Source organism: Ceratotherium simum, chromosome 11, assembly GCF_057802395.1.
Source record: "Ceratotherium simum simum isolate JZ-2026a chromosome 11, ASM5780239v1, whole genome shotgun sequence".
NCBI lineage: Eukaryota > Metazoa > Chordata > Mammalia > Perissodactyla > Rhinocerotidae > Ceratotherium > Ceratotherium simum.
The window spans coordinates 43,695,645-43,767,733 of NC_141910.1; the positions used below are offsets into that span (position 1 = coordinate 43,695,645).

The 72,089-nt window shown below is 44.1% G+C and overlaps 2 pseudogenes; one reads left to right on the plus strand and one right to left on the minus strand.

Moving 5' to 3' along the window:
- The first annotated feature begins 19,084 nt into the window (after positions 1–19,084).
- On the plus strand, positions 19,085–19,643 carry LOC101393586 (lipid transferase CIDEC pseudogene; annotated as a pseudogene).
- A 4,223-nt stretch (positions 19,644–23,866) lies between these two features.
- LOC101403867 (large ribosomal subunit protein bL32m pseudogene) lies at positions 23,867–24,570 on the minus strand (annotated as a pseudogene).
- Positions 24,571–72,089: the final 47,519 nt, after the last annotated feature.

Consider the following 72,089-nt stretch of genomic DNA (forward strand, 5'->3'; position numbering starts at 1 on the left):
GTGAATAATGCTGCAATGAACATAGGGGTGCATAAGCCTCTTTGGATTGTTGATTTCAAGTTCTTTGGATAAATACCCAGAAGTGGGATAGCTGGATCATGAAGTATTTCTATTTTTAATTTTTTGAGGTATCTCCATACTGTTTTCCATAGTGAACAGCCTTTATTTTTAATAAAGACTTGACTTGACTCATTCATATCAAAGCCCTCCTAAATTCTAAAGGTGGGCAAAGTTAAATTTATTTTAACCGTTGGTTTAAGAGAACTTTATGATAGATGTTTACTTTTAGTATTGAATGTATACAAATTATATGTATTTGTGTACACGTCTTATAGTAAATGGAGATTTCTTACCCAACCAGGATGTGGTACATATAGACCCTTTTATTTTTAATGAATACAGAGTTTTGAAGTCATAATATTGAATTTTAACACTATGTTGGCCATATCTGTGATTTATTTGACGTAATACTCCCTTGGTCAAGACCCTTCATCATACTGCCGGTAAATGGGAAAACACAATTTAATATCTAAAGATCAACTTATCATTTTTTCCAGGAATTCACTGATATGAAGACTGCCTGCCTGAATATTTCTGGCTAGTGCTACTTCATGGAAGTATAGAGTTTGATAAATTTCTTTTCTGCTCTGTGAAGAAGTAGTTGAACAGGAGTTTGAAACGTGCCAACTAGATTATAGCAAACAGTGCCTGTCAGTCTTAGTTCTATCAGTCTGGATTTGATAGTTTTTTCCTCAGCTGTAACATTTCTAGGCTGAAGAATTCCAATTTTTTTTTTAAAGTTTATTCTAATGAAGTAGCTCTTCTTTCATCAAAGGCCCAAAATTTCTTCCGTCATTTAGTTATCCCCTTTCTAGGGCTTTTCAGGTCCTGAGATGTGGCAAACATAACTGTATGCTAGCAGTGTACCCACTCCAGTTCATAGGAAGCTGTTTTCCATTTTGGTTTCCATATCCTTAGAAGGAAGAGTGCTGAGGGGGAAGGAGTGTAGGATTTGGATTCAGAAATCCTTGGTTCTTGGCCTCGCTCTGCCCTTTATTAGCTATATGAGCCTGAACAAATCCTTTAAAACAGCTTGAGCCTCAGTTGTTTGTTCATCTATAAAATTGGGATGTTAATATCTCCCTTATTTATCTCACTTATCCATTTAAAACTAAATTGAGTGTCATAGAGTGGGCCTTGGGTGCCGTTGCAAGGACTCTATTATTTTTCTCATTTGTGAAAGGGGCTATTAGAAGATGAACTCCACCAAGGCAGGAACCTTTGTGTTTTCCCTTTCCTCTCAGCACTGCACCCCTGGAGTCAGGGTCTCTCATGTGAAATTGTGTTCACGGGTGAGGGCTGTCTCTGTTGGTGCCAAAGCCACAGCTTGACCTTGCCTAACTTTGTGACTGAGGTGAAGGAGCAAGCATACTTATCAAGGGGAAGATAACACAAATCTAAAAGGAAATTATAATACTGAAGACCACAGAATCAAGATTAAAAACTATCTTGACAGGCTGTGGCCCTGAGTTGGAAATATTAAGATGAAACTTAACTGAGATAAGAAAAGATTCCTCATTTAAATTTAATATTTAATAATGATAGCTAAATTTATGAACATTTATGTTAGGCATCCTGATACATATACATGTTATGTAATTTTATGACAGTTGGATGAGGTAGATACCATTACTATAAAGATGGGGAAATTTAAAGTAACTGTCCAAGATTGCTTAGCCATTAAGTGCTGGAACCAGGATTCCAACACCTGAGCATTCCAAACTGCACACACTTAACTGCTATGGACCTCAGAGTTATGCCCTCATCTCCCAAGATGTCCACATCCTTATCACCAGAACCTGTACATATGTAACCTTCATGGCAAAAGGGACTTTGCAGATGTGAGTAAATTTATTGACCTTCAGATAGGGAAATTATCCAGGTGGACCCAATCTAATCACACGAGTCTTTAAAAGTGAGAAGCTTTCCTATCTGCAATGAGAGAGGAGATAGGAGAAGGAGAGATTCTAATGAGAATTCAACCTGCTGTTGCTAGCTTTGAATATGGAGGAAGGAGGCCATAAGTCAAGGAATGCCGGTGGCATCTAGAAGCTGGGATCAGCCATCAACTGACAACCAGCAAGGAAATGGTGAACACGATGTAATCTATACAGAAATCGAAGTATAATGATGTACACCTGAAATTTATATAATGTTATAAACCAATGTTACTGCAATAAAAATAAAATACATGTCCTTTCATTTTATTATTTATTTAATTTTAATTTTATTTATTTTTTTTCTTTTATGGCAAAATTGACTTAGTTGCCAATTAGTTTGGTGAAAATGTTTGCAGCAAAGATGTCTACAGCAAAGATGTTTACAAGGAAAATACTGGACACGTTTATCAACCAGTCTAGATATGAAACCAGACTATGATGAGGCTAAAGCAAAATTAACAAAATAAGGATAGAGAAGCATTAGTCTTCAGATCATGTCTTACTGTTTTGTAATTTGGCCAGAATATTTCTGGAAAATTGGGTCAATTCTGAATGCCAGATTTTGAAAGTCATCAACAAATTAAAGTGAGTCAAGCATAAGATGAATGAAATGATGAGCCTAGGGTTCACAAAATTTTAATACTTTGGAAATTGATGCGTTTTGCAAGTACCTAGCTTTGTCCTATTCCAATATCCTCTGAGGGTATTGGTATATTTCATCAGGGTATATAATACAGATTTTTTTTTTGGTTTGCTTTTTTTTTTTTTTTCTGATTTCAAAGGTAATCAGACAAAATTCAAACATCTCCAAAATGTAAAACAGATGATGGAAGTCCACTGTAATCGCATCTCCTAACCACTATCTTAGTCCAGGATCTTCCTCCAACTTTTCGTTTATATGTGTATTAACCTATCTACATGAGTGTGTATATGTGTATATTTTCTGAATAAAAAATAGATCATAAAGTTTATAGATTATGAATCTTGATTTGAAAGATAAAACAAATTCTAAGATTCTACAGATATTTTCCTCTAATGTTTTGTTTTGTTTTTTTTTAGATTTTTGGTCCACCTGGGAATTTATTTTTGTGTACTTTACAACATAAGGATCTAACTTAATTTTTTTTGTATGTGTAATCAATCGTCTTAACACAGTTTTCTGAATAATCCCGCCCAGTTGGTGACCCTTCCCATATACTAAGTCCGCATAATGATGTGTCTGCTTTTGTATTCCCTAATCTGTTCCACTGATCATCTATTCCTGAGGCAGTGCGATGCTTTTAATTTGATATTTAGCAGAGTAAGCCACCCTCATTCATCTTATTTTTTCACACTTTTCATGCCCATTTACAAGTATTTATTCTTCTAGATAAATTTAAGGATTAAGTTAAAAAAAAAAAAAAGCCCTGTTAGAATTTTCATTAGAATTGCATTAGATTTTTAGATTAATTTGAGGGGAATCAATGTATTTTTTACAGTTTTAATTATTTTTCCATTGAGATTTTTTTATTGAGGTAACATTGGTTTATAACAGATTTCAAGTGTACATCATTATAATTTGACTTCTGTATACGTTATGTCATGTTCACCACAAAAAGTCTAGTTTGTGTCACTGTACAAATGACCCGCTTTACCCATTTCACCCTGCCCTCAGCCCCCCAATTTTAATTATTTTATCCAAGAGATTCAGGTCTCCTTTTAAATCTTTCAGCATATTTTTATGATACTCTTTATTTTACGTAAAGCTTATATATTTCTTGTGACACTTACTCCTAGATATTTTATATATATTTTTTGTTATTGTGAATTGAATCTATTTTTCTTTCATTATATTTTCTAACTAGTGATTGCTGCTATAGTGTTAGGCTATTGAATTAAGAATATTTATCTTTTATTTTTCCATTCTACTGAATTCTCTTATTAATTCTGATGCTTTTTCAATTGATTATCTTGGATTTTCTTAGGTAGGCAATTATATCATCTGCAAATAATTACATTTTGTCTCTTCCCTTCCAATATTTAAACTTATAATTTTGTTCTTGTCTTTTCTCATTGACTATTTGCATTTTGAATCAGCTGTTTTGAGATTGAGACATTTTAACACAGCCTAAACACGAATCACTAAATAATCTCTGTTTTTCCAAAATGAAATAATAATAGCTAATACATATCAAGTGCTTATTGTGTGCCAAGCAGGTTCTAAGCATTTTACAGATATTAATTTATTTAGTCCTTACAACCATCTTAGGAGTAGGTATTATTATGTTCATTTTAATGATGGGCAAACAGGAACATCAAGAAACATCATGAAGGTTGAACAAGGGGTGGTGCTGGGATTTGAACCCAGGCAGCTTGGGTCCCAAGGTCATACTCCTAACTACTAATCTAAGTTGCTTCTAAATAGAAACAAAATGGTTTTCTTGATTTCTCTGATTATAAAAGTAAGATATGCTTATTACAAAAGGTTTAGTCAAAATAAAAAGGTATAAACAAAAGGAAAATCATCTCTAGTCCGCTCTCATTTTTTATTGCTGCAGAGTATTCACTGTGAGATAGAATGGTAACTTATTTAATCAATCCCATGCTGATGGGTTTTTGCAATAGCTTTTCAAACACCCATTTATATGTTCATGATACTCCCTGAACTGGTCAAAAAGTATTCACATTTCAAATTTTGACGGAATTGCCAAATTGTACCCCTCACTCCAAGAGAGGTTGCCTTGTTAAACTTTGTTAATTTGATAGGTGAAAATTAGCTCAATATTATTTTAATTTGCACATTTTATTGCAATATATTTTCATATATTTTAACCATCTTTATTTTTTTTTCTATTGGGTGTTGATCTTTTTATTGATTTATAAACATTCTTTTTATATTAGGGTCATTCCGTCTGACATATGTGTTGCAATTTTTCGTACCAGTTTGTCATTATAGAAATAGTGATCCACATTTTATTATATATCTTTATAGTCTACCACATATTCTTTTAAAATTACTAATTACTGAGTGAACCAGACGCCACCTTCCAGCCTCACTCTTTTCCTTAGACTTAACCTCACAGCCTTTCTCACTGTTTATTTATTTATTTTTTTGTGAGGAGATCAGCCGTGTGCTAACATCTGCCAGTCCTCCTCTTTTTTTGCTGAGGAAGACTGGCCCTGGGCTAACATCTGTGCCCATCTTCCTCTACTTTATATGGGACGCCGCCACAGCATGGCTTGCCAAGCAGTGCATCGGTGGGCGTTTGGGATCCGAACCGGCGAACCCCGGGCCACTGCAGCGGAGCACGCGCACTTAACTGCCTGCGCCACCGGGCCGGCCTCCCCTCACAGCCTTTCTCATAGGAGGAAGGGTCAGGCTGCCACTTAGGGTTATTACTTGGTAATTCAAAACAGTTTGATATCTAGATAAGTGTTGTGGATTGCACACTTGTGCAAAGGAAAGTTATGTTTTAAATTCACATAGGACAGGAGAAGCCATCAAATTAGAGATGTCAACAAACAATGGAAAGTGGGAAGCAGAGGGGCAAGTGGTAACTGGCCTAGCCTATAGAGGAAAATGCCAACAGGCATACCAGTTTGCACAGCAGAACTCTGAAACGTTAAGGAATTGGAGGCACCATGCCCTCAAATAGCTGGAGGGGAGAGAGGGGCGCATAACAGGATGATTTGCTGAAAGACTTTATAAAGAAAAGTGAAACCGCAGATCCCTTTCCACAAAGATCCTGCAAGATCCTGCAAGATAACTACCTCTCTCTTACCCCAGAAGAAGAAAGGAAGTTTATTGAGAAATTCAGCTAAAGGAGCATCAGACTCAGGAACAAAGGCAGAGAGGATGTGTTGAGACACAATCATGAAAATGAATATTAAGTGAAAATGTACATATGGAACCCTGAAACTTCCCCACCCTCAGTCCTTATCCTGCCCCCTCCCACTTCTTCCAGCCAGGCTTTCTGAGCAAAAGATTGGAGGATTCTTCTCTGGACAACCTGTCTAGCTCAAGGCAAAAATATTACGGATTCTGACATTTTAGGGTTTCTTGTGAAATGGGCAGTTACGCTACAGGGATGGCTACTCGTGAACCATCCTTGCCCATGCATGCAGAGCTTCTTATTGGCTTCTTGGTGTCTCCCTCTTGAATATGAATAGACTGCCAAAAAAATCAGTCCTTTGACATGAAAGATAAAGACACAAATAAACAGAAAAAAAAAGAAACCTAGAGAAAACAGACTATTCAGGGAGTAGAAGAAAATTAAAAACAAACAAAAACTTTTACATTCTTAGAGAGGTGAGGAGATTTTGCATGAGTGAAACATTGCTGAGAGAAATTAAGGAAGATCCAAATAAATTGAGAGGTATATCTTGTTCATGGGTCAAAAGACTCAATATAGTTATAATGTCAATTCTCCCCCACATTGATCTATAGCAGGCCTTTTTTTAGATTGAAATTTATAACCTATTTTAAAAATTCATATCAAATGCAAAGGACCCAGAATAGCCAAAACAACTGAAAAAGTAGAACAAACTTGAAGGACTAAAACTACCTGGTTTTGAAACTTATTTTACAGCTATGGTAATCAAGACAGTGGATGGTGGTGTAAGATAGAAATAGATCAGAATAAAGAGTGTAGACATAGATCCACAAATAAATTGATGATTGATGTCTTACAAACATGAAAGGATAATTCAGTGGCAAAATATTAGTATTTTCAACAAATGTTGCTGGAACAATTGGATATACATATGCAAAAAAAAAAGGAACTTCAATCCATATCCTGTACCATATACAAACATTAACTCAAGATGAGTCATAGATCTAAATGTAAGAGCTAAAACTGTAAGTATTGTAGATGAAAACACAGGAGAAAAATCTTTGTAACCTTTGTTTAGGTAAAGATTTCTTAGTTTTGACACCAAAAGCATGATCTATAAAAGAACAAACTCATAAATTGGACTTCATCAAAATTAAAAACTTCTGCTCTCAGGAAGAACATGAAAAGACAGCCGACAAGGAGAAAGTGTTTGCAATGTATATATTTGAGAAAGGACTTGTATTTAGAAAATATAAAGACCCCAAACTTGATAATAAGAAAACAACCTTATTAAAACTTGGCAAAAAGATTAGAATAGACCTTTCACCAAAGAAGATATGTTAATGATCAATAAGCACATGCAAAAGTGTTTAACATCATTAGTCATTAGGGAAATGGAAATTAAAATCTCAGTGAGATACTACTCCACACCTATTAGAATGGCTAAAATTAAGAAGACTGACCATATTAAATGTTGACGAGGATGTGGAGGAACTGGAACTCTCATATACTTCTGGTGGGAATGTAAAATGGTTCAACGCTTGCAAAAACAATTTGGAAGTTTCCTAAAAGTTAAACCATACACCTGTCATATGACCAGACATTTACTTCTAGAGAAAAGAAAGTATATGTCCATACAATGACTTGTGCACAAATGTTCACAGCAGCTTTATTTGTAATAGCCCAAAACTGAAAACAATCAAATGTCCATCAATAAGTGGATGAATAAACAAAGGGTGGTATATCCATACACAGTGTCACTTCTGCCATGCCACAAGCCTGCCCAGAATCAAGGGAAGAGATCATAGACCCCACCTCTCACTGCAGAAGCGACAAAGTCGCAATGTAAGAAGAGCTTGTGGGATGAGAGATATTGTTGAACATGCCAAAGTATATGATGTGTGTTCCCTTGGAAATATTATCCCTTTTTTTTTTTTTTTTGTGAGGAAGATAGCCCTGAGCTAACATCCATGCTAATCCTCCTCTTTTTGCTGAGGAAGACCGGCTCTGAGCTAACATCTGTTGCCAATCCTCCTTTTGTTTTTTTGTTTTTTTTTTTCCCCAAAGCCCCCGTAGATAGTTGTATGTCATAGTTGCCCATCCTTCTAGTTGCTGTATGTGGGACGCGGCCTCAGCATAGCCAGAGAAGCCGTGCGTCGGTTCGCGCCTGGGAACCGAACCCAGGCCGCCAGTAGCGGAGCGCACACACTTAACCGCTAAGCCACTGGGCTGGCCCTATTATCCCTTTTTAAAGGTCTACATCACATGTCAAACTCAGGACGCAAAGAATCATTGTCCCATAGCTTGGTACAGTGCTCCTATTTGTTGAGAGCCCATTGACTAGAACAGCTCTGCCTCTGCTTAATGAAAGCTCTTTTCTGAGAGGCAGCAGTGTCTTCTATCCTAAACTAAGTGTTCTTCAAGAACTGCCTTAGCTCAGAAAAATGTGGTATAGGATTAAGGGTCAGTTGTGAAAATTGTAGTTAGCTTAGGTCAACAATCATCAATGTACTGTTTCCAGTGGAATATTTCTGATTGCCACTGACTTCTGTGCACAATGTGGCCAAACTTTTTGGCATTTTTTAGCTCTACAACCACTCAACTTTTCTAGAAGGCGCTCACTCTCTTCATGGTGATATTGCAAAAGGACCCCAGAAACTGGGTCTGAGGGGCTATTAACCTAGCTCCTTAATTTGAAAATGGTAAAGGGAAAAAAAGAAACATCGAACTTGCCTTTCCGATAGGAACTGTTTTTTATGGTAACCAAATGGCCCAAGATGATGAGGAAAATATCTCCATTTTACCAAGGAATATTTACCAGTAATGTAGTAGGATTGATAGAATTAACAAATCAACATTCTGTAACATCTTTAACTCAGGCAACAAATAGCAAGGGTGTTAAAAGCATTAGGTGTGTAGGTGATGGGAAACTGTTCATAGAGAGCCAAAGTGATTCCATACGGATTACTTCCTAGCTGCGAGAAGAGAAATGTAAGTCTCCCATCATGGGATCAGAAAGTCATCACCTTCATCCAGTGGTTATCTTAACATTACTAATGGAAGGTCAGCCAGATGTTCCATGTTTCCTGAGGTATACGGAGATAAACAACATTACCTGTGACGTATAGCCAAACTTGACTCCATCAAACTTTAATTTCCAGTTGATAGGAAATACAGAAAACAGGAGAACAAACTAATCAACACCATAAAGAAGTATGCAGAAAAATCCAAAAGAAAGCACAGCCCATAGCACATCTGGCCTGATCTATTTAATAAGTCAGTGTTAACAAGAGAGAGAAACTGTTGCTGGTTTAGAAGAGAAAACTATTATAATGCAATGTGTGGATTGATTAAACCAGAGGTATAGGATGTTTTAGAGATGACTGAGGAAATCTGAATATGGATTGGTATTAGAAAAGATAAAATTTTATTTATATGGAAAGGTAGGAATCATTAAATAAAAAATCTAGGTTATAAAATAACATGCACAGTATAGTCTGAGTTTTGGTATAAAAAATACAGAAATATATATATGCAAATTGTTTGTCTAAACTGAAACACTTAGGAGAATAAAGAGGGGCACTATTGATGCTTATGCCAGGACAACAGGTATAAACTGGGTCTTCCAGGCAAGCCAGGAGAAATGAGTATCCTACAAGCAGCTGTACTCAAACTGCAGTGTGCAGCAGCATTGCCTGGGAGTGGGTGGGTGGGGCATGTAAAATGAGGATTCCTAGGCCCCATCCTCAGAGATTCTGACCCAGGAGGTCTGAAATGGGCCCAAGAATTAGCCTTTTTGTAAGTGCCCAGGTGATTCTGGTGCTGGGACTGCTGAGGAAATGGAGCTTGGCCCAGAACCGTTTCTGTTGGCATCACCACTAAGCAGGGATTGGCTAATCTTTGAGGATTTGTTTAAATTTGCTTTTTTGTTTTCTTCTTGAGTGAACCTCTCAGAAACCCATCTTTTGCCCATTAAAGGAGACAGGAAAGCACAATGGTTAAATGAATGGCCTCTGCACTCTGATAGCACTATTTGAGTACCAGCTTTAGTACTTATTAGCTGTATGACACTGGGTATGTGTCTTAACATCTCTGTTTTCTTGTAGATAAAATAGGAATATTGATAGAGTTGTTATGAGGATTAAATGAGATAATACATTTAAAGCACATAATAAGTATCAATAAACAGTAGTTATGACTTAGTATGGTTACTATTACCATTACTAAAAAGGCAGTGAATGCTCTGTGCTAGCCCTGGAAGTGTTATTTGTGTCATCTGATAGGGTGTCTCCTGGAGAGCAAAATGAACACCTTGTCCCTGACCCTTATGGATGATTCATAAATTGGTGAACAGCTTTTCACTGCACATCTGTTCTCTGACAGCCCCTTCGAAGTCTGTGGTATAGTTGCCTGAGTCTTTGGGCATGGGAGCCCTACGCAGCACACCTGCTTCAATATTGTGCTCTGAAATCTCCAGGTCTGATTACTATGGAATGAAAAGGGCAGGGACTTTTTGTTCTGAGGACACGGACTAGAGGGAGATTCTCCAGTCTTTTAAACTCATCCTTTCAAGGTATATTTTATTTCTTATCCAGAGTAAGTCTAAGAAGATTTTCTTGGCAACGTAAGTATTGCTGCCCAATAAGGGAAGGTGATTTCCTTTTTAAGATTCCTGCTGTTTTCTTAGTAGGTGGAAACTTCTGTGTTCTGCAGAGGCTGTGTGCCGTTATTGTCCTTCCTGGGTTCATTCTTTCCATTCTGAGACTGGAAACAAAACATCCATAGGAAACAATTAGTATTTCTATCCCTATTTGTACTCATTTGGGAAAGTGGGGGGTGGCTTGGTTTTTTTTTTTTTTCTCTTTGTCTTTTGTACTTTCCTTCTGTAACATTCTCACCTATGTTTTTTGAAAAGTCAAGATGCATCCTTTGACACATGGCCTGGTAAAATATTTGAAATAGGGACTGTCCTGAAAACTCAGGGGCTTCTGTTACTGTGTGTACTACCTCCTGCCGGAGGGGTCTGAGCCACTCTGTCCAAATACATGTGAGGGATTAGAAAGGATGCCCCAGGTATGTCCTACTTTACTCCATGCAAGGTGCAGGGGCAATTTTATCCTGAAGCTAAAGGAAGTTATGCTTCAATATCCCACACTTGCTAGAACCTGGCCTTTTCTAAGGCACTGTGAGGGAACCTAGTGCATGTGTTCATATGTTTTTGTATAAATAGCAAAAATAAGATATTTCTGTATTGTTTCCCATTAAAGATGATCTCAAAAACTTTATAAGGTTTAGGCCCTACAAATCTGGATCACTCCTGACAATCCTCTCTGGCTACAACTGGTGGATTTCACCTTTAAGTAACCAGATGGTAAGCAGCCTCAACTCCAGGCCAGGGCACACTGGAAAGCCAAGGATATTGCGGGAATGCAAGGACAAAGGAGCATTTGCCACCCCATTAGCCGCTGGATGCAGAGAAAACAGCAAGCTGGAGCAAGACCAGACCTCCTGCGGAAAAACAAGTTACAGACTCGGGGGCTGGCAGAAAGAGTTCCTTCTTCAGAGGGGTAAGTAGCAAGTGGCATGAATCAGTTACCTGTTTCAAAGTCTTTGAGAGAAATTAATGACCTACTTTTAAATTCTCCTCAAATAAAAATACCATTGCTGGGGCCGGCCCGGTGGCACAAGCGGTTAAGTGTGCGCGCTCCGCTGTGGTGGCCCGGGTTGGAGGTTCGCAGGCCTGGATCCCGGGCGTGCACCGAGACGCACCGCTTGGCAAGCCATGCTATGGCGGCATCCCATATAAAGTGGAGGAAGATGGGCATGGATGTTAGCCCAGGGCCAGTCTTCCTCAGCAAAAAAGAGGAGGATTGACAGATATTAGCTAAGGGCTGATCTTCTTCACACACAAAAATACCATTGCCTACGTGCTGTACCCCAAGCACCCTCAAGCCCAGGAGGGGCTGCGTCCTGCAGTGGAGAGAGCTCTGGAGTGGTCCTGGCCCCAGCCCCTTGGCCAAGTAACCATGTGCCTTTGGCTAAATTATTAATCCCTTCAAGCTTCACTTTGTTCATCTTTAAAATGAGCGTGTTGGATTAGGCAGCCTTGCTCTGAAACTTGAATAATTTTATAATACGGAGGTAGAATTTAAATGATTTCTCTAGTGATATAGGGGTATTTCCATGGGAAAATATGATGCACGTGTTGAGAGGGAGATTGACATATGGAGAAAAATTGGACCATATGGGGTTAGGAAATTAAGAATTATCTCCCCTTGGCTCAGTAAATGTGCCAAATATGAGCCTCTCATTCTAAGAACTGCCTTCCTTTTAGCAAATGAGAAGAAGACATGAGCATTTCCAAAATTAAAAGAATATTCATGTCATGTCAAATGTGTGACGTGTGTAGGTAGTGATGTGTGTTAGGTTCTAGGAAGGAAATTTGTATTTAAGACATGTTCTCTGTTATAGGAGACTACAGCTAAAACAAGACTAGCCCAGATAAAACAATTAGCAAACAAAGCTGATAAGATATAACCATAACCCATAATTAATGATGGACTGATTTAGTAAATAATGGTGCATCCATTCTATGGCATACTATGCAATTATCAAATAGAATGAGCCACATTAATATGTATTGAGTTGGAAAAGTGTAGAAGATATACTGTTAAGTGAAAATAAACAAGTGGTAGAATAATATGAAGAACATGATCATGTTTTTGTAGAATGCAAAAACAAGACTCTAAATAGGTAATTCTATGTTTGTATAAGCATAGGAAAAGTATGGAATGATACACACCAACATGCTAATACCAGTTACTTTAAGAGGCTGGGATTGGACAGAGAAGGAAGAGAGAATTTTTTTTTATCTTTCTGTAATTCAGTTTGTTTAAATTGTTACAACGAGTGTGTATTATAATTTTTTAAAGTGCTTTTGTAGAACACAAAAAAAACATAACCTATGTTTCCTCAGGCTTCACCAGTCTGCGGATGTATGTTGTGGATCATATAATGGTTATATCTTTCACTCTGCAGTACCCCTAGCCCCCCACTAAAATTCACCCTGTGATTTTGAAGCCAGCCCTCTCCTGTTTTGGGAGGGGCCTTAGCACAACACAGAAGCCGATGCCCTTCCTGAGGGGGCATTATCTGTGCTCAGGACTCTGTCAGAGCTACAAGATGGCACCATATTCCCTCAGATTCCCAAAGTCCCAGCAGCACCTTTGTTCTTCAGGAACGGGAATGCTTTTCCTCCCCCTCCCCCATCACACTTTGCTGGATGGTCACCAAAGTGGGCCTGCTTGGGCTCTTTGTGCACATCAACTCTTCTAGGCTGGTCCTATCCTTCTCCAGAATTGCCTGGGCCCCTCTACATGGGTTCAGCCTCCATGGGCATGTCCACACACAGTGAATGCTACATTGTATGTTGGAGGCAGAAATTCAGTGAAGGGAAAGACCTAGGGTCCAAACAGAGCTGTGGGGAAGGGTGAAGATAGGGGACATCAAATGTGTGAACCCTAACGCCAGCAATATTAAGAAAGTGGAATGAGAGTGAGAAAGAGAAAAGCAGCTGGCTTAGCACTACTGGCTAGTCTGTGGTACACTCTTGTTAGATATGAACGGTCTCACGGAACATCCACTTCAGACAAGGCCATTGTGTGACTGTGATGGCTCAAAACAAAAACGAGACCAGTCTGTAATTATGTCTGACCATAATCAAAAACAAGAAATTGACTAGACCGCAAAATTGACCACCAAACATTCCCCTATCCTGCGTAGTAAGAGTAATAACTGCTGCTTCTTTACCAATTACAGCTGTAGGCTTGCTTCATTCCTCCCGCCTTATAGATGAGAATTAAGGTACCAATCATAGAATCATCCCTGCTTCCCGACAACATCCAATCCAGAGCAGAGCCCCACTTCCTTGAACCCTCCCCAGGATCACTGAACACAAGCTCAAATCCTATCATAAACCCTTTTTTACACCCTCTTACTGAGAGTGTGCAGTCTCCTCATTGCAACAAGTCAACGAACCCACAGCTGACTATAGGTGTGTTCTCGGGGGTTTTTGGCAGGAGGGCACTGACAAGGGGCAGGCTCTGAGGTGGACCAGTGTAGTGGCATTGAAGGCAGAGGCCTAGGAGTTTTCACCCCGCCATTTACTTTCCCAGTTGTTGTGAGAAAGTCATTTACATATTTGCATCAGTTCTTGATGGTAGTATTAATTCATTGCCTGAATGAACAAGGTGTGTGAGGGTCTTTCAGAGAAAGATCTGACTTTGGCAGAGTATTTCTTTGGAAAGTACTGGAGAGTGAGGGCATGTTGGTGAGGTGGTGACAAATGAGGAAATGTTTGAATTCCAGGATGCCTTACCAATCTGTATTCTACCTGCACAGGCAACTGGTGTTGAAGAAAGAATATAGACTTAAGGATCAGTCCTAGCTCTACTGCTCAAAGGTATATGACTTGGAGCAAGTTTCTTATCCTTTCTGAGCTGCAGAGCCTGCAGCTGAGGAATGAAAAGAATATCACTTACCTCACAGGCTTGAACAGAGCGTGTAAATCACCCAGCACTCCCTGGTACGTAGGGTAGTGGGTACTCACCAAATGCGCCGTCTCTTTCCTTCACAGTAGGCAGCGGACAGCCGCTGTGGGTTCCTGAAAGAGAAGTGGCCCAAGGAGAGTAGGCATTTTAGGAAGTAGACCTGAAGGTGGTGTGCAAGATGACCTAAGTGTGGAGGGAGTAGGCAGACCTGGAGATGCTGGGACACTCCAGCTTGTGTGGCACTTGCTGAGCACTGTAGAGATTGCGTCACATTCTCACAAGCAACGCAATCGTCCTGGCTGGACATGGGCGAAGAATGAATGACGGAGGCATGCACGTAGAGTGTTTTATACAGCAAGCCTTAGTGGGACACGATAGAGGGAAGAAATGCTAAAGTTAGGGACACTTCTAGAAAGGCAGCCAAACTCTGGGCTGGTTGGAACAGCAAGAGGAACAGATCCCCTCAGAGTGCAGCAGTCAGCAACGGGATGCCCGTTTCTAACAAATAAGTCCTTGGGCCATAACATCTTCCACTTGTGGTTGTTGCCAGGGCTTTACAGTCACACAGAGAAGGTCTGCTTCAAATAGGAAGGGGAATGCTGATCTCTGAAAGTCGGTTTGGGCTTTCTTCCACATATTACTTTTTGCGTGACCAAGGCAGGCCATTCCACTTTAGCCTGAGGGCAAATGACTCCAACGAGGAGAAAATGGATGACGGATGTCAAGGGCTATATTTTGCAACCACTCTTTCCTCACCAGCTCCACCTGTGGTAGTTCCTAAATTTTATAGTTAATAATACCCCAGTGAACCCTCAAGTTAGCACATCCTTCACTTAGCAGAGAATCTTTAGATCTAGGGCATTTGTATTAAAAAGCAAACAAAAAACCAAAACCGCTGGTGATTTGTGAATGACGTAAAAAAAACTCCAACTTGCAAGTTACTTGCAAATGGTGTAAAAGAGAGCAAAGTCAAGGCAATAGCAAGTTGCCCCAGTGATCTGAATCATCAAATCAATCAACATTATTGGGCACCTACTTTCTATGAGGCTGGGCACAGAGGAACTAAAAGATGAACAGGCTGATCTCTGCCTTCATAGAGTTTGTCGTCTAGTGGGGAGGCTGACAAGTATATCAACAAATCTAATGCAAGGGCATAGGAAATGTGCCGAATCATCATGGTAGTGAGAAGAAGGGGATGACTACATCTTACTAGAAGGATCAAGATTTTTTTTTTCATTGAGGAAGATCAGCCCTGAGCTAACATCCATGCCAATCCTCCTCTTTTTGCTGAGGAAGACTGGCCCTGAGCTAACATCTATTGCCAATCCTCCTCCTTTTTTCCCCTTTTTCTCCCCAAAGCCCTGGTAGATAGTTGTATGTCATAGTTGCACATCCTTCTAGTTGCTGTATGTGGGACGCTGCCTTAGCATGGCCGGACAAGCAGTGCATCAGTGCGTGCCTGGGATCCGAACCCAGGCCGCCAGTAGTGGAGTGTGCGTACTTAACCGCCAAGCCACGGGGCCGGCTCCTAGAAGGATCAAGATTTTAAAGTTTGGATTTTAAAAGAAGAAGAGGATCTTGAGGAGTTCTTGATCTGGACTTCAGATTATCAGCCAATAGACATAGACATAATGGTCACCTCCTTGTCCCTCTCCTGGAAGTGTGTGAATGTCCTGGTCCCTAAAAGACATATCCTCTCCTGGACCTTCGTGTCTCTGGCTTGCTTGCCTGTAGCCTGATAGAAGGAAGGACTTGGGAGAGAGTCAACTGCTGTTCAGCTCTATTGATCCCTAAGGAATCTCATCCCCAAGGTGCACAGGCCATAGGAATTGGAGACCTATCATTACAGGACTTTTGGAATTCTAACCCAGACACTGGAGAATAATGATCAGAAAAAGGGGGCACAAGTGTCAAAAGTGTAATTGTGCTAGATAATGCATTCAGCTTGCTAAAAGAGAATGGAAGAAATTGGGAATAATGTACTTAGGCCTAGATAGTCTCTCTGCTTGATTTAACATGGTCACATTTTTCCTGTTTTGAGAATGAGAGGACGACAGATGCCCACTTTATAAATATAATAAGACAACAGCACTAAGATCTGTATACTACTGTTGATTCAGTGAGAGAATCCACTCAGCCTATTTAAACTACAACTGAGAGTAAAGTGTGTGTGTGTGTGTGTGTGTGTACACCTGGACTCCCTCGCATTTTAGTTTTAGTGTCTTCCTTTGCAAAATGGGTATGCGTGTGTGTGTGTATTTAATATATGTACTTATGAAAGTATATATGTATATCTATACATAATATAATTATATATACATAATATATATAATATTATACACTATGCCTAGCACGTAGTGAGCACCAATAAAGTTAGTTGTATTTTATTATTTTATTTTATTTTTCTATGAATTATTAATTTTTGAAAACATCTTTCATTCAAACAAGAGAAAGTTGCACCTTTGGGATTTTTTGTAAACTTTTTATATGGAAATTTTCAAATGTTTACAATAGTAGAGAAAATAGTATAATGAACCCCCATGAACCCATCACCTAGTTTCGATAATTATCAACACATGGCCAGTTCTGTTTCATCTATACTCTATGTCCCCTCCCCCAGCCAGCTGCAAATCCAAGATCTCATATCATTTCATTTGTAAGTACTTGACTATTATAGAGTATTTTTTAAAGCTCAACATTTATTTCATATTGCCTCCATGCACAATCTGTTGTATTCATCAGTCCATAGGTTTCCGACGACACAAGAACATTTTCCACACCAGTGTTTGACACAAAAATTGAAACTGAATATTAAATCAGTAACGAAACCTTTGGAGCAGCAGTTTCTTTCCTGGAAAAGAATTTCCACTTCTCAAGAGATGTGTTCTCTCTAATGAAGGAACATTGCGTTCAGCCACTGGCTCCCTCCCAGTGAGATTCCAGAGGGTGCTCTTTTATCCCCGGTGACCCATCCCAGGCTGAATTATCACAGTCAGGGAAGGAGATTTCTCCTGATTAGTCAGATTACTGCACTCAGCAGGATATGATCCATTTTAAGAAAGAAACAACTTCTCCAGACACTTGAAGGTTTTAGGATATACACTCAAAACTTCCAGGGGTGGGAAGGAACCATTGTCTCCCTGGAGTACTCCTTACAGCGCCAATGTCACTTTCACACTGAAATTTTAACCAAATTTTTTCCTCAAGGCACGCGCGCACACACACACACACACACACACACACACACACCCCTGCCTAATATTCCTTACATTAAGAGCTCTTTGAGACAGAAGACAGAAACCAGATCCGTAATCAGGTCCTCATTCAACTGTTTTTGAAATTCAGCATTATGGCTGTGTCACTACATACCAGTCTGATTGACAAACAATGCTAATACGATGGGAGGCCGGATCAGGCTGTACTTTGGGATATTTTTGAGCTTCTTTGGAGAAGATTATCTTATTTTCTGGTATTATAATAATAACAGTAGCCAGCATCTAGGCGTCTCAGACCTTGTAAGTAATAATTATATTACTGTAATAAGGCAATTTTACACAAAAGACTGTAATTAATCCTCACAGCCCTGTGAAGTTGGTATTACATTACATATGTCGTATATCAATTCATTTAATTCCTGTCAACAACCCCATGAAGTAAGTTCTATGTAAATTATCTGTATTTGCGGATGGGCAGTGAGGTGATACGAAGGTTAAACAACGCGCACGAGGCCATTAAGCAGGATTTGAAAGCAGTCATTTAGACCCCAGAACCCACACTCCTTCTTAAACAGCACCCTCTGTTGCTGCCTGTACCCATGCTGTTATGTACTGTTACATGGTCGCTAACAATTTCCCTCATCACAGTTTATTTTTTATTTTTAAATTGATTTGGGATTGGTGGGTGGGGTGGAAAATTTTTTTTTCAAGATTGTTCATCAGTTCTGCTGAAGCTGCCTGTCCCCCTCGGCCCCGGGCACGGGGCTGGTGTGATCGAGCCCAGGCAGGGAGGTGGGGCGGGTTGGTTCAGAAGGCCAGTTATCCCGGGTCCTCCGTCTCCTGACCGCCCTGGAGCGGCGCGCTGGCAGCCGCGTGCGCCACCTGGTGGCCAGAATCCCGCAGCGGGCGCCTCCACGGCGCGCGAGGGCCCCTGGGCGGCACGCGCGGCCCTCGGCAGTCGGACGGGAGCTCTTGCCCGCCCGCGCCGCCCGCAGGCTGCCGTCCCGCGGGGACGAAGCAGAGGGCTGTCGGAGTCCTCGCAGTTACAGGCCCGGGGCAGATGGGCCTTTCCCCTTTGTCTGGAGCGTCCTGTCCCGCGAAGCCGGCCTCAGGAGGGCGAGCTGGGGTCCGGGCCAGGGAGACTGAGAGGGCTCCCTCCAGGCCCGCGTGGGGCCGCCTCCCGCCCGGACAGGGCCCGCTGTCCCAGCCCCAGGCAGGCTCACCTGTGAGGAAGTGGGAATTGAGTTGAAAAGGGGGTGGTTTTGCCTAAGGACTCTTAAAATGAGCTCTTTAACATTTACAAGTACTTAACATTCATGTATTTATATATATAGGCATATGTTTATTTCTCTGTATCCTCACTTCTTTCCAGAAAGGGTATTAAAGCTAGAATTACGTCATACAAGGTTATTTTTTCCTCACTTCAGTCATCTTAGGCTTGTGAAGAGCATAGGTGTGATGGCCCCCCAGAGCCCTCACCTGTGGAGTAACCAGTGCCAACCAGAGCTGTGGAAGGGTATCTGGCCAGTCTTGAGGACCTCCTGCCCAAGGTCTGAGACACCTTGATGCTGGCAGACAAGCGCTTCCCCCGGTGCTGGAGGAAGATGGCCCCACTGTAGAGACAGAAGAGTAGTTTCCGGGCCCTGCAGAGGGCATGATGCTCCAGAAGGTGCGGCCTCCATCACAGCAGGAGTCTAGGTACCAACTCTCCCTCTCCCATAAGACTGCCAAGAAGGTCAGTGAGGCCTGCGTAACTTTCTATCTGCACAAGGTGAACCCGCAGGAGTTCATTGGCTACCTGAGCCTGAAGGCAACTCTCTATGGCACATGCTCCCTTTCCTGTGGTCTGCACTGCACATCCTGACGGAAGCTCTTCACTGGGGCTGCTTCAGCACACAGGCCACGGGCTACGTGCTGCTCAGCACCTCCTGTTACATGCAGCAGGTCCTACATGCCACAGAGGAAGGGCAGCCCTCCAAGGGCAAGGCCTCATCCCTTATCCAGACCTGCCTGAAGATACAAGTCCATGGAGGCCTTTCTTGGCCAACGACTAGACTGGCCATCTAGCTTACTTTGTGAGTACTGTGTTATTGTACTTAAGGGCACACCTCTCCGTGAAGAGGCAAGGTCTTATCTGCAGGGTGAGGCCATTCATTATGTCACTCTATTAAGGAGGAAGAACATTTCTCAAATCTGAATCTGAGATCTGAGCAGGGAAAACTTGGGCAGGCTGCAGAGTGGGTGGTCTTGCTTTGTGCAGAGATTGAGGATGTCAAGATTGCCAATGAGGGGACTTTTGGGAGCTGGGCTGGAGGATGGTGCCCTCTAGAAAGAGGAACCTAAGGAGGGCACCTGAAGACTTGTATTAGATCCTTTAGGCAAGTGTATAGGTCTCTCAGATGGTGAGTGAATTGGGTTAGAGCTTGTGAACTAGGGACAAATTAGCTGTATTGGAGCCAACCCACATACTGGCAAAGCCACTTAGGCTTAGAGAGCCAAGAGAAAACCAATGGATGAGGGAAGGGATAATGTCCACATTCAGACTACAGCTATGATAGTAGGCTGTAGCCCTTGGGCACCAGTGTGGTGTTGACTTGGTAACTGAAGTGAAAAAACCCAAAGGTTAGGAATAGAGTTGGGGATCCTTAGATAGTCATCCCTTCTTCTTTGACTTCTTCTGACACTAAACCTTGCAGGATCTAGGTTTAGTTTTATTTAGGGAAAAGTTTTTTCTTGTAATCCATTGTTTCAATATGAGCCAATAGAGAAACTGGTTAAGAAGGTAAACAGAGTGTTTGCTTGCATTAATAGCAGCACAGCATCTGGGCCAAGGGATGGAATCATCGCATTGTCCTATTGTTACTCTTTGCTAGTGGCAGATGGCTAGGTCGTGGCCAGCCATCATGGCTGGGTGAGCTTTAAGCACTCCTTGCCCTTGAACCCAAGTCCAGGCCAAAGGTAGGTGAAAAGCCTCTTTGGCCCCCTTTATCTGACCTTTTCACCTGGTTGATGGAAGGCCTGGGTAAAGGGACTCCAGCATTTCTCTTGGCCTAGAGTAGAGCTCTAGGCCAACCACTCCATATCTCCTTTGCCTGGCTTCCCCTTGGTCCTGCTGGCAAGGGCAGATTCCCTCCCCATACAGGAGGCCGTCCCTGTCTTGTTGGCAAGACCAGAGGCACGTGATTCCCAGGGATAGAGATCCTAACAAGGAGAGCAGAAAAGGCCAAAAGAATATTTGCCCAACTCTGTACCCTTGACCAGGTCCTAGCTGCCTCCTCTACTTGGGTAGATTAAGGGAGCCTTGAGCTTCCCCTCGTGGCTAAGGTGTGCCATGACTCTGGGCAAACCATCTCTCTAAAATGATACGTGGTCCATTAGCATACAGTTAGTTAAAAGGGCATCCTGGATGACAGGGCTGGGAGCCAAGAAACACTTGAAGTAACTAAGGATGTTTGGTTTCAAATAAAGAAGACATTCAAGGACCAATCTCTCTTTAAATATTTAGAAAGTTAGTGGAAGAGGAGATATTTATTCTGTGGAGGATTAAAAGGCAAAATTGGGACCAAGGAATAAATTACTAGGAAGGAATAAATTACTAGGAATAGATTACTACAAGGAATAAATTACTAGGATTTTTGCCTCAATATTAAAACTAGCCCCTGGAGATATTCAAGAAGTGCTGCTGACCACATGAGTGCCCTAGGAAGGAACCTCCTGGCTGGAAGCCCACTCATTCCTGCAAGCCCTTGTTGCAGGCTTTCTGCAGTCCTATTTTCAGTATTCTGCCTGTGATGGTGACTAGAAACAGTGACGTGTCCTGGAAACTCCAGTATGTTCACATTCACTCCACACCCTCTACAAGGCCTCATGCTTTTGGAAACAGAATAAGGATGTATTGTCTAATCATATCCTGACTCATGCTTTGTAAAATATGGGCAAGATGATAGAGTTTCATCCAACTCTGAAGGTCTGTAACTCCCTATTTAGCAGACGAGATTAAGTAATCACCTTAGATTTCCTGGTGAAGTAGTGGCAGAATGGAAGCTAGAACCAAGGATCTGACTTCTCTCTGGATGTTTTTTTTTTTTTTTAATTTTATTTATTTTTCCCTCAAAGCCCCAGTAGATAATCATATGTCATAGTTGCACATCCTTCTAGTTGCTGTATGTGGGACGTGGCCTCAGCATGGCCGGAGAAGCAGCGCGTCAGTGTGCGCCCGGGATCCGAACCCGGGCCGCCAGCAGTGGAGCGCGCGCACCTAACCACCAAGCCACGGTGCCGGCCCCGTCTCTGGATGTTATTAGAGACTTTTATGAATTCTGGCTCAAAAGCGGCTAGCTTCCTCTGATGAGATAGGTACAAGAGTCATCTGATTTGGAACAAGCTTCCCCTGTTTAGCTCTGTCTGCTCCGTTCTGCAGGTCTTCCACTCATCCTCCCCTCCCTTTAACACATCTTCATAGTGATGGCTTTTATCTGTTGGTTTGGGATGCCCCTGGTACAGTATGAGATGAGACAGAGCTTACTTCTGGGTTGAGCTGGTGGTTTTCCAAAGATGAGCTCTCCTCTGTATGTATATCCACCTTTGGCAAGGACAAGCCCTGGTGTCATTTAATGTCCCTATGCTACCTGTATATTTGGAGAGTCTGCTATTGCCTTAGAGGCTGTAACTCCTTGAGGGCAAGGAACACAGAATCATTACTCTGAATCTCCAGGCAGCTAATCAGGTGTTATACCCTGTGGGCATTTGATAGGTATTTGCTATTTGCTTCTCGTCTTCTCCCACATGAAATCTCAAGATTCCATCATCCAGGGAGTCAGTTCCACCTTGCTGCTCCTCCTCCAAGCTCAGCTTCAGGAGATAAGGCTTCAGAAGGGGAGTGTGTCTTCCCACATATGGCTCTGTTTTACACTTAATGTGTTTATTTGAGTACCTAGATACCATGGGGATAGGTGCCATAGAAATAGAAGGAAGGAGCAGGGAGGTAGAACAGAGAAAGGAAGGACCCAGAACACCAGGGGGCTGGAAGCAGTGTTTTTGTGACACCAATGTTTATTTTGAGCTGGCAGTATTATTTATCATGTCCTCTGTGCACAGCCTTTCTCCCCCGGGAATGTAAATACTGTCTGCTTTCTTATGTACTTACATTGTTTGGGTCTCGAGAGGAGGAGAAATGCTGCATTCAGTATATAAAGACATACACCATTGTCACTATTTCTTATGTTTATGTGTCACTTGACACTTTTCAGTGCAGGTTCACACACACTACTTTCCTCATTTGATCCTATGTCAGGCAGATAGTATTCACCCCTATTTTTTTTGATGAATTTGAAGTTCAGAGACTAACTTGTGCAAAGTCACATGGCCAGTGAGTGGTCAGAGCTCAACTCCAGCTCTCTTTTTTTGAGTAGGCCTCCTTATGCTGAGATGGGGCTGTGCAGTGATGGGAATTCAGGGCAGGCTGGACAGACACCCAGGGTATTTTGGGCAGTGCCATCCAGGTTAGAATGAGCTGTGTGGAGTGATCCGAGTCACGGGGAAACAGCTGAAGCTTCTGCATGAAGCCCACAGGAAAATGTGATTGGCTGCAGAAGAGATTTTGCTAATTTTGTGTCTTGAGACAAAGGAAAACAGAAGGCATAAATGTACCCTGCTTTCAAGGCTGACAGCCATTCTAAACAGCTCCTTTGCCAGCACAAGCAAACTTCAGTGCTCTCAGCTTAGTCTGCCTGTGCTAACCCAAACACTGGTCCTGGGAACGGCCGCACGGCTGTCTTCACCCCTCCTCAAAGCATCATGGGACAGACTGAGTTCAGGCTGAGCCAAAAACAACATGAAATAGATCCCTGGGCATGGTTGGGCATATTCCAGCCTCATTTCTGCGATCCCCTTCATGCATATCTGATGTAGCTAGATGGTACTACATGTAAGTCCTGCATCTCCTTGTCTCGGGGTCTTTGCCTCTGCTGGGCCTGCCATCTAGAATGCCCTCTGCTTCCCCTCCCTCTCAGCAGACCATTAGTCTCTCCTTTGTCAAATCTGACCTATCCTTGGGGGCCCAGTTCAAATGTTCCTCCCTCCAAAATGTTTTCCTTTTTTTTTTACATAATTCTTGCTATGAATTTTCAATTGTTTTATTTTTCTGTCCTGAAAATGTTATGTTTACTTAGAATCTTAAGTGTAATAGAAACAGACATATTAATCCACTGATCCTCTGCATAAACAAACATTTTTAGAATTTACTCACGATATATTCTTCAAATTACCACCACAAAACCAATTGCTTATAAAGAATGTTTTAAACTATATTGGTGATTTAAAAACAAGCATGAAACCAACATAAAAACAAAGAATCTTCCTCTCTTTCAGGAGAAATGTTTTACGTGAAGTCATCCTCTTTGAACATCTTTGGTGTCAATTCTGGGTGAACCAGGACGGTCGCTTCCTGTCTCGTTCAATGATCCTCTTGCCCTGATCTCGTTCAGAGGCTGTCTCTCCCACGTACAGCAAGCACCATACTCTCTACATTAGGAGCCTTAAAAGGGCCCCCTCCTTGTTTCCCTATCTGTCTTCTGATTTCTGCAGTCTCCTTGCACACCTTCTCATAGCAATAGCCACAAAGGACGTGTTTCTGTTTCAGGTGACCACACTCAGGACAAACGTCTATATTGTTCTTAACTTTAATAAGCTTATGAGCGTTTCTTCTCCTACACCGGTTAACTTCAATGCTGCGTGTGTTTTTAGGAGCTGCCATCCAAAAGATACTATCCATAAGGCTGGAAATCTCCTTACTTCCATTGGTATCGTTTGCTGGTTCCGTAAATATAGCTGGACCTTGGACCACTAATACTGGTCCCCACGGAGGACTGGGAAAGCCTGGTCGGCTCTGCTGAAGTTTCTGCTGCAGCCGCTCCCAATAGTTCTGGAGAAGTCCCTGAGCTGCTGGCCACGGCGGAACTACCAGCACCAGCATGGCCGATGCCATCTTCCTCGCCCGAAGACCCAAAATGTTTTCCTGATTCTCTGTTACTTAAAGTGATCTCTCCCTCCTCTGACTGCCTATGACACCACTAGTTTGAGTTAGGCTCTAGTGGTGGGGATCAAAGGTCTCTCGATTCAGACAGCGCAACTAAGCCCCCAGAAGTTGGGGTCAGCCAGACTTCCCACCCTTTATAGAGGGAAGTCAGAACTGGCCCCCAACCACCCATCCAAGCTATCCTGTCCTTTCTCCCCCATCAGTTGATATAAGAAGATGATTGAAAAGGGAGAAGGTGGACTGGTTTTTGGGAGAGAAGTTAGTCACTCCGCTCCTTGAAGCCAAGGAAGAGGCGGGGATCTAAGAGAATCAGAAAAAAACAGAGGTGTTTGCAACAAGGGGAGTAGGCATTGTGCTCCCAGATGGTTGTTTGCTTGGCCTGTGGACTTGTTGATCTGCTCTTGTGGTTTGGAGCAGGGGCAAGAGGATGGGAGGGAGATGATGGGGAAGGGATACTGTGGAGCAGAGAGGGCCCAGAACCACCGCCTTGAGGAGGGTGGAAAATGGAGCTGTGTAACCTCGCTCCATTGAGGTAAGGAGACACCTGCCCTTTACCTCTCCTTTTTCATGGCCAACACACTCTGGAGGCCTAGAGAGAGGAGGGGGCCATGGGTAAAGAGAAGATCAAGTCTAAGCTAGAGCCACAGACAGATCCAGCCTGAATGATGTAAGGGCAGGTGAGGAGGCTTGAAGTTCTAGGATGAACAAGACTGAGTCTTAAATCTGAAATAATCAAAGGTGACTGGAAAGCTATGGAAAGGTGACTGGAAATCTATGGAATATGGCAAAGAAGTGATTAAGGAACCCACTATTTAGAAAAAGAAGGACAGTTAGGGGCAATTATAGGACCAAAAATCATGTTTTTATCCCCCAACTAGTTGAGATTATTCAATAAGCTGTTTAGAATTATTTTTGCACGGCTTCTCTCTCTCTTTTTTAAAAAAACACATAAGATAAAATTTACTATTTTCAACATTTCTCAGTGTACAATTCAGTACTGTTAAGTATACTCACATTGTTGTGCAACCAATCTCCAGAATTTTTTAATCTTGCAAAACCGAAACTCTGTACCTATTAAACAACTCCCCATTCCCCTCTCCCCCCAGCCCCTAGTAACTACCATTGTACTTACTGTTTCTATGAATTTGACTTCTCTAGATATCTAATATAAGTAATCCGGATTTGACTTTTTGTGACTGGCTTATTTCCTTTAGCATAATGTCCTCAAGTTTCTTTCATGTTGTAGTATGTGTCAGAATTTTTTCTTTTTTAAGGCTGAATTATATTCCATTGTATGTATACACACGTTTTATTTATCCATTCATCCGTCAATGGACACTTGGGTTGCTTCCACCTCTTGGCTATTGTGAATAGTGCTATTATGAGCATGGGTGTGCAAATATCTCTTTGAGATCCTGCTTTCAGTTCTTTTGGATATATACCCAGAAGAGGAATTGCTGGATTGTCTTAGTCTTTGGGCTGCTATAACAGAAATTTATTTCTCACAGGTCTGGAGGCTGAGAAGTCCAACATCGAGGTGTGAGCAGATTTGATGTCTGGTGAGGCTCAGCTTCCTGGTTCGTAGACAGCTGTCTTTTTGCTGTGTCCTCACGTGGCGGAAGGGGTGAGGGAGCTCTCTGGGGTTTCTTTTATAAGGGCACCAATCCTATTCATAAGATCTCTGCCCTCATGACCTAATCGCTTCCCAGAGGCCCTGGCACCAAATGCTATCACATTGGGGGTTAGGATTTCAACATGTGAATCTTGGGGTGATACAAACCTCCTGTCCCTTGCATGGTTCATATAGTAGTTCTGTTTTTCACTTTTTGAGGAACCTCCCTACTGTTTTCCGTAGTGGCTACAGTCTTTTACATCCCCACCAACAGTGAACAAGCACTCCTACTTCTCCGCATCCTGGCCAACACTTGTTATTTTCTGTTTTTTTGATAGTAGCCATCCTAATGGGTGTGAGGTGATATCTCACTGTAGTTTTGTTTTTCATTTCCCTAATGATTAGTGATATTGAACATCTTTTCACATATTCGTTGGCCATTTGTATATCTTCTTTGGAGATATGTCTATTCAAGTCCTTTGCCCATTTTAAAATTGGGTTATTTGGGTTTTTTTGGTTGTTGCTGAATTGTAGAAGTTCTTTATATATTCTGGGTTAATATAATCTGGTTAACCCCTTATCAGTTATATGATTTGCAAATATTCTCTCCCATTCCATTGGTTGCCTTTTTACCCTGTTGATTGTGTCCTTTGATGAGGCTTATCTCTTTTAGCAGTCCGAAGTTTTTGGGGGACAGGATTGTATTTCAGGGAGGTCTTCAGTAAATGACAGTGGACTGAAGCATGTAACATACACTGAGGGTGATTAGTCAAGCATATATATGTATATTTTTTGTGAGGAAGATCAGCCCTGAGCTAACATCCAATGCCAATCCTTCTCTTTTTGCTGAGGAAGAATGGCCCTGAGCTAACATCTGTGCCCATCTTCCTCTACTTTATGTGGAACGCCGCCACAGCATGGCTTGCCAAGCAGTGCATCGGTGTGCGCCCAGGATCCGAACCTGGGAACCCCGGGCCGCTGAAGTGGAGCGCATGCACTCAATTGCTTGCGCCACAAGGCAGGCCCTAGGCAAGCATATTTTTTTTTTTCTTTTGAGGAAGATCAGCCCTGAGCTAACATCCATGCTAATCCTCCTCTTTTTGCTGAGGAAGACCGGCTCTGAGCTAACATCTATTGCCAATCCTCCTCCTTTTTTTTCCCCAAAGCCCCAGTAGATAGTTGTATGTCATAGATGCACATCCTTCTAGTTGCTGTATGTGGGATGCGGCCTCAGCATGGCCGGAGAAGCGGTGTGTTGGTGCGCGCCTGGGATCTGAACCCGGGCCCCCAGTAGCGGAGCGTGTGCACTTAACCGCTAAGCCACGGGGCCGGCCCAGCAAGCATATTTTTAATGAGGTGGGATTTAAGTTTTGATGGTCAACGCAGACCCCAAGCAGAAATGCAGAATGGCAGTTTGCCTGTGGCCCCTTTTCCCTCCCTCCCTGTTCTTCCAACTCTTCCTCTCTGCTCAGGCACCAGGCGCTTTAGCCACCGGGTGTTTAACAAGTGGTTATCAAACACTTTCTGGGTGCCAGGCACTGTGCTAGGGATCACAAAGAAGAGCAAACAAAGCTCTACCCTCAACACGTGCAGTCCTGCAGGGAGATAAACAAGGGGAGAATTTCAGTGTAATGTGAGGAGTGACTTCAAGCAGGAAAAAAGGCAAAGAAGGGCACTTAACCTGGACCAAGGGATGATGGAAGACTTCCTGGAGGAAGTAGTCCTGAGGTCATTTGGCACCTGGCCTGGTCTGGGCACTCTCCGGAGTCTGCCAGAAGAGGGCTCAGAGTTGTGAGATGGAGGATAGGGGAAGGATGTCATATCTGCTGTGTTGTATTTCCCCACTTAACACGTGCACTATTTAAAGGTGCAAAAATAATTCTAGGCAGTTTACTGAAGAATCTCAATAAACTTTGTTTCCCTTGGAAAACTACAAGGAACAATATACAAGGCTAGTAATTTTATTCCCCAAATTAAATGCTTAATAAAAAGATTTGCTGTGTTTAATAACATATTGTGCCTCATATATGCCAGTCACTGCTCTAAGCACTTTACATGTATTTAACTTAATTACTACTCACAAAAACCCTATGAGATAGGTATTAATATCATTCTGCTTTTGTAGATAGGGAAACTGAGGCAAAGGGAGGCTAAGACACTGGCCCAAAACTGCAGAGTAGGAAGTGGCAGAGCTGCAATTCAAACCTGCAGCCTGGCTCTAGAGCTTGTGGTCTTGGTCTCCGAGGGTTTGATTTTTACATGCCAGGAAAGTTTTCCACTCAGTCAACTTGATCAAACAGAATGTGTTATAAGGTCACTCCCTTGAAGGCTCCAATTCCTCACTTGTACCTTCTGAAAGATTCACCCTTGATTTCGGTGTTCGAGAGTGGACTTAGTGTCACAGAGCCCTAGGAATTTCTCCCTGGGGCTCTTAAAATCACCACTTAGCTCTGCTTTCCAGATGCCCGGGAACCCCCCCTTAAAAATAACTCAAAAAAAAAGAAAAATCCATAGACATGAAGGAAAAAAAATCTCTGAGAAAGGATTAAAAAACCCCACATAATCACAATACCACTCTCACACAATAAAATTAATAATAATTCCTTAATATCATCTAATGCTAGAGTTCAGTTTTCTCTGGTTATTTCAAAACTCTCTTTTCACAATTGCATTTGGTTGTAGGTCACTTAAGACTTTTCTAATCTATAAAAGAATGTCTTCCTTTTAATTTTTATACATTTTATTTGTTGGTGAAACTGGGTCATTTGTCCTGTGGAATGACTAGGAAGACTGAGAAACATAGTTTAAGATGTCTTCTGGCTCTCTTTGTCCCTAGGCTCTACCCCACTAGGGATGTTCCATCAAGTACTGTGTTTTAAAGTCACTTGAAATAATTCTTCTCCATGTGATTAGGATACACTGTTGGTTTCATTTGTCTCAGTTTGCTTTTGATTGATGGAGGTTGCCTTTTCTAAATATGAGTGTGTTTTTTAATACTGCAAAATATCTACATGCTGAAAACCAAAATTATACAAAAGATATAAGCAGAGAAGTATAACTTCTGTGTCCATCCCCTTCCCCATTCAGCCGTCATTCTCTTCCTTGCCTTAGAGATAATGGTTTTTAATTAGTTTTTGCTTTATCCTCCTATTGTTGTTTATATGGATGTGTACTTGTATTCCTCCTCCCTTTCTAACAACAAAAAGGAGTATACTATGCCTACTTTTCTGACTTTGTATTTCTGGAGGCCATCCTTCTTTTTACAGCTGCATAGCACTTCGCTGTGTGCACATTCCAGAATGTATTCAAGCAGTCCCCTATTGATGGACATTTGAGTTGTTTCTAGTCTTTACTATTACAGATAGTGCTGCAATGAATAGCCTTGAGCATATGTCATTTCACAGTTTTGGGAGTTATATTTAGGGAAGACTCCTAGAACTGTGATTGCTGGGTCAAAGGGGAAAGGCACATGCAATTTTGCTAGATGTTACAAAACCCTCCTCCACTGAGATTGTACTACTTTGAATTCCCATTAGCAATGTAGGAGGGTGACTGTTTCCCCAGAGCCTCACCAACAGAGTATATTGTCAAACTTTTGGATTTTTGCCTATCTGAAAGATAAGAAATTGTATCTCAGTATAGTTTAAATTTGCAATTCTCTTGTTATGAGCAACGGTGAATATATTTTCATTTGCTTTTCTTTTTCTGTGAAATGCCTCTTCATATCTCTTGCCCATTTTTCTATCAGGTTATTGGCCTTTTTCTTCTTTGAAGTTCTCTAATTGTTAAGGATATTAACTCTTTGTCTGTGATATAATTTGCAATTATCTCTCCCAGCTTTTCATTTGCTTTTTGATTTTACTTAGGATTTTTTTTTATTGCCATGGAGCCAAATTTATTAATCTTTTCTCTTATTACTTCTGGATTTTGCCTCTCCTGAATTATAAAATATTTCACCCATTTTTTCCTATTATTTGTATGGTTTCATTTTTACATTTAGATCTTTGACCCATTTGGAATTATCCTGGTGTTTAGCGTGAGAAATAAATCTAATTTTATCTTTTTCCATATGGCTATCCAATTGTATGATATGGAATTATATCTCAATAAAGCTGTTACAAATTTCTATGTATATATGAATGTTTGGAAGGATATAGCCTAACACTAAAATATTGGTTGACTCTGGATGGTGGGATTATTAATATTTTCTGTTTTCTTTTTTTCCCCTATATGACTAGGTTTGCCCTGTTCAATTCTCTTGTATTCAGCAAGACATTCTTTCTATATTATGAGCCTCAGAAGGCTGGGATATTTATTTCTGAGAGGATATAATTCAGACCCAATGAAAATATCTTTTTGAAGGTGTTTGTCCATAATTCATATTTAGGCAGTCAAACAATAAGTGTTTCAGTGTCTACGGTGCACACTGAACTATGCTATGTGCTGGAGGAAATAAAAAAAGGCATAATCATCTAGACAGACATATCTAAAAGGCAAGTCGACTGACCTTGAGGGGAGCAGGGCCATGGAAAAAGTCAAATGAGTGCTGCAGACAGGCAGCGAGAAGAATTCACAGGAGGGAGAGATCTCCATGGGCAGGGGTGACCCTGGAGGCTTCAGGGAGGAAGTGTCTTCTGGTTAGTTCTTGAAAGATGAATAGGAAGTAGACTGACAGGGAGAAAAGAGAGGCACATCCAGGCAAGAGCAGTATTGTGAGTAGAGGTGAATGGGAGCCCCTAAGGGATTTTGGGGGACCAGGTAGGCAAAGCTGGTCAAATAAGAAATGCCTTGAGCATCTTACACTGTTGTCTGTGACTGGGAATCTGTCTGCTCCTGAAAGGAGGTAAGGCTGTCTTTAGTTGCCAGGGCCCGGGAGCCTTTCAGAGGATCCAGTTACACACAGAACCCCTACCCAAGGAGCTCATTTCTGGTGGCGAACTCCTTGCAGATGCTGAAACTTGCAGAGGCTGAAGCCCACGGGGAAAGACACTGTCAGCGTTTGGATTTGATGTTGCTCTTAATCATTCCATTCTTGGCTGGCATCTGTGGTGTGAGGACCCTTGGGTCTGCACCAAGACACAGCCAGCCCTCACGGAGGGAAACACAACAGCTGCCTGGCAGGGCCCGTGGAGGCAACCACCCAGGCTTGGATGGGCTTCTGCTTAGAAGGCCTCTGGGCATAAATCTTCCTTCTGCTCCTCCAAGTATCAGAATAAGCAATGGCATTCATGGGGGGGCATGGGGAGTCAGGGGGAGAGGCAGGCAAGTCTAATAGCCTAAAACAGCCACCTCACCGCCTGCTGTCACTAGAGTCTCAGTCCTTTGAGAGTTAGCATTAAAAAAGGCCCCCAAATTTTTGGTTAAACTCTTTGATTTTGTGTGTGTGTTTGGTGGGGGTGGGAGGCTTTTGTGGAGCTCCCTCCTCTATGACTCCCCGGAACCACATCCAGGCCCCATAGCCACACCTTTTCCTCTGGGTGCGCCTGGATTGCCAAGGGTCCCCCTTTACTATGTGTTCTGCCACTTCAGGACAGGGTGATACTGCTCAATCATCTCCCAAAGGAATTTCTTTAACTTCCTTAGACAATCCATTTCTGTTTGAAACATCTCCTAGTGTCTAACCTAATGCTCTCAGGCTGCAGGAACAGAAAATACTTGAGTACCACCTTTTTTTCTCCCTTACTTACAGGTTCTACTGTTGTTCCCCCTTAGAGAGCCATGTGGTGGGATGGACAGAGCATGGGTCTCAAGTCAGATGGAGCCCTGGCTCTGTCACTATCAGCTGGGTGATCTCGGGCAAGTAACTTAGCTCTGAGCCTCTTTCTGCTCCTTCGCCTGGTTGCAGTGAGGACTAAACAACCCAGACAAAGTGCCTGGCTCATGGGCAGAAGGCTATGGAAATCAGCTTCTTTGATATATTTGAAAGCCTCTGTTGGCGTAGCCCTCAGCCTTCTGTGTTTTGAGCTGCCTGACCTTATCTATCCCATTTTCCAGCGCTTTAATCTGTCCCCCTCTTTGAGTGCATTGCTGTCCACTAAGGCGCTGAGCTCACCCAGAAGCCTCTTTTGAGCCTGCACAACAGAAATATTCCTTTCCAGGCAAGGTTTCTATACCAAGAACTGGCTCTAAGCTCAAGCAGGCTGCCTCAGGGAGAGAGCATCCCCCTGGACGCTGCTGACAAAACAGGAGCGGACAGAGGCGCCTGTGTTTACAGTCTTGTCCTCAGTTACCTGACACCAGTCTCCATGGGAATTAGCAAAAGGCATCTCAAATTTCAGGGTACATATTTCTATCTGAGGTTGAGCCATCTGTCTTCCCTCTCCATGGACCTGTACCACATCCTCCCCGAAATAAGTGACCCAGCCTGCTTGTGGAATGACCTGTACAGAAAGCATGCCTTCCTGGGTACGGGACGAGAACTGGGACAGTACTCGAGGGAGAGATGAGGCTCCTGTGAATTAAACAGGGCACACATAGCTGGTCAGGAGCCAAGTCATTAACGATTTCCCTTTGGGGCAGTCAGGAACTGTTTTTCTCTCACCTTTACTCCTCTCTTTTGCATCTTGCAACCCCTTTGATAATCAAGATGGTGTTACACAACAGCAAGTACCCCAGTACCTCCCCATAACTTGAGTTCAGTGTCTCCTTTCCTCCTTTATCTTTGGGCAGCCACCCTCACACCCAAGTCTTCAAGTGCCTCCCACCCATCTCATTTTCCTCTGGGGCGTTTAGCCATGGTCTTACCCAAAGAACTTCGTTGCATCTCACTATCTCAGCACCAAGATGACCATCATGCTCATAAGCAATAAACTGAATCCTGTGCACTGGTGGTTGGGACCAGTACTATAATCGAGTATGACGTAATAAGGAAAATCTGATGCCTATTTAGTGATATTATTTTAGACTTCCCTCCAGCCCCCATTATAATTAGCCTTTGAGGAAGATTATTTTTGAATTTGACTTTTCTATGGTAATGTATAGTTTCTGATAAGCTGTAGTTTTTTCCTCCAAAATGTAGAGTAGTGGTCTTCAAAGTGTGGTCCAGGAGCCAGGAGCATCAGCATCACCTGGGAACTTGTTAGAAAGACAAATTCTCAGGCCCCAGCCCACACCTACGGAATTAGAAGTTCTGGGGATGGGGTGCAGCAATCCGTGTTAGAACAAGCCCTTCAGGGGACTGAGATGCACATTCAAATTTGAGAACCACTGGTGGAGAGTAACCCATTTACCAATTAATAGTCTATTACCTGCTCTAGCTTGGAGCACTGGCTTGCCCCTTTGTAAGGAAGTCTCCCAGAGAAAATAAAATTCTTGTCAACTTTGTCTCTTTTCTAATGAACTTACCTTGTTTTGCCTGGAGATGTGAGCTGAGGTGGGGAAGAGGGAACCAGCCTTAGGAACAGCAAGAGATGCAGAGAGAACTCTTGGAAGGAACCTGCTTAGCCCAGCTGAGAGCTACAAGCAGAAGGTGCACCTGGGATTAAGTCCTGCCGAGTTTAAGCTGATCCCAAAGGGAGTCTCAGCGTGCCTCAGTGTGATCCACTGTGCCCACGAGGGCTGCTGGGCACCACCATCCCGGGCGTAGGTCCCTTGTGTGATCTGCCTCTCCTCATTCATCAGTGAGACAAGAAGAGCCATATAAACATCGCTTATTGGTGTGTGGTCTGGTTTTAAAGTCAGGAACAGGACTTGTCATCATAGGGATGGTCTATAAGGGTACAGCCTTTCTCTTGACTAAGAGGTGATAAATAGAGAGAAAAAGTTGAAACGATTTCTGCCAAAAGGTGGGGTTTAGAATCATAATGGTTCCCACTGACTGAGTCCTTCTTGCTATCAATGTGGCCACACCAGTCGATAAAGCCTGGTAAAATGCCAACTACCTCACTGCATTTGCTATTCATTACCCTTCAAGAGAGGGACCATTATTAGCCTATTTACAGGTGGGAAAACTGAGGCTCAAAAGGATTGAGTCTACTGCCTGTTAGAAGGGGACAGAATTGGTACTTAAACTCAGTACCCTCAAAAGCCCACGTGTTTAATCACCAAGTGGGCTCCCTCTCACGATCTGATGGACCAGAATCATCCTTTATTAGTTTTCCATGAAATCTCAGCTTCTCTGCCCCGCCCCTTGCCCTTATCTCCTTGCCTCTCTCTCCCACTTAGTCTTCTTCTTCCTTAGTTTGTTAACAGTCTTTTTCTCTATCCTGACCAAGTGCTTTGTTTTCAGGGGTCTCTGTGGGCTACTCTTTGCCTGATCTATCCATAAGTAACCTAAAAAATGATCAGAGACAGAAATTTGTATTAAAATTTTTTTTATATTCTCTTGGGCTTAAAAAAACGATAGTTTTTTGAATAATATTTATTTGCTGAACGAAGGACCCACAAGTGAGTCCCTCTTAGAAGTTGAAGGTGTTGGGCTGAGGTGGATATTGTAAGTAAACCGGTGGTTGCTGGAGCCCCAGAGCAGTAATTTTCGAGTGAATTTGGATGAGTGGGCCACACCCTGCAAGGGGATGCATCTGCATCTGAGCCTGGCTGTTTCAACTCTTCTCTCCCACTCTGATTCTGAATCCCTTGGGGCAGCAGCCAGGACATTGGTCTTTTTAAGACGTCCCCAGTAATACTTGAGATTAAGCCAGTTAGGGAAATGCTGGATTGAAGGAGTAAACCTTGGTTCTCTCATTTTCTTGCACCTCAAATCACCTATTTTAGAAGGTCCCTTTGGAGATCCCGAGGCCAGGGGTCCCAGGACCAAAATTTGAGAATGTTGCACTAGAGTGTACGTCCTCAAACTTGAGCATACATCAGAATCCCCCCAAAGGCCTGTTAAAACACAGACTGGGGGCCCCTCTCCCAGAGTGTCTGACCCAGTTAGTCTGGGGTGAGGGTGGGGAATTTGTGTTTCCAGTAAGTCCCCATGTAACACTGATGCTGCTGGTCCTGGGACCACAATTTGAGAACTACTGTGCTAGATCGTTCCATTGCATTAAAGAGTAGATTGGCCCTCAGCCCAGACCAGAGACCTTTCTTCACTTCAAGCTAAGATGTATAACAATAGTAACACTTGACATGCCAGGGCTTCCTCATAAATCACCAGGCTCCTTAAGCACCTCTGCTCTCACAAGGTACAGCAAGTGTCCTACTTACTGTTGAAAGTAGGTGCTGAGAAACTTGGGTCCTGGGATTCCAGTTACAACCCAGACATGAACTTTGTGAATGACCACAAGGAAATCATTGATCTTTCTCTGGACTGATTTCCCCCTCATTTGCCAAATGTGACATCTTGAGAAGATGAAGTGACAGAATAAATTCAAACACATTCAGAAAAAGTTTAAAGCTTAAGGTACAAATACTGGCCATTACACTTGGTCTTTAGGTGGGGAGATGAAGACTGTAGTTCCGGGGTCTTGGTTTTTGCTAACTTGTGAGGTGACCTGGAGCCGGTGGTCAGGCTTCCATTCCTTCATCTGTCAAATGCAGGGATTGGCCTGGGTGGTCTCAAATGTCACTTGCAGCTGGAAGATCATGGGATTTCAATTCCTGCCCCAGCACCTGAGATTGGCTTCATTCTTACGTCAGTTTATACAGAGTTTTGTGTCTACTCTTCTTCAGATTGTAATCTAGGTTTGGGGCACCAAATATTCCATTTAAAATATCTGGGATGCTTGGAGCAAGTGGGAAGAAAAAGTGTCAGGGTCATTTAACACAAAACAAGGCCAAACAAAAACAAAAAGCAAGCAAAATGTGGCCATGGCTGCAAAGTGGCTTGACTTATCCTGACCACAGCGGAGCCTCCAGGACACAGGTGAGCGCGGAGCACAGGGAACCAGGCATCGCGGCAGAAGGTGGTGAGTGAGTAGAACCCCTCTGTCTCTTTACACAGGGCTAAACACCTCACAGGGCTCTGAGCCTCACAGCCAGCCTGGGGAGGAAGGCAGAGCAGGTAGCAGAATCCCTAATTGCCCCAGAAGGAAACTCTGGCTCCGGGACGTGAAATGAATTTCCCATAGTCCTCTGGACAGGACTGTTATGGGCTTGGCTTGGGTTCATGCAGCGTGGAGGCCCAGAGAACCAGGGCCCTTTTGTGAGTGAACCCAGAAAAGGACCTGCATCACTAGCAGCTCCTCAGTGAAGGGAGAAGCCGGACCGGCACTTGGGGTGGAGGCAGTAAAACACAGTTCTCTCACCAGGAGCCAGGCACAGGCGATCCCAGACTGGAGAAGGACTGGCTTCCGTGGGTGCCCGGGGCACAAAGACCCCCTGAGTCCTAGTCAGGCCTTTGTGGGAGTTTATTAAATTTAATTCTGAAGTACGCTCGATGATGTGAGCTAAACAGAGCTAGACCCAGACTAATCTCTAATAAATCTAATCTCTAATCTCTAATAAATCTCTACAAATTTAGTTGCTTCCCCATGCTTATGTGTAGTTGGCAAGTTGCATTTAAAATTGTCTACTGATTGCCCTACATTCATTCTCATTGATGTATTTGTTTGTAAATTCTTCCGTTTATAACGGGAGAGCTCCGTCACAACGGCCACTGCCTGGGCGGGAGCAGCAGGCTGTTGGATAGCAAAGGCTGGGAGTGGAGGATAGGGGGCTGCTGCTGCATCAGCATTAATCTGGGGAGCAACTTTTGGTTGTTGAGGAATGATATGACAATTAGTGTGATGTCATTAGAGTACATAAAATATGAACAGCTGTGAAAACTAATTTTTGCAGTAGTTAGGGACTGACTGATGGTGAGAAAGACTATTTAGCCATGATCACTAGAGTCATACAACAATTGACATGCAATTGTATTGTTATTGTCTGCTTACTTGTCCACAGCTGCACCTAGACTATTAGGGACGTTCGGGCAGGGCCCATCTTTGTCTTTTCATAGATGTTGTCTCACTGCTACTGGAGTTGGCATTTAACAATTATATGTTGAATTAAATTATTGAATGCAATTGATGATGGAAGTGAATTAACTTAAAAATGTCGTCTTCTGGATAAATTGATTTCATCTTAAATGCATTTTGTAACAAAGCAGAGATAAGTATGTTAATTAATGAGTGACTGAATAAACCAATGATCAAAACAGTAAGTGAAACAAATGAGAAACAAATACATTGGTAGCCTCTTGACTTGTCCTGATGGAATGAGGCTCTGGGCATCCCCTGCTCTAAAAAGCATTTTGGGCTCTGCAGAGGTCTGTAGTAATCCAGCCCCATTTTGATGGAGACCAAAAGGAATGACACCAAGGTCATCAGCTTGACTCACACAGGAGCCACTTAGTGTTGCTCTGCCTTGCGGCCCAGGCTGCAACGTGGAGTCAGACCCAAGTCAAACTGGTCCTGATAGATGATGGCGTGAGCAATGTTTGTCTTCTTAGAGATCCTCTTTGTGGAGTGATTTCTCTTCCTTCCTACAAGGGCCAGAGCCACGCTCCATGTCCCAGGAGTGTTTCCATCACAGGACCGGCAATGTCCTATGTGTCAGCTTTTCTCCATTTCATTCTTCAAAGGCCCCTTTCCCATGGTATTCTGCTGTGCTTTGTGGACAATGAGTAGGACCCAGTCAACCTAGTTAAAGGGAATAGTCTACAAGAGGCGGAGCCTCATGGTATGAATGTCAGACATAACTGAAAGCCAGAAGAGAAGACATTTCTGGGAAGATGGGCCACCAATTCCTTCCTTCTATAGGTCAGTTGTTTATATGCTAGGCACTAGGCTAGATGTTGTAAAAGATTAAATACAGACACACAGACACACACACACTTTCCCATCCAGAACCTTACAAATGAGCGGAGGGAGCCATACAAATGCATAGATCATTATAATGAAGCCAATCTATAACAAGAACAGTCATTTTTTTGTTTGAATAAGGATTTGCTGATTCCTATCAATAGCCTCTCTTGCCCCTCTTTTCTTCCCACTAACCTTTCTTTCCTCTCTACCTTCATCTGATTGCACTTTCTAGCTCATGAACATTACACACAATGGCAGTTCCTATGAAAAGCAAGGACAAGAAAAACAATAGCTTTTCAGTCAATTCGTGGTAATAGGAAAACACTAGAGACTAGAAGAGTCATGTGAGTCAGTGAACTGTTGCTCCTGGCGATTGAAATACTTAATTTGTCATCTGAAAAAGAGAGGTCAGGACTGCCCTGGAGCTCGGTTAGAAACCGTGGGGTTACCCGAGGCCTGGGACTAGGTTGTCAGGACAGGAGAAAGAAAATGACCTGGTCGGGCCCAGGCAGCAAAGGTTCCCAGGAAGGATGCAGCTTCTTATCTCTGCTCTTCTACATCCTGCATCTGACTTTAGGAAGTCACGTTGCTTCTCTGAACCTTGGTTTCTTCATTTGCAGCATGGCCGTAATATCTACTCTATCCACCTCACGGAGCTGTTGTAAGGATAAAACGAGTTAACATATGTACCTAAACTCCTTCCCGAGCACACAGCTTCATACTTAGCGGCTACTCATTTCAACAGAACTCACATTTCTTGGTTCACTGGAAAAGAGGTGAGATTGGCAGGTACCGGCCACCTCATTAAACTAGAGAAGTGGTTCAGCGATTTCCCACTCACCTTCCAAAGACCTAAACAGCTTTATCAGGCATCCAGTCTGGTGCAATGTCCGTGATTTAATTGAATCATCTCAACAACCCCACAAGGAAGGTATCTTCTTTTCCCTTAGACAGAGGGAGAAACCAAAGCTCAGAAGAGGTGACTGTACCATGCCTGAGATCACATGGAGATTTGAACTCAGATCTGTCTGACTCAAAGCATATTCATTTATCACTGTGCCCCACTGGCTCAGAGCTTTGATAGCTATGAAAATAAAACCTAGGCCTTCACGTTAAGTCATCAGGACCCTATACACCCAAGTAGGCCATGGAGAAATGAGAGAAGAGATAATGGGATCTCTGGCTATGCCACCTTGCCCCAGGACTGTTTTGTGGAGACAACTGAGGGCTGATGAGAGGCCTGTGTCCACTAAATGGGCATCACCTCTTCATCCCCTCTCTCTCTCTTTCTCCAGTATCTACTTAGGGTGACCTCACAGACAACCGTCCACAGAATGCATCTTCCTGGCCTCACACAGGTCTCTTGAAGCTGCCCAACTGCCCTCTAGCAGTCAGGCCAGATGGACACTTAAGGTGGAACCTAGTTGGGGAACGGCTTGAAAGCTGAGCAGGATAGGGGTAGGCAGGCGGGCAGGCTTCCCTCTAACTCCCTTTCTTGATGCAGTGCTGCCTCCTCCTCCTGGCCTGCTTTCTGATGTCCCCAAGGCCTTTTCAAGTAGGGAGAGTGGAAGGATAGAGTGGATGTGGCCAATCAAGAAACGACATCCTCTAATCAGGTCATCCAGGCAGCCCCTTGTCTAACCCAGCTGGCTCTGAGCCTTTTGCCTGGGGATCATTCTGTTTTGTAACAGTAAAGCTGACCTCAAGCTAGGCCACTCTGTCCAGATCCTTGTTTGATCTAAACAAGCATAACAGTTATCTCGTCGGAGAGTGCTGTCTTGCTGGCAGGTCTCCAGAAGGGGGCATTGCTGTTTAGCCAGGAGAGTCAGCAAATGGCCTCTCTGCCTTGTACTGCTTAGGTAATGAGGGGTAAGCACCTGCTGATGGATTTTCCTTGGGTACAGAAGGATCCAGATTTTCTAGAGATATGTAGAAAAGAGCCTCATACAATTTATAAGAGAATGCATCAAGGTTGCTAAATAGATCACTATACAAAAATTGATTTGCATTTTTATGACCAATCACTGTTAGAAAACAAAAACTTTTTTTTTAAAGATTTCATTTATTTTTTTTTCCCCCAAAGCCCCAGTAGATAGTTGTACGTCATAGCTGCACATCCTTCTGGTTGCTGTATGTGGGACGCGGCCTCAGCGTGGCCGGAGAGGCGGTGCGTTGGTGCGCGCCCAGGATCCGAACCCCGGGGCCGCCAGCAGCGGAGCGCGCGCACTTAACCGCCAAGCCACGGGGCCGGCCCAGAAAACAAAAACTTTTAAAGTTAACATCTGTAAGAGAAACAGAAGCTATAAGGGACCAGAAATAAAACTAATGAAATGTATGAGTGATCTTTATGAAGAAAATTGTAAAACTTCACTTATTTATGTATTCTTCAATAGATAGATAAGGCAGGTTCATGATGTGAAGAGTCACTGTCATTTCAATTTTTCATAATTTACTCTGTAAACTATGTGACTCCAGTCAAATCCAGGCAGGGCGTTTTGTGTAACTAGACAAGATGATTCTAACCTTGCTGTGAAAAAGCAAAGTGCCAAAAGAGTTATGAAATTTTGAACAAAACAAGATGAGTGACTTGCCCTATAAGATTCTAAGACTTTATATTAAGGCAGTGTAGTGTTAGCCCAGAAAGAGACAAATAGAGCAGTGGAACAGAATAGACAGCCCCCCAGACACATCCTTGTACAGGTAAAGACTTGATATACGACAGAGAGATGCAGATCCGTCAAGAAAGGATGGACTATTCAGTTGATGGCACTGGGAATTTGGTAACCCACATAGAAAAACAAGAACAAAAACAACCCATTACATTCCAGGTGAAAAATTTGAAAAGCGGAACTTTAGGACTGCTAGGAGAAAATACAAAAAACTTTCAAGATAGCAGTGTAGGCAATAAAATCTGAAAACACAAAAAGCACAGACCATAAAGAAAAATAGTGGCAAATTTGTTTGCATGAAAATGTAAAGCTTCTTTTCATCAAAAGACGCTGTAAGGGAAACATAACAAAATGGACAAGCACAAACTGGGAGAAGATATTGGCAGTGTGGCAGCCACCGACGTGTGCTGCTCGGTCTCCCTTCAAGACAGGAGCACCTGCCAGGTGTGTGATTGGCTGATGACCTGGAGCTGCTGTACCTTCGAGATCCATCACAGCGTTCAGGCAGAGGCCATACTCTCCCGGGCCTGATCCCCGCGAATGACTGAGCATGGCAGGGGAACCAGAGCTGAGCCGTTCCTGCCCCACGTCAGACTTCTTTAAAAGGCAAACTTTCTTCTGAGGCTCCCCGTTAGCCTGGCTGAGACTGTCTCAGAACTGCTCTGCAGACGAAGGATCTTCCTACCCAATCCTCTTTTCTTCTCTCTCCCTTCACAGGTATCAAGATCCGCGTTAGGGTCTGAAGGCTCTCCCCAGCCACTCCTGCTCCCTTCCCCGCTTCAGAAGCATTACCCCCAATAATTGTCTTGCACTTCTAATTCGTTCTTGGTGGCTGCTTCTTGGAGGACCTGAACAGACAAGTCCTATAAATAACAAAGGACTAGTATCCAGAGTGTATATGTAAAAACAAACTATAGATTGATAAGATAAAAACAAACTACTCAATAGAAAATTAGGCAGGGGCCAGCCCCGTGGCGTAGTGGTTAATTGCGCCAGCTCCGCTGCTGGTGGCCTGGGTTGGATCCCCGGCGCGCACCGACGCACCGCTTGTCAGGCCATGCTGTGGCGGCATCCCACATAAAGTAGAGGAAGATGGGCACGGATGTTAGCCCAGGGCCAGTCTTCCTCAGCAAAAAGAGGAGGATTGGCATGGATGTTAGCTGAGGGCTGATCTTCCTCAAAAAAAAAAAAATTAGGCAAAAGATATGAACAGGTAAATCACAGAAGAAGAAATCTAAAAGGCCAATCAATACACGAAAAGATGCTCGATCTCACTAGCAGTCAGGGAAATGTAAATTACAGCAAACCAGATACCGTTTTACACCTGTAAGATTGATAAAAACCAAAACCTTTTGCCAAAGTATTGGGGAAGATATGGAGCACAGGAACGCATATGACTTGAGTGAAAGTGTAATTTGCTGCGACCATTTGGGATAGTAGTTTAGTAATGACTCATTTAGTAAAGATGAGGAAGTACTTACCCTTCAATTCCACTTAATTGACTTTCCTGTGTGTGCATAAGGAGACATGCAGAAGAATATATGGCAAAATTATTTGAAAGAGGAAAAGAACCCAGAACAACCTAAATGTCCACCAAGAGAAAAATGCATGAATACATTGTGGAATAGACATGCCACGGAATATCATATGGCTGCGAAAATAAATAAACCAAAGCAAAAATTTCCACACGGAATGGAAGTGAAAGACTGACTTTTGGCTGTGAAAAGTCCTAATAATATTTATTTTATTTATTTAAACATTTTTTAAAAAAACAGAGAAAGAGGGAGAAAAAGAGACACTTATTTATCCCTTAGCCTACAGGAACGAAGTTCACAAGTACTTTTGACGTGATTTGTCTTGGCCACACTAACTCCTGAGGGAGACTAATCATGATTTTATAAATCTTTTACCTATTAAAGACAGATGGAAAAGAGTCATTTGTTAATTTTTTTCTCATCAATCCCAACAACTGTTGAAGTTGCTAGATGTTTGATGGTACTCTCTTAAATGTCTGCTTGAGTGGACCTGGCATTTGGGATACAAATGGGAGAAGAGAGAGGTGGGGAGGGAGCTCTGGTGGGGGAAGAGGAGAGGTAGGAGCCGGAGGGCTGTGGGGCCCTCAAGTGTGTCCCCCTGCTGGAGAGCTGCCACACTAGCCCTGCCTTCATCTAGCATAAGGCTGACAGCCCAGCTGCTGCCTTGTGTGTGCTGTCCTGGAATTCTTATGATGTTGCAGTAATCCAGCCCTGGCCAGTGATGAAATTACAGACAGCAGGGTCCAGCCTCGCCTATGTGACCCGAGAGGGGAAACCTCTCTTCTGGATTCCAGCTTTGGAAAACCTCCCAGGCCTCTCTGCCAGGGCCTTGTCCCCAGTTGCCTTCCTAATCTGGAACTAAATGACAAACACTGAAACTGTGTACTGGCCCCTCCCTTCCTATAGGAAAGTGACTTTGTCTCTATACCCTCCAGTGAAGTCAGCAATAGGTAATAAGCACTGAGAAAGAGCAAGACCTGGGCTGGGGTGTGCAATTTCAATCAAAGGGAATGTTATTTTGTTTAATTTTTTTTTTTTTGTGAGGAAGATCAGCCCTGAGCTAACATCCATGCTAATCCTCCTCTTTTTGCTGAGGAAGACTGGCTCTGAGCTAACATCCATTGCCAATCCTCCTCCTTTTTTTTTTTTTTCCCTCCAAAGCCCCAGTAGATAGTTGTATGTCATAGTTGCACATCCTTCTAGTTGCTGTATGTGGGACGTGGCCTCAGCATGGCTGGAGAAGCAGTGTGTCAGTGTGCGCCCGGGATCTGAACCTGGGCCGCCAGTAGCAGAGCACGTGCACTTAACCGTTAAGCCATGGGGCCGGCCATATTTTGTTTCACTTTTAAAAATCTTATTCACAAAATATTTACTGAGCCTTACAAAGTACTTGGGAGACAACATGGAACAAGATTCTGACCTTGTCCTCAAGACATGGAAAGCTCAGAGGAGAAGACAGACAAGTGAACAGGCAGTTACACAGAGTGAGATAAGGGCTGGGACAGATAAGAGCAGGGTGCATGCGCCCCCTGAAGCCCAGTCTAACCTAAACCTGGAAGTTCGAGAAGGCTTCCTGGGAGATGACAGCCCCCCTGGGACCTGAAGGACCTAGCCAGGTGATCTACGTGGGGGTAAGAGGGGAGTGAGGGTGACTGTTAGGATGGTACAGAGAGAACCTTCCAGACAGAGCAAATAGCCAGGAAAGGTGTCAAAGAGCAAGGGCAATAGGAGATAGCATGGCCAAGAATGGTTTGGAGGGAAATACTGGGGTCAGGGAGACTTGGTGAGAGAGTGGGAAGGAAGGCATCCTTTCCGTCAAAGAATCTATGCGAAGACGCTCCCTTCCCTCCTCTCCCCTCCTCTCTTTCCTCCTTCTCTCCCTCCTTTCTTCTTCTACCCCCTTGTTAAATGCTTCATGATTCTTCTATGCATTGGCAATGTATTGGTGACTCCAGCTGAGAGATGCTGGTGGCAGTGGTGTTGGGATGGGAAGAGATGTGTGTTAGGCAGAATAATCACCTAAATGGCAGAAAAAAGAGTTCATTTCTGAATCTCCGGAACTTGTGAATGTGTTACCTTATAAGGCAAAAGGAACTTTGCTGATCCTAAATTAAGGATATTGAGATGGGGAGATTAACCTGGATTATCTAGGTGGACCCAAGGTAATCACCAGAATCCTTCAAAGATGGAAGAAAAAGGCAGAAGGTCAAAGTCAGAGAGAGATTTGAAGATGCTACGCTGCTGGCCTTCAAGATGGAAGAAGGGGCAAAGAGCCAAGGAGTGCAGGCAGCCTCTGAAAGCTGGAAAACATCAAGGAAATTGATTCTCCCCGAAAGCCTCTGGAAGGAATGCAGCCCTGCTGACACCTTGATTTTAGCCTAGTGAAACCCATTTTAGACTTCTGACCTCCAGAACTGTAAGATAATAAATTTGTGTTGTTTTAAGCCACTAAATTTGTAGTAATTTGTTACAGCAGCAATAGGAAACCAATATGAGGTGAATAGATTCTAGAGTGATTTAGTAAATAATTTGATTCAAGAGAGGAGGTGAGAGAGAGGCCTCACAGTATTTCTGGGTCAAGCATTAAGGTGAACTGAGGTACCATTCCCTGAGCCAGGGTCCACTGGAGAGGGCTTGGGGCAGGAGAGATGGTGATGACATACTCAGTTTTGGACACATTAGGTTTGAGTGTCCACAGGGTTCGAGGTAAAGATGTCCAGTAAGCAGTTGTCTGCCAGGAGAGAGACTGGCCTGGAGACTGGTAATTGAAGTCAGGGACCAGGTTGAGATAACCCACAGAGAGTGACACTGAAAAGAGAGCTGAGAACAGAGCCTGGTATCTGAGGAAAAATCTCTTTATAGGTAGAGACACAGAACAGAACATCCCTCCAGTAGATTCTTTTTTGTTCTGTAAACCTTGCTATTCTTGTATTCTCTTTGCTTCTTACAAAACCTTCTCTTGTGTACACATGGGCAGATTTCAGTTCTGCACTCATGGATTCTCCCTTTTATCCCCGTCCATCCACTCCCAGACACAGAAGGCCATGTGCAGGGGCTTTAAAATGTTGCTGGGCTCCAGCTCCCACTCTTCAAGCAAAGCACCTCACTCTTACTGGCTGGGAACAGTAGGGTCTGCATACAGCCGTATTTGCATGGCAGCAGCATGCCCTGCCATCTAAATTAGGCAGCTCTCCCATGCAGCATCCCCACTGGCCCATCACGGCCTCAGTGCTAGCTGATTGTCCGTGCAATCTCCCTGACCTCCGTTCTCCCCAGCATCCTCTGTCCATGTAGTCCTGACCTGTGCTTACCGGTTCTCTTCCTTCTGGTTTTCCGACTCAGGTTTTGGCTCCGTTGGAAGGAGGCAGCCTTCCAGACTTTGCTTCTGGCATTTGAACCTTAGCTTAATTTTCCTGTTTCAGGGTTAGAGAACCCCAGCCACACTCCCCCGCTTTTGCACATACTGTTCTCCCTGCCTGGAATGCCCTTCTGGAAAGAACTGCCAGTCTGCTTGACTCAACTTTCAAAGCACTTCTGCAGGATTTTTGTACACTGGAGACAGTTTCATTTTCTGGATCACATGGATTGTAATGGACTGTTTACTGGCCCGTGTCCCTCTTCTTGACCACGAGGTCCTTGTGAACAGGGACACAGGTTTATTTATTTCCGTATCCCCAGCACCTAACAGAGTAGTACGTGGTTCAATAAATGTTTTTGTTGAACTGAACCAAACCCTTCTGGATTGTGTCTCGGTGTCTTCTCTCTGACAGCTAGGTGAGCTTGCACAGACAGACAGATTTTTCCTGACAGGCAGTGCACTAATTAGCAACAGGTGAATAGCAGCGCTCAAACCCATGTGCTTGTCTTACATAACAAACCCCTCTCGTCCTCGGGTAGCTGTCTCCAGGCGTTATGCAAAAGCCCCAGTCACCTCCTCATCTCCACCCGCCAGAGGATGCAGGGATCACAGATCTCGGCTTCCCTGACAGATACCTGTCTTTGGCCTCATATATCTTGCTTGACAACGTGAGCCAGGCGGGAAGGAATCGCCTCTGTCTTGGAATGTTTTGGCAGGCCTGGAACCCAGAGAGAGAGAGCCAGTCAGAATGTGTGGCTGAGGGACGGGAGGGAGTGGGGCTAAAGAATGGCTGATGTGTAGCTGAGTCTCCAGGGCTATAATATTCCATTTTTCCTGGGGATGGGGTGGGGAATCAGAGTTGGGAAATGCTAGAATAATTGAACTTGAAAATGAAAAGGAAATAGGGAAGCACGTGAGCAATCTTAAGCTGTTACTCGCCTGCCACGTGCTGCCCTCTGAGCTCTTGTTTCCAAAGGGAAGGACCAGCTGGTTCAGGTCTTAAGGATGCTTGTCAGTTGCCTCACCAATTCCCTCAGAGGGAGCCAGATGCAGCCAGAGCTTGGTCCCCCCGCATCTCTTTGTTTACTTTGCTGCACTTCTCCCAGCCTAGGAAAAGATGCAGATCGAGTTGATCAAATTACATTCTGGCCCTGTTGTACCTTCTCCTCACTCTCAAGGTTAAAATAATTGACTCAAGGGGCCGGCCCGGTGGCGCAAGCGGTTAAGTGCGCGCGCTCCGCTGCGGCGGCCCGGGGTTCGCTGGTTCGGATCCCGGGCGCGCACCGACGCACTGCTTGGTAAGCCATGCTGTGGCGGCATCCCATATAAAGTGGAGGAAGATAGGCACAGATGTTAGCCCAGGGCCGTCTTCCTCAGCAAAAAAAAAAAAAAGAGGAGGATTGGCGGATGTTAGCTCAGGGCTGATCTCCTCACAAAAAAAAAAAAACAACAAAAAAAAATAAAATAATTGACTCAATAATGTGCATAACAATCCCAGGAACATTGAGCTATATGTCATAGAAACCTGTACATTTCTGCAAAAAATGTTTAGATACACAAGCCAAACATTGATCAATAAATAGCGAAAGGGAGAAGTATTTAATACTTTGATAGTTCAATGGGCCTGCCACTCTGCTAAAGCCATACTTCTCAAACAAGCTGGCCTCTGCATCACCAGAAGGGCCTGTTAAAACCGTTTGCTGGCCTCACCCCTACAGTTTCTGCTGTTTTAGGTCTGGAGTCAGGTAGAGTATTTGCATTTCTAACAAGTTCCCAGGTGATGTTGATGCTGCTGGTCCAGGGACTCCTGCTTTGAGAACCACTGGTTTTCTAACAGCTAAAGAAACTCATGTAAAGAGAGAGAAAGAGAAAAAAAAAAACAAAAACCCCAAACCAAATAGACACAAAAGGTACTGTGTGAAAACCTGGCCTCAGGGCAGTCACAAATAGAGGGCCTCTGGACACTTTTCATTGCCCCTTGTGTGGTAGGTCACCCTCTTTCAGAACCATCCAAGGTCAAGGAGAAATGGCTTTTCCAAAGAGGGTGCCCTGGGATTCATAGCCTTTCTCCTTCTTGGCTCCTACTTTGCCCCACCCACATGTCTACGCATCCAACCTCTCGGTGCACAGCTAAGTGACGACGAATGTCACGGTGCAGTACATCTAAGACCATCGGATTTGGAAGTTAGAAGCCTCAGTTTGCTTTAACCCAAAGTACTACTGAATTATTTCCCAAACTTTTTACCCTCCCGCTCCTCTCTACTCCTCCAACCCCGACTTTGAGTCTAGTGTCTTCTAAAGCAGACTTTAAAAGCAAGTGTCTCTCCATGAACAGTCTTCCCCTTCTTTTCCCCAAGAACACGTGCACTTCTCTGTGGAAACTGAGTTATTGCTTTTGTTCTTAATTTCCTAGATGAGTCAAGATAACTTTCTGCTTGGGCTCCGCGTCTACCCTTTGGTTTCACTCCAATATCATTCTCCCATAGGCTCCAACAGCCTCAGGTCCCTTCCTCAAGACTTCCTGAGCTGGCCTCTGCCATCTCTTCCCCACTCTGTGGTTACAGCATCAGGCTCAGCTCCTCCAGAGAGTTCTCATTCCTCCCCCAGCAAACTGCCTCTCAACTGCCATGGCCTACTTTAGACCACTTTGCAGTATAAGGAAGTCTCTCTCTCTCTCTCCCCTGGGGATGATCTCTCACTTTCTAGGCAGTAACTTCACTCAAATGCAACCCCTCCCATACCATCTCTCCCCTAGGCTAGATAGAAAATTTGGTGGAGGGAGGAGGGGTGAAGGAAGGGGGTGGGAGGATGGGAGAGATGGAGATCATTTGCTAATGAAATATTCATCACGAGGGAAATCAGATTCTTATTCTCCTTCATTTACACTTAAAAAAATGCAATATGGTGTTTTTATTTGGGGTGAAGTTCCTTAATCGGTTCTGTATTGACAGTCTCTAAAGGTTTAATTGGGCTCTGACCATCACTGCTGAACCTGTGACTACAGGCTGTGTTTTAGGGAGAAAAACTTATGCATCGCTCAGCAGGCTATTTTAGTTTTATACTGGTTCAAATATTTGTTGAAGCGAAGAATGAATTACGCTCATTTGGTTCCACGGGCCTTAGCTTAGTTGTATAATGGGATTCGTAATAACAATATCATACCTCATGGAGACTTCACTTCAGAAAATAAATTAAAAAAAGATTGTTGAGGTTGAAAAAGGTAAAATCTGCAAAACTTTTTGACCTCCATAGAGAGAACCTCAATGCCTGCTCCTCTTACTCATGTATAAAGAGAATAATTCTCTCCCGGAGGAAAAAGACATACGTCATACGACAGGGCCTGCGTAAGCTAGGTAACTCAATGCAAGTGCTCTCAGTCATTCTTTTCCTAACCCATGGCCTTTCTGGGATTCTATGTTGGGGTCCTTGGTGAGGCTCGAGGATGGAGGTATGCTATTTCTTACCTCTGATCGCACAGAACAATTGTTAGTACTCACTCATGAAGCACCTGTTGAAGCTGTGGCAGCAGAGTCTGGCTTGAGATCTGATTTAAGGATAAAGGTCTCCATGCCATCTGAGCAAATACCAAGAACTAGTCACTGCTGCATGCCATTCACGGCTCACATCTGGCGGTTAAGAAATCCCAACTCAGAGCCAAAGATGTCTTTCTGGCCAGACATGAATGCTGTCATTGACAGACGCGGCAGCCAAGTGTGGAAATCCAACCAGCCGCTAACCAAACACAACCGAGTCGCTCAAAATGCAGTGGCCACCCTCTTCCTCTCCAGACCTCCTGCTCTGGAAGGGACCTTTCTAGGAGTCACCGGGGTGATCATCTCTGGGAAGTCTGAATTAGAACCACTGCAGAAACATCAGAGTGATGCATGGTGGAGACTCTTCAGCCCTTTGCCATGCAGAGTGGTCAGCCTGGTCCAAGCCCCCAGGGTTTGGGTCTCACTTACTCAAGTTGCTCCCTTGGAAATGGCAGAGGGAGGCCACATGCCTTCCCCACTCCTAGGCCCATCAATGGAGTCAATGACCACTGCTCCCAGTAAAGGGCTTTGCTGAGAAGAATAGATGGCATTCTGGAAATAAAACTCCTTTTAAAATTTCCACCTCATTCTGAACTCAAGGAGTGGAGGGATTTCTGTGTCCCTAACCAGGAAAATTAAAGGCAAAGGAAAAGTTGAGGAATCACTTCTTTAAAGGTATTTATAGCAAAAATAATTCTCTGTCCCTTTCCGATGGAGCTCTTGGCCCCAAGTTGTTTCTCTCCCTGAGTCTGTGACATGTGTGTGCTCATGCTCCCCTCTACAGTAGGGTGTATGCCTGGGAAATCATGGAGTAAGGGGTTCTTCTGGGAGACCACGAAGGAAGCAATCCGAATGATTGTTTGTGGGACGGGTCCTTAGGATTGTCTTTCTTTTCTGGGAGAAACTGAGGTTCTTGGGCAGGAGAGTGTTGCTTGAGGCCCCAGAGCACAAATGCAGCTGCATAGAAGGCCAGCACCACCTCTGAGGGAGGAGGAGTGCTGGACCTGCCAGGCTTCCCTTCCCTTCCCAAGCCTGCAGTAAGGGCTTCATTCCCATGTGCACAGGAGGGCTGTGGGAGCCCACAAAATGTGCTTCTGGCCAGAGGAATGTGTTGCTTTTAATAATAACAGACATTTCTTGAGCACTTACTGTGTGCTAGGCACTTTTCTAAGCATCTGACATGCATTAACTTAATGAACAACCCTACGAAGCAGGTGCTACCATTCCCATTTTACAGATGAGAAAACTGAGGAACAGAGATGCTAAGTAATTTGTTTGAGGTCACCTTTGTAGGAAGTGCCAGAACCATGATCTGAGCCCAATCAAGCCTGACTCCAGAGCCAGTGCTCTTAATTTTCACATTCTGCAGTCTCCATATGCCCTGTGCTGTCTGGGTATTAAGGACGACTATTTATTTAGCACCTTGTATACACCTAAGTAGTTTCATGTACACGATCACATTTGATTTCTTTCTACAACCCTAGGAGGTAGGTAGATTGAATAATATTGTCCCCATCAGATGTTGAGGAGACTGAGACAGAGATCAAGCACCTTTCCTTTTTTTTTTTAAAGATTTATTTATTTATCTTCCCCCCAAAGCCCCAGTAGATAGCTGTATGTCATAGCTGCACATCCTTCTAGTTGCTGTATGTGGGATGCGGCCTCAGCATGGCCGGAGAAGCGGTGCGTCCATGTGCGCCCGGGATCCGAACCCTGGCCGCCAGCAGGGGAGCGCGCGCACTTAACCGCTAAGCCACGGGGCCGGCCCCAAGCACCTTTCTCTAGGTCGCTTTACTAGTTAGTAATAAACTACTCAAGGCCCCTGATTTTGAAGAAATGTTTGCTCCATTGACCCACAAGGAGTTAATCCTATGTGTTGGATTAGGAACGAGCAGTCATGCCCAACACTGAACTCAGGGTGTCAGGTGATTTACAACCCAGGCCTTACCCATCATGACCTGCTAACAGAATAGAATGGAATAATCGCCTCTAGGTGCTTTTGGGTTGCAAAGACAAGACAGGCCTTCAGGTGATGGATGTTGATTACAAGGCCAGAGAGAAAGTGAGAGCCATGGAAAGCCATCTCAACAGTGGCACAGCTGTGCTTTGTCCCAGTGCTCCTGGAGCTGGCCTGTACAAGTGCCTTGAAGTGGAACAATGGCCAGTCCTTGTTTAGAGAACTCTGTCTTCCTGTGGTTGCTCCGGCATATTCTCTGTGAGAACCTCCTGACACAAGAGGATCTGAGGATCTGGTCATCATCAATAAGGAGGGCCCCTTTTGGATAGAGTGGCCACCCTCCACCTCCCTGGTGGCTAGCCTCATTTTGTCCAGTGTGTGGATTGCTTTTGGTCTGGGCATCTTCTCTGTTTCACGTGGTCCTGGGCAGGGTTGCAAGGCTGATTTCATTCAACATGCAGGACACTATCCAGAGTAATACACCAAAAGAGTGTCCTGGGCCCTTTCTTTAGAGAGGGGCTAAGGGCTTGCCAGGCAGTAACCATCAATGGCCTGTTAAACACAAAGGTAGAGCTAGAAAAGACCTTAGAAACTGCCTTTTAACTTTATTGAAAGGCCGAGTTCAGAGAGTCAAGACATTTGCTCAGGGCTCTTGGAGCCATTTGTGGCAGAGCTGAAAGCAGAGCCCGGCTCCCGACTCGAGACCCAGCACACTTCCTGCTGCTCCCAGGAGATGTCAAGGAGGAGTCTGCCATCTGCTCTGCTCTGCTGGATGCTCACTAAGTGCTGCCCAGTAGTTAAAAAAAAAAAAAAAAAAAAAAAAAGGCAGGACTGTCTTGGGTACTAACATTTCCATATTTTCTCTTCCCACCAAATTCTTGCTGCCTAATTTGATGCAGACTCTGTATAGAAGGGGTGAGAAGCCACGAGGAAACCCCACACAACAGAGCCAGGAATCTGTCTGCAAGAGGGAGAGATGTAGGATGGATGAAGCAGCTGGGCAGGTATCAGACACCATGTGTCTTTGAGCCAGCGGCGCTGCCACCCAATGCTGCCTAGGCCTCCTGGCACCGTGTGCCGCCCCCCGTCCCCCAGAGAGATGATTCAGCCAGAGGGCACACTAGAACCTGTTAGGCATGGAACACCAAGTAAACAGCCCCTAGGAATTTCTGTTACTTGAATTTCAGCTCATTTACTTGGGAGCATCTGTCTTCCTCTCTGGTTGAGGACAGGGAGAGTGGGGGTGGGGAAGGCTGAGATTACACTGTCCTTCTGCCTAAAGGAGGCTGCTGCGTGGTCTAGAGGTGCAGTTCCCAAACACTGTTCCCAGGATGTTTGCTGGGGATACTGCAAGGACAGAGGGTGGGGAAAGGGGAGAGTGAAGAGGAAGCTCATTCCCTGTACCCCCATACTCCCTGCCCCCAGAGACTCAGCTTCTATCTGCTTTAAACAGTGGATTCTGCCTAAATTTTGTCTCAGGTGAAGATTCTGTTGCTAAAACTTTTTGCGAAGCACTGATCTAGTGGGAAGACATAGGAGGGAGGAGAGCAAGGTTTTAGGCTCACTCTGGCCACTGTCTCTGGAGTCACCTTCATCAAGGCTGCTCATCCCAAGGGCCAGATCTCAGTCATTTCCACTTTGAGGAAGGCTCACCGGGGCTCTGTCCTCTCTTCCCTCACAGAAAGGGGGTCAGGGTAACAGCCTAGGCAGGCTGCTCTTCCTCGAAATCGTTCTCAGTCTCCTACTTGTGCTCTCAGGCCAGCCCCACAGCTCACTGCCCTCCAGGCTCCCCCACTGGCCCGCCACCCCATCCCTAAAGTTGTTCTCAGATGAGCTCAAACGTGTGACAGTAACTGAAAAGATAAAAAGGATGATTAAAGATCGGGAGTTATTATCACATGGATTGACAAGGAAGAAGAAAGATTGGGAGAGGGCAGGAAGGAAGAGGAGGGATTCCGAGCCTGTAAACACTTTCGGGGCTACTTTTAGCAATTAACATTTACTGTCTAGTCAAACAACCTTCGCAGATTCAGTAGAAAGGGATGCAGAGAGTCTGAGGCAGCTCCTGCTGGCTCTGGTTAGGTAAAGCACACTAATTAGAATGGGTGGGAAGCCAGAAAAGACATAATTACTCATCTGATTCCAAATGAGGCTCATTGAACCAATGGGAAGCTTACCGCGGTAACACACCCTGTCAGAAAGGTCAAAATCATAGGATGAAAACTGCAGGCAGATCAGGAGTGTACTCTGACATTCAACCGAGGACTGACAGGTCTCCATAAAAAGGACCGGCACCTTTGCTGACTGGTGAATTCCCAAACGCAAGCTTGCTCTCCAAATTCCATGACGAGCGTAATCCTCCACGCCGCCAAGTGCCTCTTCGCTATTCTGTGCTGTCTATTAAAGGAAAGATGGCTTTTCACAACCACATTCCCTATGTTGTAGGTGTTCAGGTGGGGGAAACTTAAGTGATTTGGGGAGTAATGATGATGATGGAGAAGATAAAGATCGAGAGCGAAAAATAACAAGATTATAAACAGATGAGCAAATCCGGATTTTTTAACAGTAGTTTTTGGAGAACACCTACTCTCCAAAAATAGAGGTTATGGAAGAAAAAAACAGGCCTAACCTTTCCATTAAGATTCTTAGGAACAGATGGATTTCAGCCCAAGGGGATGAGAGCAAAGTAATTCAATTCCCTTGTCCCCATGACTAAAAATAAGGATGATTAGAGAATGGAATCTCAGCTCCCTGTCATCCCAGACAGCCAAGCCTTGTCCCTGGACTTGCAAATTGAGCAAGCATGCACACTGGAGAAAAGTAATTCCTTTATAAATATTTTGACTGTTACCTATCCATTATTAAGGCAGTAAGGTTGAGGGCCACAAGGTCACTATTGGATCCCCATTGGGTCTTTCTCTGGCCAACTGCTTTCTGCGTGGGTCAGAGTACATGCTTTAAATGACCCCTAAGTCATCCGCCCCTTCTCAGACCATCTGTCCATGTGTCCCTGAATCTTCTGTAGCTGGTGGAGATTTGCATGTCCTCCAGAATTTCTCAGGCTGGATCTCCAAATGCCTTCTGCACTGTTTGGAATGTCATCCTCATCTCACAGCATGTTCTCTCCAACCAGGGATTTCTTCCACGGTGTTCACTGCATTTACATTGGGCACTCACATTGCCATAGCTGTGAGAGGAGATAGAGCCAGTGGACAGGTGAAGCTGTCACTTCGACAACTTCCAGACATGGCAAAATAATTCCAGCAAACGACAGAACCCAAAGAACGTCTCCGTTATGGAGGCCAGTCAGTGGGACACCTGAATCTTTGGAGATAAGGCTCAAAGATTTCTGAACAGGGTCAAGATGGCCAAATGGGCCAGTGAAAGACTCTGCCTAGGACTGGGTGAAGAAAAGGGGAGGGATACAAATAATCCTGAAATGTCCTGGACCCACCCGGCGAAAGACAGATTTAATACCAGCTCACGAGTGCGTGTGTGTGTGTGTGTCTGTATTTTTAAACTACTTTTGGGATTTCCCTATATTAAATTTTTGACGCTTTGAAATGACAGCACGTATAGTGTGTAAATTGCTCTGTGTTCCATTTGCCTTCTATTAGAGTTGTACACTTGATGACAGTCTTTAGCCCATGTAGGTTGCCTGTAACCAAACTGCAGGGAATCCCATGAAAGGTAAGGACATATTTATTTAACTCTCCCAGAACCCCACAGAGGGACACACACACACACACACACACACACACACACAGACACACGGACACACCCACTGCAGGATCTTATTATTATCTGTGTTGAACCAATATTTCTGTTCTCCTAGGAAAAAGAAGGAAATGAGGTGTTAATGGCATCTGTATTTACCTGAGTTGGTATAGATTTTTTTCAGGGTTTGCCTCTGGCACTGGAAACAGAAATCAAACTTAAAAGGTCAGAGAAAGACAAGTTACCCTGCCTTCTAGAAATCTCAGGAGACGGGCAGCACAGAGTGAGCTTGTGTTATTGGTATCTTCAAGGCTTCTTGGCTCCAGTGATCCTGGAGAACCCGGGAGAGCAGGATTCCCCCCCCGTCCGCACCATAAACCTGAGATACCTATGGGTGGGCTGACTCCATGGGCTGCTCCAGGAGAGAGGGAGGTCCTACACACAGGGACCACGGGTTGAATAACAGGATGCTCATGAGATATGGTGTGGTGGAAAAAGCCAGATTTAGAATCTAGGCTCCACCATCTACCAGCATTGTGATCTTGCCCACGTGCCTTAAACTCTGTGGGCATCAGTTTCCTCATATGGTGCAATGATCAGAATTTTCTAAAGTGACCACAGGTGCTTACTGTAGGTTGCTTGGACATTGAACCTGCCTGGACTGGGTGGGAGATTCCCACCTTCTCCCAAAAGGAGGCGCTGCGTCTCAACTTAGTCCATGGGCCTAGTGATTCTTTCCCTGACAGGAGGGTCTCTAATGTCCACGGACCCCAAGGTCTGGGCAGTTGGCATTTTCAGACAACTATAAACAGCTGACAAATCGAGACTGCCTGGCGCCACTGTCAAGTTTGTTCTTACACTTGTACTATGTGAAGAAAGAATGACAGTTGCAGTGGGAGCTCCATTGCCACACAGACCCACAATGCGGCCCAGCAGCTCCCAGGCCCCACTCATCTCTCTGTGGGAGGGTGGGTGGATCTGAGGGACTGCTGCCTTCATTTATTTTGTAGATCCTTACTTGATTCATTTGCCCTTTCCCTGATATAGCATATTCCTTAGCCCATGCCTTGTGACGTGATGGACTGTGTCTTGGACCCTGGTAATAGGGACCCATCTTGCATGACACCTTGTTTGCAGAAATGGGGTTAATAACATTCACTTTAAAGGACTGTGGTAAAAATTGATTTGGCAAGCCAGGCCAAGAGGCAACAGACCGAATAAAGGCATGAAGTTGTGCCTGGGCTTGGCATATTCAGGAAATTTAAAAATCGAGATAGTTGCCAACAGTGGAATGCATATTAAAACCTTATTGAATGAAGCTTGCTCTGTTCACCTAGGTTTCCTACCTGCCTCTTATAGGTACCAGGGTTCATGACTGCTGTAGGACACAAATCCGGTTCCCTAATTAATCACTTATGTTAAACTGAGTTCTATGATTTAGAACTTGCTCTATGAACACTATGACAGACGTGCCTGCCCCAGGACCTGAGCTATGTGGATGTGTGTGTGGTGGTGATGGTATGGATCCTGGTGTTAAAATGAGAGAAGGGATGTGGACACATAAACTGTGCAGGTTCTTACAGCCCATCCCAGCAGGCTCTGAGGCCTGACTGAAGAGAGCACTTCCTACCTTCTTAGGGTCCCTCCCCGCAACTGCAACCATACCCAGAAGCCAACCTCTCCAAGGGTTAGCCCTTCTCTATACTCCAAAGGCATGAGAAAGATTAATACCAAAGCATCTGTTCAAGGCCTGCCCTACCCTGGGGGATCTTCAGCTGCCAGCAGAAATGACCAAAATCCTGGGAGAGTGCTGTCTGCAATAAATCCAGAATTTCCCCAGAAACGGCCAGTGACTGCAGCCAGCAGACTGGCTCTGGTGCCAGGGAGAAAAATCCAGAGGGAGACCATAGCTAAAAATGTCACATCTCTTGTCCAATTATGGATTTTTTTTTGTCTTTGAATTTATACAGCTCTTTGAATTTTCCCCAGAATGAACAATTATAGTAAACGTCAATTATTTTTTTAGAACAGTTTTATTGAGACATAATTCACATATTATACAATTCACCCATTTGAGGTACAATTCAATGTTTTTTGATATATTACAATTAGTCTTAAAAAACTGTGGTAAAATATATGTAACATAACATTTGCCACTTTAACCATTTTTAAGTATAAAATCAGTCGCATTGATCATATTCACAATGTTGTGCAACCATCATCACTGTTTCCAACAATTTTTCATCATCCCAAGCAGAAACTCTGTTATCATTAAGCAATAACTTCCCACTTCTTCTTCCTCTGAACCCCTGGTAAGCTCTAATCTACTTTCTGTCTCTATGAATTTGCCTATTCTAGATATTTCATCTAAGTGGAATCATACAACATTTGTCCTTTTGTGTGTGACATTTCATTTAGCGAAATGTTTTCATGATTCATCCGTGTTGTAGTATGTATCAGAACTTCATTCCTTTTTAAGGCTGAATAATATTTCATTGTATGTATATACCACGTTTTGTTTATCTACTCATCTTTTGGAGGAGTTTGGGTCGTTTCCACCTTTTGGCTACTGTGAATAGTGCTGCAATGAACATTGGTGTACAAGTATCTGAGTCCTTGCCTTCAGTTCCTTTGGGTGTATATCTAGGATGAAACACCATCCACTTTTAAATTCCTCCCCCAGCCTGGCTGCTCATACCAAGCCAGAAAATTAACTCTGATCCTAAAAATAGACAGAGATGTACATTTTCTAGGGCCAGCTGATTACAGTGTCACCACTTAAGAATACCTGTGTGAGTCCTTTGTTTCTTCAAAGACACAAAATGATGTCACTCTGTTTGCAAATAGCTAAGCCCCCATGGAGAGCAGTGTGTGGGGAGGTCAGACACTCTCAAGGGGGCTCCTGCTTCTTCCCTCCTTCCTAAAAGAGCAAACATCCCATTGTTCCTGAGGGGAGCGGCCCCTTTAAGAGGAAGGAGAGAGAAAATCGGCATATTGAGCTTTTTCTGAGGACCAGGCACTGGGGTGGGGGCTGTATATCTGTTTGCTTACTTAATCCTCTGGAGCATTGTTGTTCCCATTTTACAGATCAGGAAACTGGGTCAGAGAAGGTACCTCACTGACTTGAAGACTCAGTGGCAGAAACCAAAAATGCAAAAATTAGAAAACTCAGGCAGATAATGCATCCTGAAAGAGGAACCCACAAGATGTTTTGGGAGTTCAGGACCAGGAGAGACCACTCCTGCTTGGGGGTTCAGGGCAGTTTTCATGGAGAAGGGGGGCCGTGAAGCTGGACCATGAATAATGGTAATTTTATTTCCACAAGAAAACAGGGCAGGGAGGAGGGCAGCAGGTACAGATGCTGTTGAGCAATCTGGAAGCTGGTTTGGAATCCTTTTCTGTTATTCCTGGTTAAATCCCAAAGTCTGGAAACTGCTGTCCTGTACCACAATGCTAGAGAGGGTTTCCTAGGAAGCCGACTCTGAGATGAAGATTTCAGGACGTTTAGAGCAGGACGTTTACTAGGGAGTGCCATTGGGGTCAACACTTGTGGAAGGGAGGGGACAGGAAAGGAAGGGAGCAGGAGTGTCTGGAGGGAGAAGCTGGATTGCAGCGCCTGCCAGTGACAGTGGGCCCTTCACTTGTCCCGGGGGGCCGAAGGAGCCTGGCGTTTCTCTCCTCCATCGCTCAGTCATTGATGGTGGCTGTTCTTGGAGGGAGGTGTGACCTCGGGTGAGGAGTAATTTTCAACCAAGATAATCCCCAAAGAAGGTTGACAGCTGAGACCATCAGCTGGCAACCTTCCCGGCGTCTGAGGGAATCAGCTTTCCATTCCTAAAGGGGGATCTGGTGGCATATTACAGGGGCCCCATGCACTGAGTCCCCTAGGGTCTCCCTGCCATGTTGTGCACTCCAGGCTGAGGACCGTCAGACCCCTTGGGCCTCTTGTCTCCTCATCTAGGAGATAGTTTAAAAAAAATCAGCTTGAATGTTTTCAGCAGTTCCCATGTGCAATAATTTTGATATTAGACAGGAAGACAAATGTATATGTTCATTTGATTAAGTTGATTTGATTAAGAAGAAAATGTTTATTCATCCAAAATGCAAAAATTTAAATATCTTTTGAAAATATAGTAGTGCATTCTGATATTATTATTACTCTTAAATGGATCCCCAAGGAAAACGTTAAGACCCCTGTAACCTTTCCGAGCAAAATGAGCAAATCCCCAGTCCTCTGGGGATTCAGGAACAGGAGTGCTTTTTATATCAATGGAGAAAAGCGAAGGCAGCAGCTGTCCACGCTGCAGCCCTGCTCCAGCTGCTCACATCTCTCCGTTGTCTCTGGACTTTCTCACTTCAGTGTGAGCAGTTAACTCTTAAGGAGCTGGGGGACTAATCTCAATAAGTCAGTGGCCACCTCCTACACATTCAGGGGAATGATCAAAGTGGGTCTTTGGTAATGTTGCTATATCTTTTTTTTTTTTTTTTTGCAAATGACAATTAAAATGGACTTAAAAAGAGAAGATTTTGGCTTATATACCTGAAAAGCCCAGATGGCTTCAGGAATGGCTGAATCCAGGGGTTCAAAAATGTCATCAGATCCCAGCTTCTCTCCGTGTCTTAGCCTTACCTGTCTCAGTTGGCTGCATTCTCAGGAAGGATTTCTCTTGCAGTGGAAGATGGATATAGCAGATCCAGCTTTTTCAGGTTCATGTTCAGTGGGGAACAGCAACACTCTTTCCCAGGAGCCTGGGCAAAAGCCCCAGGGTTTGATCAGCTTGAAAAGCCCTAAGTCATGTGTCTGTCTCAGCTAATTGTTGTGGCCAGGAGAATAAAATATGCTAATCATCATGTGCTGCCCCCTGGAATCAGGGATAGACTTCCTTCCCTCTCCCTCTAAACCTATGGACTGACTCAATTAAAATTAGAGGCTGTAGCCAGAAGAAGAGTGTGGCAGACAGAGTTCGTTGCTGTGGTGGATTTATGGGGTTGGAACTCAGTATCTTCCATCCTTCTGGTGTGCCTTCTTGTATCGCAGAGGATAGAGAGCTAACAATTACATTTCCCAGACTCCATCCTTCTGGTGTGCCTTCTTGTATCGCAGAGGATAGAGAGCTAACAATTACATTTCCCAGACTCTCTTGCAGCTATAATTTCTACCATGATTTGATTCTGCCCATTGGATGCTCTCCTGTGAAGCTTGGACCACTGAATTAAGGTGAGGCCAAGATTCTGCCAGCAAATTCAGTTGGGGAGGTGTTTGGTTTTTCTGTAGTAGCCATAGTGGAGATCTCAGTGTCTAGTCCCTGGCCTTGTGGGTGTCAAGAGTGTTGGGTGGGCCATCTGTTGAGCTGGTGTGGACCACAGCAGACAGCATATAGTCAAGGAGCTGGCAGCAGTACTCTTGGCTTCCTGCATGGCCATGGCTATGTGTAGTTCTCGAGCCTTTGGCTGTCTGAGCACAGACCAGGCAGCAGCTTACATGGTGGCCCATTTCTGCAGGGTGACTTTAGGACTCTTTCTTGAATGCTCAACTCAGAATCTGCTTCTTCAGCCCCCTCAACAATTTTGTTGGCCAATTAATACCCTGAAACAAATTCTTTCTACTTCATTTAGCGAGAATGAACTCCATTCTCTGTACCCAAACCCTAACCCTATAGCTATCTCCTCTGTGCCACCTCCACACTTCTGCCCCCCACTTCTCCTTTGCTGGCAGTGCCCACCTCCACTTGAGAGGCTGGACATCTTTTCCAGCTGAATCTATGTTGGGCATGTGTGTGTGAGGAGGGCAGCATTCCTGGACAAATTTTCTGTCCTAATAAAAAGAGACATTTAGGAAAGATCTTCCCTTCTGCTTGTGCATGTGTTTGGAACAGAATGTGCTGTGTGGCCCTGAGGCAGCCCTTGCCAACTGATGTGCCACTAAATTAACAAACCTTGGAATTGGTAACTGTACAATAATTTTCTATTGTTTAAGCTACTTTCAGCTGGGTTGTATGGTTGCCCACAGCTGGAAGTGTCATGACATATATATATATATAGAGAGAGAGAGAGAGAGAGATATCTATCTCTATTATCTATCTATCTATCTATCTATGTATCTATCTATCTATGTATCTATCTATCTATGTATCTATCTATCTATCTATCTATCTATCTATCTATCTATCTATCTATCTATCTATCTATCTATCTTCAAGAGAGGGAGAGAGAGGGAGAGGAGAGATGGAGGGGGTGGAGGGGGCAAATTCTAATTCTAATGTCCCTTGTGGAATTAACAGCACCTTTGGGTATAGGCAGGAAGCCACAGTCTTCATTTTTGGGGAGATTCAGACTTTAATCTTTCGGCTTCTTTAGTGCTGAGTACATCAAGCTTGGCAGAAGGGAGGTGGTCGTGACTCCTTTGCTGGTTGACATGGGTGGTGCCACCCCATACCTCCCATCCTCAATTACATTTCATGAAATAGTATAGCTCTTATACATCCTTTTCCAAGACTTCTTTTGCCTATTTTTATGTGATCTTCATAAAAAATCTTCAAGATGGTAGGGCAAATATTATTTGTCCTGTATTTCTGATGAGAAAACTAGGACATTGACTTAAATTGCGTGGCCAATCTCACACAGCTAATTAAGAGAGGTACAGATTTTGTGACCCCTGTTCTAGTTTTATTTCTGCTACACCATATTGCTGCCTCTAAAATTTGGCAAACTGATTTGTTAAAAAAAAAAAAAAAAAAAAAAAATTCAGCACCTAGCGGGGAAACAGCCCACGGGTTCACCCTCTTTGTTTCCTGAGGGGAAAAGGCCCTATGAAGTTGAGACTTCATCCTTCGTACCGAGACCTCACTGGGGTCCAGGGGACCACATCGTACATTTGGCCTTTTGTGCTCAGTAGAGGCAGGGGACCTCTTGCAAAACTAGTGTTTGGCTCATGTGTCGGCAGGGAACAGAAGACTTGAGCCCACTCGGGTAGGCAGAGTTCTGGGTAAATGTGGGAATGCTCCAGGCAGAGCAATAGGGAGCATCTCACAGATGTGTGAGACCAGAGCCAGCCAGGGTCAGAACTCACAGAGGAGGGACTGGAGCCTGGCTCTGGATCCTGTCTGGCTCCAGGGACCCTGCAGTGGCCGTTGGCGACCTTCTTTCCAGGCTCTTCCATGGGACTCAGCTGCCCTCTCTGCTTCTTTCTACCCTGCCGTTGGCTTCCTTGCTGTTTCTCTCCCTGAACACTCCCTCTTGCCTTTGGCCACTCACGACCTGTTTGGCCTCCTCTAAATCACCAGGAGAAAGGGACATTGGACAGAGCAGGGGTGAAAACAACTTTAGGTGAAAAATGAAACTCTCCCGGTGATACCCAACTGAGCGAGGCTGCTTCACAAACTGCTGTCATTGTCATGAAAGAGCCGAGCGGCTCAGCCTTAGGTTCTGGGTCACTGGCTGGGAGGAGCCACCTCACCCCAGTCGGTTGTGGTGGAGGGGATAGCAAGAGCGCAGGGTCAGATGGTCTCACACCAGGATCCCGGGCCCTGCGATTTGTCACGGGGCAGTTGCTGTAGAAAGGGCTGAGGGGAGTAGGAACCATGAAGCTTGCCTACCACAACCCCTTTCCTGGGTTCAGATCCTGATGATCTCCCCTCAATAGTGGAATTTCCTGGGCAACTGTGCCTTTGCCAGACTCATGAATGAGCTTCGAGGAAGGCTTTTGCTTCTGGGGACCATTGCCCTGGGTTACGGTTGAGTGTGATACGGCCTTCTCCACTCTGGGGCCTTGCTTCATTCTCCTTTCTGTCCTCTGGGCCTAGCTATATGAAGGCCTGGTACACAGAAGAAGCCAAATGTTTGGGAACTTTATGTACAACCCTACTGTGGTTCTAATTTTGTTTGTTTTAAAGGAGACAAATCAAAAGGAGGATTTAAAAGACTTCCTAACTTTCCTTCTAAATCACTCCAAACAGTTTCCAGCTCCTGAACCTCCATATTCAATATTTTCTTCCTGGTCTCTAAAATTCTAAGCTCTTGGGCTCGGCTCTGAATGATGGGCCAGTATGTGGTTTAGTATAACGATCATGGAGGATGCCTACTTCCCTTCCAATATTGGCCCCACAAAGTCAAAGGAGGCTACAAACAAACTGTGAAACCAAATGAACACGAAACCTAATAGGGTTTGGCCACTGAATGGAATTAGACTATTTTTAGCTGAACTATTTTAATATTATCCCCACTTGCTTTGCATTCATATTTTTAATACTTCTCTTAAACTTCCATTTGTTAATATTCTGTCTCATTTAATTCCAAACTGCTGCTAAAGGTGTGATAGGAGCACCTGCCCTCTGAGCTATTGTGGGACCAACTGCTGATTCATGGACCGGCTCTCGCACTGTTGATGGAGCTTCGAGTGCAGTGTTAGCTTGCTACTCGACTTTGCTCAACTTCCTGTTTTATACATCTATGCCTGATACTAAGTCCAGAAGTAGAATTAAGGTGGGGATATTGGTGCTCAATAAATGCTTTTTAAATGAATAAATGACTAAGAAAATGGGAAAGTAGCTTTAGTTTAGGTCCTCTCTGGCACCTTGTCTCCCCTCTCAGGACTCTCCTTTCCTCCATTGGTGGCCTCTGCCCTGGGACACCACAGCATCCCCACAGTGCCCCCTGGCTACCTCCCGTCTCCCCCTCTGGCACACCATCCAGGCCTGCCCTCCAGGATCCTATTTTCAGATGGGATTCTGGGAGAATGGAATGGTTAACCTGAAGGAAGGAATCCTCTAATGATAGACTTCTAGACATTGGCAAACTGGTCAGAGGACGATATTTGGCGGGAGTCGGGTGGGGTGGGGGATGGCAAGCAAACCTTTCTGGGATCCCAGCTCTGAAAGGTTGGCTTTGGATATTTGAAACCCAAACAGCTAGTGGAAGCAGTGATACTTGTTCTTATCCAATCCTTCATCCAAGTGAGCTAAGCAAAGGGAAAATTACTTATGTGGACGGGGAAATCTGAGACCCAGAGAGCTGTCCGTCATGGAGAGTGAGTAGAAGAACCAGAAGATATCAAGGCATTGGATTCCAAGTTAGATTACAGGGCTGCCTGCAAAGCTTAAAAACACATGTTCTAGGACTTACATGCCCACATGAGGGTTATCCTTGCTTTAGTGATTCTACCGTGATTTTTTTTTTAAACAACAACCTGCAATTGAAAATTGCCTTCAAGTCAGTCTGCAAGATACACAAGACTGGCCCTGGGCTAACATCTGTGCCCGTCTTTCTCTACTTTATATGGGACGCCGCCACAGCATGGCTTGACAGGCGGTGCTTCGGTCCGGGCCCGGGATCCGAACCGGCGAACCCCAGGCTGCCGCAGCGGAGCGCGTGCACTTAACCACTTGCGCCACTGGGCCGGCCCCACGAATAACTTTTTGAAAACTAGCTTTATTGAGGTATAATTGACATACAATAAACTGCACATATGTAAGTGAACATTTTGATGTGTTTTGACATATGTCTACATTCACGAAAACATCACCTCTGTCAAGATAATAAACACATCCTTCACCTCCAAAAGTTTGCTTGTGCCCATTTGTATTCCATCCCTCCTATCCCATGTCCTAGGCAACCACTGATCTGTTTGAAGCAAATGACATTTCTAAAAATTAAATTTTTCCTAAAAGGATAGGATTTTCTAGCTGGGAATATGGTCACAAAGGGAAGTCCCCAAAAGAAGTCCCAAGTAGTTGGCAGCCTTTTGGAATAAGTGTCTAGCTTACAAGGAAGGGATAATATTCATTCAGATATGTAAATCCTGGTATGGCTTTTGGAGAATTAACCACATTATTTTATATCTTATTTTGTATTTTATGATATTCTGTAGTTGGAATCTACTAATTCAAATTAATTGGGCAGTTCTATAATTGCTGTGTTAAAGATACTACTTAACAACTTTTACAACTACTAGCTGTGAAAGTAATAATCATTGTCTACATTATAATGATGACATTTGAAGCATTCCAAATAGCCTACAAAAAGCCTACAAAAGTTTTTATCTCCTCGCTCTGTCTTCTGTGAGGGAATAACTCCCTTTCCTCCTAAACTCCTTTTTTGTGCTCCAGTATCCAATCCATCACCAATTCGTGTCAGTCCTATCTTCTCAACAGCCCTCAGTTTCACCGCATTCTTGCCTTGTCTTCCATCAGTCTCTTAGGGCAGGTCGTCTGCATTTCTCATCTGGATTACTCTGGACCAGTCAGCCTCCTCATCAATTCTCCTGCTTTCAGTCTTTCCCTCTTTTCATCCTCTGTGTATCAATGGAATCTTTATAAAAGGCAAATCCAATCACATCATTGCTCTGCTTCAAATATTAAAATCTGTGACCGTATGATGTGGCTCCTATCTACCTCTCTAGAGCCTCCTCTCCTACATCCCCCACCTCCTCCAACGCATCCTGCTTTTTCGGCTGCAAACAGGAAAGATTTTAATAACGTTACAGAGAGTGGAGTGGCAACCACATTTCTGCCCAGTTCTGTCCCAATTTCCTGAGACTCATCTTCCAATCACAGCAAAGAACTTGAGGACCCCTGAGTGCACCATCCGCTCTCCTACCTCTGTGCCTCGATGTCTGCTACTTCCTCTGCTTGAAATTCCCCCTTCTTTCCTATTCCAGGAAGACTTTCATGTTGTTACCTCCCTCCTTTGCAACACTTAACTACCATCATAGCCCTGACCATTGTGGAAAGTAATTTTTTGATTGGTGACCAATCCTGAGGGCAGGAATCATCTATATCTTTCATCGTCCCTGCGCTCAGCACTTATGCTCGTGGATGGAATGAACTAAAGCAACTTGTCTAATTCCTAAATCAACATCTAAAAACCTCTAGGACTGTGTCACTGGTGAGGAGGATTTAATAAGTCAGAAATCATTGGTACTTAATGGAAAGCATTTGTAGTCTGACACTTACAAATGCTGTTCACTTATTGTTTTTTTCTCTTCCAGGATTTCCCTTCTCCTAGGGAGTGACATGCCTCACTCCCTTACTTCCTTCAAGTCTCTGTATCCTGATTAGCAAGGCCTTCCTTGATCACTCCCTATAAAGTAGTAACGACCCACCCCGAGCAATCCCTATTCTCCTACATCCTGCTTTTTTTTCCTCCTTCGTACTTATTACCATCTGACATACTATATACTTCCTTGTGTATTTGTTTGCTATCTGTTTATTTGTTATCATTAGAATGTAAGCCCCGTAAAGGTGCAAGGATTTTCCTTTTTTTGTTCCCTGCTGCATCCCTAGTGTCTGGAGTATACAGTAGGTGCTTGTAGTCATGTGTTGAATGAATGAATGTACACAGAGAACAGTGTGTGTCATTGGAGGACAGTGCTATGCATTTCATTTTCAATATGATAGAATGAATTAAATCATAGCGTGTATGCAGGAACAATAGCCAACTGTGGACATAGGGATGGTTTAGAGAGTTCCAAGAATGAAAATACCTCTCTCAGCCTCAGGTAATAGAGAAAATATATTTAAAAAAATGGTTCTCACTCTGTGTCTGGAATGCTAATAAAGTATGTGAAGAAACAAGATAAGAGCAAACAAAGAAAAATGAATTCTAATAAATCAGAGAGAGAGAAAAAGACAGAGAGATGCTTGACCACTCCAACCTCTTGACGCTACCAGCAGATCTTTGGTGTTTGTGCTAAATTCTGTAAAACCAACTGCACTGACCTATGAGAAAAAGCCAATGGTAAAGACAGGCTTCCAGCTGGGATTTCATTACAAGAAGCACCTCCAAGGATTAAGGACGATTTCACTGAGATTCAGCTCAATTCACAGGAGCTTTGAGCAGGCGAACTGTGGGCCTGGGTCCTGGCTTTACCCCAGCCAGCCCAGGGCCCAGGGCTGCCGGCTCCTCCCTCTGGTCTTCAGCTTCTGCCAGCAGGAGAGTGAGGGAGTTGGTGAAACTGATTTCCAAGGTCTCTTCCACCTATAAATTTCTATAATTCGGTGTTTTGACAAGTGTTTTCAATTTGTCCTCATTAATGCAGAGATTCAATTAACCAGGACATTAAATTCCCTGAGCATTCTGGTTAATTGTATCTTTACTAAAATAGCCCCAAATTTTATTGACTGCATTAAAAAGAAAAACAAAGTATTTTTTGCATTATTTTACATCTGTGGGGAATGTAAGAGCATTTGCCTGTAACAGCTAGAGGTTTGGCTAGAAGTTATTGCTTAAAGCAGAATTTTCCTACATTTTTGACAGTAATCCATGGTTAAAAAAAATAAAGCTTTACATCACACACACAGTAATAAAAGTTTTGCAAAACGATACTGAATCTTACCATATGATGCAGTGTGATATTTTCTATTCTATTCAGAAATGCTAGTCAACACACTAATTAATTTCATGACCCCCAATTTGAAAAGCTCAGCCTTAAGGTTCTAGAGGCCTCTCCCCGCCCCTCATGGAGCTTTTTGGGTGTCTGCTGGTAACAAAACGCCCAAGTCCTGGGGCTGCCATTTTGATAGCTGTCCTACAACACTGACATCAAGGGTGACTGGTTTCACATTCTAATTCGCACCATTTGAGTCATCTTTGGCATTTCCTGAGAAGTGAACCTAGGCAGCACAGTGGCGAGAAAAGAACGCGGGACCAGACATGAGAATTTCTGACTTCCGATCAAGGTTCTGTTACTACCTGGCTGTGTGATCTTGGATAACTCATTTAACCTCTCGGAGCCTTGACTACCTTCAAACATGAGACAGCCTGCGCTAACTACCCACGGGGTGAGAGTGGAAAGCGATAAAACACTTCAAAAAGTAGAAAGTATGATAAAAATAGAATATTGCTAATAATAGTCTCTTGGCTCTTAAGTGAGAATTTTTTTTTTAATAATTTTATTTATTTTTCCCCCAAAGCCCCAGTAGATAGTTGCGTGTCATAGCTGCACATCTTTCTAGTTGCTGTATGTGGGACGCGGCCTCAGCATGGCCGGAGAAGCGGTGCGTCGGTGCACACCTGGGATCCGAACTCGGACCGCCAGCAGCAGAGTGCGCGCACTTAACCACTAAGCCGCGGGGCCGGCCCTTAAGTGAGAATTTTAAGTGTATATCTGAAATAGATTAAAAATCAGGTGAAGCTGGGTTTTTTGGTTAAGATTTGAGGAGCTAGTGTATGACGTTGCATTGCATATCGAGATAATAGTACTATTACTCTTCATGAGGTTTATTTTCTTCTCATGCTAATTTCTCTATGTCCTTGTTATATCTTAGATTCCTTTCGTCTTTCCCTCCCCCCCCTTTCCTTCCTGTCTTTAGATTGTGAGAGATTATTATCTCATAAACCTAATTCCTTCTTTCCTCAAAAAAGAATATCAAGAAGGGCATCTGCATTATGATTCTTTTACAAAGACCAAACTTGAGGTATTAAACCTAGTGTGTGACTGGGAATAAGAAAGCGAGCAGGTGGCTTGGACTGCGGTGTGTCCTGGTGTCCCCAGGACCTCCTGCTCTCATGGACCTCGGACCACAGCTTGCCTCCTCTGTGCCCCTTTCTTCCTGCACCACCAGCCTCAAGATTTAGCCTGTTTTGCTTTCCTTTTCAGAGCAGCCACCACATACTGCATTTCTTCTGCTTTCTCACAGCTGCCTGCTGAATGGGAAGCAATAATCCTAACTTTTCAATTTTTCGACCCCCAACACAAGTGCACTGGCTCATTTGCAGTTAAAAGTGTGAAAGCATTTTGGACAGTGTAGAAATCTTTCCTAATATCACTTCCAAAGTTTGGTCACTCACCATCTGATTACCTTTTTAGGGAAGGTTTATCATTTGCTAGCTGAAGTTTATTTTAAATTCTCTGTGGTTTGCAAACACATTCTTCGTTGACAGCTCTAGTTTGAAATGTTTGGGCTCACTTTGCTCTGGGTAAAACACGTTGTCAAGTCTTTTTTAAACCCCTCTTCTTGGATGGTTTTTCTTGCCCTGTAACTTGGTGTTCATTAACCTTAGAGTCATAAAAGCGTAGAGTTAGAAGGGACCTTGGAGGGCACCTGTCCAACTTCTCACCCAGTGGAAGATTTTTCCTAAAACATGCCTGGTCACCAGCCTCTGATACCTTGCTTTTTAAGGGCATTGCTGTAGGGACAAAGAGTTTCATAGGTTACAAACTCCCTGTAAAATTTTCCATTGATTTTCATTTTGTCTTCGAGATTCAGAAATCAGTGTGAACAATTGAAGTTTGCTAATTGAATTAAAATGAACACGGACTCTTGCAAAACCAGTTCTAGAAGTGCAGCAGGACTTACATAGTCAAAGACTCCTTTAATCTACTTAATATAATCATATCCTGGATTAGGAGGAGCAGAGAGACAACAGAGGAGTTAGGCCCATCCACACACTTGGAAGTAGGGGCAGAGAAGCCAGGGACATTTGGCTAATCACTTGGGACATTTGTGCGCTTGTCCCTTGTGCACACTTCCCTCTGCCCCTTTGTCTCTGCTTTCTTGCCTACTTAAAGGTACAGAAATGAACGTAGACATTGCCTCACTTCAAAAATGCAACTCACCACTAGCCCTGGCTGAAGGAAGCAGGACTGGTTTGCCATTCCTCCTCCAGCCTCTGTCTTCCCCACCTCCTGGGGCGCTCGCTGGCTGCCTTTTCCCATTAGCCTGGCCCCACCCAGTGTCTGATCCTTCCCAGAGACGGTGGGATGTGTATTAACAGCTGCCTTTTCCACCTGTCTCCCCCTTTTGTTCTGCTCTGTTAGAGCTTGGAAGCCATGACCCCAGCTGCTATGATAGTTAAGCGGGTTTGGGCCCTGAGCCTTGCTGGAGCCTCGGTGGCACAGGTCCTTCAGGGTGAGGGAAGAAAGCCAGCACGGGAAAGACCAAAGTTAACCCATCGGAGCAGCAGGGTTGTTCCATGCCTAATCCTCTCTCTCATGGAAGCTGGGGAGAGTTTCTGGGCTAAAGAGTGTAGCTGAAGATGCTTTTCACAAATGGGAGTCAGGAAGCCCAAGCATGGGTGGGGAGAGAATGATGAAACGTGCTGATCCAGCCTGAATATGCAGCATGCAAGGCCCAGCAGGCATGGGAAGCTCAGGCAAGGTTTAGTGATGGTTGTGATGAGTCCTGGTTGCGGGGACACAGCCTTGTGGCAGGAGAGACATAGAACTGGAGAACTGGACCCTTCCCAGCAGGATGTCCCAGTCAGAGTCCGTGCAGGTGGGAGTTGCTGGGGTGAGGAGGCAGAAGACTGGGTTCAGCCTACGGGGTGGGGCAGGCTAGAGCCAGGCAGGATTTCAGGGCCACAACCTGATGGTCTGGGCAGGCCAGTGTGCCCCACAGGCAACCAGAGACAGGAGCCTCCTTTGCAGGCTGTGATCCCGCTGCATGGTGCCTCTCCCGGCACACTGGGCCTGAAGACAGGCATGGAGCTGAGGCACTAACAGACCTGCCAGTCTGTCTAGAGACTGCGAGGGGCCTAGGGAGTCTAGGGCTGACTACCTGAACTGCCGGGCTCCAAGTTCCATCAAATCAAATTAACAAATACTTTACTGTGTATTTGTGTTTGAGACAGGTTGTAGTAGGAGAAAGACAAAGGGTTGGGTGGCCACCTGGGAGGTGGATTAGGAAATGCCATCTGGACACCATACAGATTATACGGCAGATTTTACAAAACCAAAATACACATCTTGGTTACTCGTTAGTTGATACGGGCACCCGTTTGCATGAGTCATTTGCACAGGGGAAGGGGAGGGGGAAGTCAGGGGAGGGAGAAGAGGAAGAGGGGGGAGAGTTTTGCATAGATACAAGGCAGTGCCATCTCTGACCTTGTCTCTCAGGCCAGGGGGAGGGGGCAGCAGGAAGAGACTGAAGGAGCCGTTTTCACAGGGCCTCAGGGAGACAGAGGCCATAGCTGTCTGCTTTGGTTCCAAAGTAACTCCCAGGGACACTAAGTGGAGGAGGGGCATTGTCCTCACGCCCCTGTGCAGCAAAGCATCTCTCTGAATGTGAGGATAGTGGGGAGTGTATCTCCATATTGGCCTCCACACCTTTGGCGTAGTAGAAACAGCACCCTTGGCAAGAATACGGGTATATTCCCAGAGGGCAGCCTGAGAGCACAGGAGCCTCCTTCCCGGACTCCGGGAACCTCGGCAGGACTTGAGTGGGACTGGAAGGCTTGCATTACGTAGGTGGGGGCAGGAGCCAGTGAAGTTCTGGATACACCTGTTGGTTTCACTGGGTTGGTACCCACAGCCCAAGAGACCTGGAAACACTCGAGTGATGGGAGTGAACAAAGTGCTAGACAGAGCAGTAGGGCACTATACTCTTCACCTTCATAACAACCCTGAAAAATTCCACCTTAACCTTCTAATTTCAGAGAACTTTACTGAGTCTGTAATTATCTTGTTTTTCTTCTTTTAGTCCAAGGGTCAGCAAATTTTTTTCTGTAAAGAGCCAGATAATAAATATTCTTGGCTCTGTGGGCCCTATAGTCTCTGTCAACCTGCTCAGCTCTGCCGCTGGAGCACGGAAGCAGCCACAGACACTACATCAACTAATGAATGGGACTGTGTTCCAAGAAAATTTTGTTTGTGGGCATGGTGATTGGAAATTTACATAATTTTTCACAAGTTACAAAATATTCTTCTTTTTTACTTTTCCACCAATTCAAAAATGTAGAAACCATTTTTAACTTGCAGAGTACAAAGACAGACTGTGGCTATGGTTTGCCAATCCCCATGAGGACAGGAACCACCCATCGTTGTGTCCCTAGTGCCCAGCACAGCGTCTGACATGCAGGTGCCCAGTCGATGTTTGTTGGAGGAGTTAACTTCTCCACGTTCCACACAAGGAAGCCATGGCTCAAGGGGTTCATTGACTCTCTCAGCTGTGGGGCTAGAACACAAACTTGGGTGGTAGTTGGATGGCTGCAGAGTTGGATAGTTGGTAGTTCTTCCAAATCCTGTGCTCCTTCTACCAAATCACAGTTTCAGCCTTTGCAGAAAAGATATTGCTACATGGAAGTTCACAGAGTTTGGGATTGGGAACTTCACTTGAGCAGGGAACCAACCAACTCCATAGATTCTATAGTATCACCTTTCAACATGGTCGAGCTATGGAAACTTGACATTTTTTTTTTTTTTTTTTGCTGAGGAATATTCCCCCTGAGCTAACAACTGTGCCAATCTTTCTGTGTTTTGTACGTGGGTCGCTGCCACAGCATGGGTGACAAGTGGTATAGGTCTGCGCCCAGAATCCAAACCAGTGAACCCGGGCCACCGAGGTGGATCGGCAGAAGTTTAACCACTTGGCCACGGGGCCGGCTCCTGTGTGTGTATGTGTGTTTTTTTTTTTTTTTTTTTTAAAGATTTTA